This window comes from Musca autumnalis, unplaced genomic scaffold (genome assembly GCF_047663935.1).
Source record: "Musca autumnalis isolate F117 unplaced genomic scaffold, ASM4766393v1 scaffold_1, whole genome shotgun sequence".
NCBI classification, from domain to species: domain Eukaryota; kingdom Metazoa; phylum Arthropoda; class Insecta; order Diptera; family Muscidae; genus Musca; species Musca autumnalis.
The window spans coordinates 269,819,647-269,891,735 of record NW_027411644.1 but is presented as its reverse complement, the minus strand read 5'-3'; the positions used below and the strand labels follow the sequence as shown (position 1 = coordinate 269,891,735).

The following is a 72,089-nucleotide window of genomic DNA, read 5'->3' as shown; positions in this document are numbered from 1 at the left end:
GCGACTTCATAAATGCAGCATGTCTTTTTATTGACATCGTCGCGACTTCATAAATGTCACGCGACACATCACACTGCGCAGCAATTGCCGAATTTACGCAGTGTTTCCAAGTGGACTGCACACCAATTGACATTTCTTTAGTACTGTTATGCCAACTGACATTTGCAAAGAAAACAGAAAAATACATAAGAATCTATTAGAAATGGCGGATTTGAGGTAATTATTCAATATAATAAATTTATTTTCAAAAAGCAATGTGTGCGTTCATGAATGCAGCAAAATGACACGTCTCTTTTTTGACAATGTCAGTGTTGCCACACATATTTATTTCATCTTTTTATGATATTGTCATTTTTTGCAATGTAAATACTGCATTTATGAAGTCAGACAAACATTTTTGATTGGATTTTTTCCATTTGACCCAAAAACCTTATATATGAAATTTTACGCTCAGGGTATAAAAATAGGGTTTTACTGTGTAAATTATTCAAGCACTAATTCATGCGGAACTCCTAGATTCAGCTTTACTAATAAAATATTTTGAAGATTCTTTTTGTTAAGGCGACTGATTTCTATTTTAGGCAAGCACAATTTTTAATGATGAAAATGCTCTGTCTTCATTTCAACATTTCTATGTGTGCAAACGTGTTGAAAATAAATAAAAATAAAATAACAAGCAGGAAAAGCGTTATGTTAGGTCGGGCCGAACTTTTTATACTCTCCACCACAAATTTCTGCCATTTCGGTGGATTAATGTGGCCACAACCTTGAAAATACTGAAAATCGGAAGGTACCGTTCTATGGGGGTTATATGATGGCGTGGACCTATACCTACAAATTTGTGGGGGAAAGTTTTATACCCCCAACGAAGACTAAATACCAAATTTCAGCCATCTCGGTGTGATAGTGAGGCCAAAACCTTCAAAATACCGAAAATCGGGAGATATCGTCCTATGGGGGCTATACCAAAACCTGGACCTATATAAACATTTTATGGTAGAAATGTTTCTTAGGCTCTGGAAACACAAAATACAAACTTACAACCGATTCTGTGGTCAAATGGGAATAATAAATTCAAAATATTTAAAAATGACGCGTACACAAAATACCAAATTACAATCAATTCGGTGGTAAAATGGGACAAATATCTTAAAACAACGACGCGTCAAACGGAATGACAAACTTAATATACCCCCATCCTATGGTGGAGGGTATAAAAAGAAGTAAAAAAGTATCAGATCGAATGTATTTTGAAATTGCCGACAAAAATGTGGATTAGGATTAAAGTTCAAAAGTTTTGCGGAGGAGGGAATGGACCGACATAGTGCATTACGGAAGTGGATCTTATTTTGAAAGTCATATCTTTTCGATAGATATCGCGCCCACTAGTCATTTCAGTGGGTTATCGTACACCTGTTGGACCAGTATGCCAGGAAGCATGGACTTGTCCACGGAAAATATATATGGCTGCAAACAGGACCACAAAAAACATCATCGGTATAAATTTGCAAAGGATCTCCGAACAGACCCTAAACTGCACTTAGACACAAATGTTGAACTTTTGTGGGGGAGGCATCCTAAGGAGAGGACCGATATGGGCCATTTTAGAAGTTAAACTAAGTTTGGACAATATATGACGATGGCCAAATTTTGGACCAAATCGGTTTATCAGCTCGAGAGTGCACTCCAGCTACTACATATGGTGCCATAGGGGTTTTTTTGCAACTTTCGGGCTGTTTTCACAAGAAGTTGGACTTGCCACTGACCATTTTTACCGTTGTAACTGAGACAGCGATTGCAAGTTGCTTGCTCGAGGTTGTCTTTGTCATAATGTATCTTATTGTGAAGAAATATGGCATAACTGCGCGACTCTTATTGATATTCCGAGATGTTTCAATTATCCGCGGAATTATTTTTTGGTTTTATTGGGAAAAATGATTAGAAAGCCCCGCTTAATCGACTGAAAGAAAATTTGGCGTTAATATCTCCACAATTCGCGAAAATAAAATGACAGTTCTATTCTGATGACCGAAAATAAATGCCTATTTTTCATAGTACTATCGGAAAAATGATCAGAAAATAATTTCGCGAAAAGCTAGAAACATAATTCTTTCTGTGATTGATACGGAACATCTTGGGTTTTAAATCCCTACAAGATTAAAAAAGTAGATTCATTCGCATCGGGAAAATAAGCTAACATTAACAGAAATTTAGGTGTTCTATTCTACTGACGTGGAGTGTATCTATTAACAAATTTGACTGATACGTTTTCACTTGTTTTCTTATATAAAATTTATGTAGCACTTTTCTTGTGAATGGCAGTATATACCGTCGGATCTAGGAGAGGTTTTATAGAGTTTTATGACAAGTTTGCCGGAATATACTGTAACTTTCCCCCATAATTTAAGGTTGCTTCATAAAAATCATGTTATTTAAGCATTATAATTTATTTACAACCTTCAATCTAGAACTAATCTTTGCATCAAGAGACAGTGATTTCGGATTAGCCGTATGACGAACACACTATTTGAATGTCTTTCATGTATCCCTTTGTGCTTGAAAATAGTATGGAAAATTGTTTAGTTTAGTAGGTGTAGTAGAAGACCTTGCAACATTTACAAGATAGACAACGTTAAACTTAATTTCTTTGAATAAGAAATTGTTTTACTGAAATTTTCACATTTTGAATTATAACGTTCTTTTTGCAAGTCCTCTCACAGCCCCACTCTTATATACAGTCTTTCGCAAAAGTTAGTATGCAGCATTGAAATCAAAATATATTAGGCATAGAAGGCACTATAACTCATCGAAAACAACAAAAAATAGTTTTATTTGATAGACACGAAGGTAGACATTGGTGATAACAATAAAAAGTGTGTAATATTTGCATATCAATTTACATATATTGTTTTTTTATCCCTAATACATTTTGGGATACATACTAACTTTTGCGACAGTCTGTATCTACATAAACATGCAACACGTTCGTAATAATCGTTATTTAGCCATGTTTAAATACCACAACAGAAATTAGTCAATTAAGTTGATAGAAACAACATCTCAATAAATTCTTTTACATTCTTTTTAGTTTTGTTTTTGTTCTTGAGGGAGGAGAATTTAATTTCCATTTAATGGCAACAATGTTGCAAATACATATTGCAAATATTCTAAATGGTCACCTTTAATGAATTTATGATATGTTCGACACAGAAATTAATTGGGTGTGATTGGACCTTTCATCGTGCTACTCAGATTAGATGTCGTTTGGCTGAGAACACAGAGGCAAACAATCACGCAAAACGGTAGAAGGCAGATAAATTTTTTAAAGATTTGCATTTGAAATGAAATTCAATATTGTAATAAATAATATAAAATATTATTATAAATCATTATTTTGAAGTATTCTGTCTGCCTTGGAGTCCGCGGAAGTTGATTAAGAAATATCAATCTAATTTTTTATACAAATTTAAAATGTGCATAAATTGTTTTAAAGTAATGTATTTGTTAAATTTTTCGACTGAAATCCATGGAAACAAGTAAAAAATTATCAGATATGCCCTCATTAGTGCAGGGTGATTTGTATGGAAGGAAAGAAACCTTAATAGGCGCGTCGCGTTTCTGATTCCTGGGATTGTACTGAGCAAAGAAGTCCACTAGACCAACTATATGTCTACGGTGAAAATCGAGCCTACCAATTTTGATTTGAAATTTTTTATGCACATTTTACGGATATTTTAGCATAAAACAGCAAAACCATTGAGATTTTCGACCAACACTAATTTTCGACCAACACTAAATTGTAGCCAAGACAATAATTAAGAAATCTCTAGAACATCGCTAACGCATTGGAACGCTCCTTCAGGCATTTTTGGCCTTGAGACAATGCACATTTTTTGGAAAATATCGATAAATGACGCTGTGCTACAAAAGTTGACCAGAAAAAATATTCAAGCGTTCTGATGCAAAAATTTCAAAAGCAATTTCCTCTTAAATTAAAGTAACCACTTTATTATCACAATGGTCCAAAATAATCCACAAGCAACTTTCAAAATTTAAAACAATTATAACTACTGATTGGGACTGATAGTAATTTTCAATTCATTCGACATTTAACGACATTTTAAAAAAATCGCTAAAATATTTCATCCCAATTTTTTACTCGACTACTTTTACTTAAACAAGCATAACTTCACCAATCTATGGGTCATTATTACATGTTTTCTTTTACTATTGTGGACTTTAAATAATTAGAGGACTTTAATATATAATATTGACATTAACAGATAATGCTAAGAATGTCCTCCTTGAAATTTGATGACAACTTTTAACTTTAAGTTAACCGGAACGCTAAAATCTGTTCGGAAACCGGGTGGCGTTCTTTGTACCGCATTGACCCGGAACTACACAACGTCATTGTTCCGGCCAGCAGCTGCCACCTCAGTGTACATAAGATTGTATTTGTTTCGTTTTTCTGTGTTGGGAGCAGCATATCCCGGAATGCCTGCTCCGAATCCTTTTGGTCCGTGCCGGGATGGAGGAAAACCCAGGACCAATTTTTGTGTGCTCGGTTTGTCACATCCGCATCTTTACCCACATCCAGCTTTCGGTGAGATGCAATAGATGTCAGGAGTGGGTGCATCTAAGGGGTTGCTCTGGACTTGTCCACGTGAGGGACTACGACATGAACTATGTTGCTGCATGCTGTGTGAATACAGTTCCCGGTGAGTCGTCATCGGATTACGAAACTCCCTCGTCACCTGAATATGAGACTCCCCCGCAGTCCCCTCGACAACAACCGCACATGCAGCCTTTAACACCAGCCGTTGTTGTCCCAATCCCGGAAAATGCATCCTTTTTGCAAATTAATTGCAATGGACTCCGAGGTAAGATCGAGGAAATAGTAGATTTCATGACTCGGAGGAATATCAAGGTCGCTGAGGTGCAAGAAACCAAGCTCAACAACAACTGTAGTTAACAACGTTGCGATGGTTACAACGTGCTAAGGAAGGATCGCATCTGAAGTGGAGGTGGGGGATTAGCTTTCCTATTGCACCAGTCTGTCCAATACAGCCCTATCTCGCTTGAGCCTGTCTCTAATGACCCGTACATGGAATGCCCAGATAGAGTTGCTGAACGTATACATCCCGCCGAGAAATAGCTGTATCTCAGATTACGTGCCTAACATTAGCCCGCTTTGGAAGGTCGTCTGGTCCTGGGGGACTTTAATGCGCATCATGAGATGTGGCATTCGGCCCTCGGAAACGACCAGAGAGGTACAGCGCTGTCTGAGCAGATTGACAGCTCTACGTTTTGCACGGTCAATGAGGACGCCCCTACCAGAATTAGAGGAGAGTGTCACAGCTCGCCAGACATAACCATCGTGTCACCTGGTCTGACAAATGACGTTACCTGGCAACCCGTCAGACCATCTCCCCATAATTGTCTCCATTAGCAGACCACCCGATTTCATTACCTCTGAACGCCGCACATTCGTCAGGGAGCTGACACTGAAAGTTAACAGGCTGGTCGGCGAGCATAAGCGGAACAAGTGGTTAAATCATCTGAAGAGTTGCAACATTGGAGTCGGTATAGGCGAAGTGTGGGCAATAGTTAAGTCACTCTCGAACCCTGGAAGAAGGGAAAATAGGACCGAAGAGGTGCGCAAGCTATTTCAATAGACAGTTTGTCGAGCAACCCAAGAGTGACAGGGAGAAGAGAAGAGAGATCTCTTCCTGCCGAGGAGGAACCACCACAATGTCCAAGGGATCATGTTGCCAATGCCATCAGGAACGCTAAATCATCCAAAGCGTTGGGCCCTGATGGAATCTCCATGGTAATGCGGAAGCAACTGGATGAACCGGGAGTGGAGTATCTAATTAAAGTTCTCAATTTGTCGCTATCCACCCTCATTGTTCCTGAAGTCTGGAAAATAGGCAGGGTGATCCCACTACGGAAACCCGACAAGGATGCCAGCAAAAGTGAATCGTACAGGCCGATTTCGAATTTGTCGCCCGTAGCAAAGACCCTTGAGGCCTTAGTCATCCCCAGTATCAGAAATAGCTATCAAGTTGCCGATCATCAGCATGGAATCCGTAAGAAGACAGCACGACAACTGCGCTGCACGCCATTACCACACATATCTGTCAACGACTCAACCAGAGACGGCCGTGCGATAGAACAGTGATGGTGGCGCTTGACTTATCAAAAGCCTTTGATACAGTCAGGCACTCCACGCTGTTTGAGGACATTGAGCGGACAATCCTCCGGCCAAGCTTGAAACGTTGGATAGTCAATTATATGTGTGGACGCCAGTCGTACGTGGAATTCAGGAACAAGAAGTCCAAACCCCGTAGAGTGAAACAGGGAGTTCACCAAGGTGGGGTGATATCTCCGGAACTGTTTAACCTCTACCTCTCCTGTATTCCGCCCCCTCCAGACGGCATCGAGATCGTAACGTATGCGGATGATTGCACGATCCTGGCGTCGGGTACCTATCCTGATGACATCTGTGAGAGACTGAACAACTATTTAAGCGATCTTACCACCTTTTTTCAATTCGAGGAATATGCAGATTTCCGCCACAAAATCAACAGCCACTCTGTTCACCACATGGAAGAGAAGTGAATGTCGTGGTCGACGGTAGTAGAAGTCCGACCACAAACTGCCCAAAAATTTTAGGGGTCACATTCGACACTACTTTCACGTCGTGCGCGCACGCCACAGTTTTCTGCGACAAACTGAAAAGTATGAACAAGGTCCTCAAGTCTCTAGCCGGCAGCACTTGGGGTGCAGATAAAGAAACCTTGTTGACCACATATAACGCGATAAGTCGGTCTGTGGTAAACTATGCGGCGCCAGTCTGGTCCCCGAGATTATGTGATACGAATTGGAAAAAGATTCAAACTTGCCAGAATGCCGCCCTGAGAACAGCAACAGGGTGCCTCCTCAAATCTTCAGTGGACCATTTGCATGAGGAGGCAAAGATTCTTCCAGTAAAGCAACACAATGAGATGCTTTCGTTGCAGTACCTGCTTGGATGTTACTGTGTGAGCCATCCCAATCACCATCTTGTGGGTAGGCCCGACACATTCAGGCAGTTCAGGAAGGATATCCATGCTCTAGAGGGAGAGGTTCAACGATACAAGAGATAACCCCTAGATCAACAAGCATATCAAGCAGATTTAAATAGTATTCACACGGATGCAGTTTCCAAGGCCTTAAGCAATTATAGTGTGAATAAAGTCCTCGAAATACATTCCCCATCTATTGCAGCTGAGGAGCGTCAGCTGCAACGACAGAGTAGTTTTGGCTCAGCTACGCTATTGATATTGCAGTCGCCTAAATTCTTATTGGGCGGAAATCGACCGCGCCGTGCGCGATATCTGCCCAGTATGTGACACAAAACACCTTTTCAACTGCCCAGCCAAACCTACTCATCTAACTCCAGTGGATCTGTGGTTACATCCCATCGAAGCAGCCACTTTCCTGGAACTGGAGATAGACCCAGAGCCAGATTGAAACGAAGAACGAACATGCAAACTTAATAACAAACACTGTTACAACAACAACATTATAATGGGGGTATATATTTCTTTGGAAATTGCATTCCAATTTTGTGCTTCTATCGAACTACCAACACCCACTTAGTTTATATAAATATCTCAAACAGTGTGGGAAATATGCATCCGCAAATATGCAAAATTACCCACTGGCAACGTCGGGGCACAAAGGGTTAAGCAAAGTGTACATTGTAATTTTGTCCATTGGGGGACAACCGGTTCGGTCCAAAATGTGGCTTTCGCAATATTTTGTCCAAACTTAGTTTAAGTTCCTAGGTGGCCTATATCCCTCCACTCCTTCGGGTACCTCCTCCACAAAAGTTCAAAACTTTTCGCTAAAATGGTGCTCCCGATAACTCTCGCAGTAGTAACCGATTTGGACCATACATTGCGCATCGTAATATTTATTTATAAGAAACATAGATCAGGTTCGAATACGGACTATATCAGTCTCCTACTTCGAGTACATCCCCCATTAAATTTCGAACAAGAGTAATTTAAAACCAGCAACAACGACGGTACAAGTTTTTTTCAGGGGTAAGTCCATACTTTCTGATAAAATGGTCCGTAAGCTGTAAAAACCCCGATAATTTGCACATCGTAAAATTTCTTAAGCATGTGCATTAAGAGGCTTAGAGGCTCTATATCGGATAAAAATAAAATACAAATTTATATAAATGTTATATTTTCCGTACATATTGGTCTAATAGCTCTAATCCTACGATGACCAACTAAAATGACTTGTGGGCGCAATAAATAAGAAGGGAATGATTCCAAAATAATATTCACTTTCAAAATGGACTGTGCTGGTTAAAGTTTAACACTTTAATGAAAATCAAATTTATTAGCAAAACGTAAGCATTTATTCAGAACATCCACAATCGCTAAGATAAATACACACAACATTTTTGTCTGCAAGTTCATACATCCAAGCAAGGAGTTGATCTGTCCATAGATGTCTCAATTCTCACCGGCTAATGGTATATCTCTGTCGACAAAGCCGGCTAATGTTTTTTTTTTACCTTTTTTGCTTTCGTGTTATTTCATTTTAGTTTTATTTAACCCCAACCCATTTTGCCTACAAATGCCGTTATATCTAACGATATAAGAGGAATTTTAAATTATACTTTTGTGAACATGTTGAGTATATAGTAGCCGATATTTTCAATAATTAACCTGGGGCCTAATTATGTGATTCGATATCGAGTTGTTTCGACCTGAGTACTCAAAGTTGGGATGACAACATTCGTTATCGAGTAATTGAGCATAAATTTGCGAGTAATTTATCGAGGCCAAATTGCCTATCGTAAACAAATAAAATGAAAGATTTCTTATTGTCTTTTTGTTTAAAATGTAAAAATTGTTGTTTGTTGTCGTTTTATAGAAGAAAAACGATGTTAGTAAATAATTGGCAGCATTTTTTAGACAATATAACAAGAGAAATTGGGAAAAGTCCTTTGCAGTCGTTTTTAGAAATTGTGATAAATTTAGAATCAAAATGCAAGCAATCATTAAACAAAAACTAGTTTTTCAGTCGTTAAAAAATAAGTTGAAAAATAAGCATTTCTGCAAAACAGAAAAAAATATTTAATATTAATAGCCTTTATTTTATAAGTGAAGTAACTTTTAAACATTTCATCCCCCGTTGTTTACCAAAGGAAATATTCTCTCAGAGAGGCTAATGCAAAACACCCACCAAACTCTCTCTCATTTATTTTGAGAGAGGATTATTAAGGTAGATGTATTAGCAATCCGTTACAACAATGTCAAAAAGATTTTGCAAGAACTAATAATTTTCTTATTTTCTTAGCACAACTTCATACCGAAATTATTATTCAATGTATTGTTCAAAAAATTCCACAAATATTTACATTTTTCATTCATAATTTTGTTTTTTTGGTTCTTGCTTTCAAAAAAAAACACCTTTTTTACATCTACCTTCATAATATTCCCTACAGTATACATAGGTTTTCATAGTTCGACTACCGGTTACTGTCGAAACATTCGATCAATGATTTCGATCGAATCTCGTCATGCCGCTTTTTTATCGTGTCGAAATCTTTTTCACGAGCAAATACTCGATCGAATCGAATCACGTAATTAGGCCCCTGTTTCACGATCGATACTTACAGCTACAAAAAATATTTTTATGAAGACATCGGTAGAAACATCTTATAAGTAAATTTTTTTACTGAATTGTGTTCAGAATTTTCAAGACTACAACAAAATTACAAAGAAGTCGCATATGATAGGTTTTGAAGTTCGAAACAGAGGAAATATGGTAAATAAAAGTCGAATATCTGCCGTTCCAATTCAAAGATTGATATTTTATCTGAGAAAAATGTATGCAAATCGATGAGCATCTTCAGCTACAAAAAAAATAAATAAATTAGATATGTATATACTCTACATGTTCACAAAAGTATAATTTACAATTCCTCTCCTATAGTTAGATATAACGGTATTTGTAGGCAAAATTGGTTGGTTCTATTCAGATGAACCGGGGTGTATTATAAAGGAAAAATTGATATGGTATGTTGTTGTTGTTGTAACAGTGTTTATTATTATGTTTCTATGTTCGTTCCTCTGTTCAATCTGGCTCTATCTCTATCTCCAGTTCCAGGAACGTGGCTGCTTCGATGGGATGTAACCACAGATCCACTGGAGTTGGATGAGTAGGTTTGGCTGGGCAGTTGAAAAGGTGTTTTGTGTCGTGCGGGCCCATGCCGCATACTGGGCAGATGTCTTGCACGGCGCAGTCGATTTCCGCCTAATAAGAATTTAGGCGACTGCAATATCCCGATCGTCATTGAGCAAAAACTACTCTAGTTTGTCGTGGCAGCTGACGCTCCTCAGCTGCGATAGATGGGGGATGTATTTCGAGGACTTTATTCACACTATATTTGCTTATGGCCTTAGCAACTGTATCCGCGTGAATACTATTTAAATCTGCTTGATATGTTTGTTGATATAGGGGTTCTCTCCTGTATCGTTGGACCTCCCTCTCTAGAGCATGAATTTCCTTCCTGATACGCCTGAATGTGTCGGGCCTAGCCAGCAGATGGTGACTGGGATGGCTCTCACGGTAACACCCAAGCAAGTACTGCAACGAGAGCATCTCATTGTGTTGCTTTACTGGAAGAATCTTTGCCTCCTCATGTAGATGGTCCACTGAAGACATGAGGAGGCACCCTGTTGCTGTTCTCAAGGCGGCATTCTGGCAGGTTTGAATCTTTTTCCAATTCCCGGGGATCAAACTGGCGCCGTCTAGCTTACCACAGACCGACCTATCGCATTATATGTGGTCAACAAGGGACTTGAGTACCTTGCTTCTACTTTTCAGTTTGCCACAGATAGGTGTGGCGTGCGCACACGTCTTGAAAGTTGTGTCAAAAGTGACCTCTAAAATTTTGAGGGGAAGTTTGTGGTCGGAATTCTGCTACCGTCGACCACGAAATTCATTTATCTTCTAAACTGCGCTGTCCATGTGGTGAACAGAGTGGCTGTTGATTTTGTGGCGGAAATCTGCATATTCCTCGAATGGAAAAAGGTGGTAAGATCGGTTAAATAGTTGTTCAGGCTCTCACAGATGTCATCAGGATAGGTACCTGACGCCAGGATCATGCAATCATTCGCATACGTTACGATCTCGATGCCATCTGGAGGGTGGCGGAATACAGGATAGGTAGAGGTTAAACAGTCCCGGAGATATCACCCCACCTTGGGGAACTCCCTGTTTCACTCTACGGGGTTTGGACTTCTTGTTCCTGAATTCCACGTACGACTGGCGTCCACACATATAATCGACTATCCAACGTTTCAAGCTTAGTTGGAGGGTTGTCTGCTCGATGTCCTCAAAAAGAGTGGAGTGCCTGACTGCATCAAAGGCCATTGATAAGTCAAGCGCCACCACCACTGTTCTATCGCACGGCCGTCTCTGGTTGAATCCTTGACAGATATGTGTGGTAATGGCGTGCAGCGCAGTTGTCGTGCTGTCTGCTTACGGAATCCATGCTGATGATCGGTAACTTGATAGCTATTTCTGATACTGGGGAGGACTAAGGCCTCAAGGGTCTTTCCTACGGGCGACAAAAGCGAAATCGGCCTGTACGATTCACTTTTGCTGGCATCCTTGCCGGGTTTCCGTAGTGGGACCACCTTGCCCATTTTCCAGACTTCAGGAACAATGAGGGTGGATAGCGACAAGTTGAGAACTTTAGTGAGATACTCCCGGCTACACTCCCGGCTCATCCAGCTGCTTCAGCATTACCATGGAGATTCCATCAGGGCCTAACGCTTTGGATGATTTAGCGTTCCTGATGACATTGGCAACATCATCCATTATAAACTGTGGTAGTTTTTCCTCGGCAGGAAGAGATCTGATGTGACGTAATACTCTTCTCTTCGCCCTGTCACTCTCGGGGTGCTCGACAAACTGTCGATTGAAATAACATGCGCACTACTTCGGGTCAGTCAACGTAACATTGCCAAACGTGACTGAGGTTCTATACTCCCTTCTTCCGGGGTTCTAGAGTCACTTAACCGTTGCCCACAATTCACCTATACCGGCTCCAATGTAGCAATTCTTCAAATGATTTAACCACTTGTTCCGCTTATGCTCGCCGACCAGCCTGTTAACTTCCAGTGCCAGTTCCCTGACTCTGGAGTCATTGGGGTTGGTTCGACGAAGCTCATCACACTCATTTGCTAATCCCGTCGCCTCTGCTGGGAAGTTTAGTCTTACTTCGGGTATTCGACCAGCAGGGATATGGCGAGCGGCTGCAGCAGTGAGGATGTCTCGGAACGTCCTTTCCGCTACCCGAACATCAGAAGGATTGGGAAGTTCTCTGAAGCGGTGATTGATGAACTCTCTGAACCCGACCAATAAGCTTTCTTATGATTGACGAATGTGCGGCGTTCAGAGGTAATAAAATCGGGTGGTCTGCTAATGGACACAATTATGGAGAGATGGTCTGATCCAAGGGAAATGTAGGGTTGTCACGTAACGTCATTTGTCAGACTAGGTGACACTATGGTTATGTCTGGTGAGCTGTGATACTCTCCTCTAATTCTGGTAGGGGCGTCCTCATTGACCGTGCAAAAAGTAGAGCTGTCAATCTGCTCAGCCAGCGCTGTACCTCTCTAGTCATTTCCGAGGGCCGAATGCCACATCTCATGATGCGCATTAAAGTACCACCAGACGATTATGACCTTCCAAAAGCGGGCAAATGTGAGGCACGTAATCTGAGATACAGCTATTTCTCGGCGGGATGTATACGTTCAGCAACTCTATCTCGGCAGTTCCACACTTGACTGCTACCCCATACATTCCATGTACGGGTCATTAGAGACAGGCTCTAGCGAGATAGGTCTGTATTGGACAGACTGGCGCAATAGGAAAGCTAATCCCCCACCTCCACTTCTGGTGCGATTCTTCCGTTGTAACCATCACAACGTTGTAAACTACAGTTGTTGTTGAGCTTGGTTTCTTGCAATCTAATTGTCTGAAACGGATTTCTAAAAATGTGGTGTATTTTTATCAAAGTTTATTGAAGCTGAGGTTCACCATTTAATAACTTGCGAACTGTTAATAAATTTATATAATATGAATATAATTCTATTAAAAGAAGTGTTTTAGTCAAGATCTAGATCGCTGCATCGAAAAAGCACAGCTCAGTCTAAACTTCGTTAGAAAATGTTCAAAACAATGCTAAATAACTAGCAATTCGTTAACGATACTAAAACAGCTATACCAAAACGTCGTCTATTTACAAGCTTGGCCTGCCTACGAACACAGGAAGTTTGTGTTTAAGCTTTTAAATGCTACAGTTATTATACAAACGGAAGGATGGACAGACATGGATGGCATGGCTAGATATACTCAGAATTTCGCCATGATAAAATGAAAATAAATGAAACGGAAAAACAAATTGTTTGAAAGTACGAAATAATGGATATACTATTTAGTAAAGTCAAGAACCTTACTTAATGGAACTTAACGATGGTTTCAAGACAAACTCAATGTTATAAACGTTTTCTTATAATTAGTAACTAAAAAAAATAAAAAATCAAACATTTCAAAAACAATTATTGAATTTGATTGGGCCATAATTGCGGGCTTTAGAGCATTTTCGTGAAAATTCACCTTTGGCACGTTATAAAATTCAAAAATACAATTATTTTCGAACTAAAATCTAATAAAATTTAATGTTTTATAATTTTTGGTTATTGCTGCAATCCCGTTCAAAGTTCCGTTACTTGCTACTTGCTTGGCGCAAGTTCTACTTACCAGGTTTCACAAGCCGATAAGAAAAACGACCCATATCTAAAAGCTAAGAATAGAATCGAAATGCACTCATTGATATATGAGAAGTGTCCTTTGTGTACATTAAAAAATTATTGTCCTTATAATAGATATTACATTTTTGATGTTTGCAGGGCATTATATTAATAAAAATAGGTAAGTTAAACGGTTTTATGTTAAACATACATTGCAATGTTTAAGATAAATGTACTAAAAACCAAAAAATAATAAAATAGATACAGTCGTGGGAATTATAAACATATGCATAGACTAGACTAAAATAAAACCGTGGGCACGTCAATTGTCTACAGTCGTTGATTAAAATGTTTGTTTTGTAATGTTACACTATAAGTAGGCAGTTGTTCAACCGACAACGATGGACGTGTGATAAGTAGGGCTAGAATGTGGAAACAAGCTAGCAAGCTCGATTATAAGCGAGTTTTAGGGTTTCATAGTGGTGAGCGAGTAGTACTTTGTCGATTAAAGACAAACAACGAGCAGTGAAACGATTCCTCGCCAGCCAGCAGTGTGAATGTCCATCGATAAACTAGTTGCACCATCTCTTTTATTTACATGGAGTGTATAACTATTGGAATTTCCATGAGCAAGAAAATAGTAAGAAATTTCCTCACCGTCTGCGGGCCAACTGCCTAACGACGAATTAAACGATTCTTCTATCGCACATTAAGTCGATAATTTGTAGACAATTGACGTGCCCCACGGTTTTATTTTAGTCTAGTCTATGCATTTGTTTATAATTCCCACGACTGTATCTATTTTATTATTTTTTGGTTTTTAGTACATTTATCTTAAACATTGCAATGTATGTTTAACATAAAACCGTTTAACTTAAAAAGTTTTTTTACCTATTTTTATTTTCTAGTTTTTAGTTTTTATTTCGCATTCTGTTTAATTCATTTGGTGCTTCGTTATTGCAAGGTTTCTTGTCCGTTAGTTTACTGCAGTCCAACTCCTCTATACGTAGTCCCTGCATAGATCTTACTCTACTAAGAGCCACGTAGGCTTGACCTTCTTCAAACAGTTTCGCACCTAAGTATACCACTGCGTGATCCACAGCGCTGCCCTGCATTTTATGTATTGTAGAAGCCCATGATAGTATTAAAGGCAACACACATCTGTGTGTATCGCTCCCGTTGTTTTGTTAACCTGGCTTCATATTCTTCAGGCGATTCTGACGCCGTCATTTGTGTATATCGCTGACGTTGCTTTTTTAACCTGGTCTCATATTGCTCAGGTGTTTTTGACGCTAATTGTTCCCGTCGTTTCTGTAATCGACTATTTATATCACCTTCACTTTCTTTAGCTCGTTTTGCTTTATACTTTTCTTTCGCTTTTTGAAGCCTTCGTTTACGTTGTGTTGCAGTTTCTGTTTTATTTGTGTTTGTATTTTTTTATATTTTTTTACCATTTTGTTCCCACGAGTAATGGACATTTAAACGGTCGACCCCCCAGAGGTCCAATAAAGGGGCAAGGCTATGTACAACAAGATGCGCCTGATTCTTGAGGGGAAACGCTAACGACATATCATTTTTAGCCACCCTAACGCCACACAGTCCTCAACACGATAAAAAATCTTGACTTGGGTGGTGGATTCAGGTTGGATTAATCAGATACCTAAATTACAGATTCAATTTCTAAATTTAAATCTTAATTATACGCCATTTAGTGGCTGCGCCCATCTTATATATTGAGGTTGTATAGTGCACTGTATTCTTCTTGTCAAGCCCTTTTATTTGATACCCATATTGGTGGGATTGATAAAAAATTGTTATCAGCCATTTGGTAGCGGCGGCCATCTTAGATTTCAATTTTGCATAGTAAATTGTATTCTACTTTTCTAAATTTAAATCTTAATTATACGCCATTTAGTGGCTGCGCCCATCTTATATATTGAGGTTGTATAGTGCACTGTATTCTTCTTGTCAAGCCCTTTTATTTGATACCCATATTGGTGGGATTGATAAAAAATTGTTATCAGCCATTTGGTAGCGGCGGCCATCTTAGATTTCAATTTTGCATAGTAAATTGTATTCTACTTGTTGAGACCTTTCATTTGATACCCATGTTGATGGGGTTGATAAAACCTAAGTTATCCGCCATTTTGTAGAGGCCGCCATCTTGGATTTTAATTTTATATAGTACATTGTATTCTACTGGTTGAGCACTTTCATTTGATACCCATATTGATGGGATTGATAAAACGTAGGTTATCCGCCATTTTGTAGCGGCCGCCATCTTGGATTTCAATTTTTTATAGTATATTGTATTCTGCTTGTTGAGCCCTTTCATTTGATACCCATATTGATGGGATTGATAAAACGTAGGTTATCCGCCATTTTGTAGCGGCCGCAATCTTGGATTTCAATTTTTTATAGTATATTATATTCTGCTTGTTGAGCCCTTTCATTTGATACCCATATTGATGGGATTGATAAAACCTACGTTATCCGCCATTTTGTAGCGGCCGCCATCTTGAATTTATAATGATAATGAATAAATATAATTGTATTTTCACCAAAGTGTATACACAATTTCAGATAAATCGGTTGACAGGAAGAGGGTGAAATTTGAATTACTAAATTTGACCCAAGAATAAATAATAAAACAAACGGGGTGAGCTAAATAAAACCATTTAAAAAGTCAACTATTAATTTCAGTAATAAAAATTAATACAAAAATACTTTACCTAAAGTAATTTTATTTGTCAGTATTTTCTTCTTTTCGTCTTGCTAATAGAACAACATTTTCTAAAGTAACATCTTTCTCAACATAATAGAACAAATTTGCATCGTATTCATTTTCTCTCAAATATTCCAAACGTGCATAGTCCAAAATACGTTTACACATAAAACCAATTGCTTCACGTTCTGCCAAAGATAGCCGTTGATTTGATTGAATCTCCTTAATTTCTTGTTCCGTAAGATTTTGTTCTTCCAAAGCTTTACGCCTCTCACGACTCATGCCTGTGCCACAGATGGCCCAACTGACCATTTTCGTAATAATGGCAAATTCTCGAGGACTAACAACATGTCTCTTAAAGAAATTTTTCCCAACAAACGACGACCAATCACAGCGATGATGACAACAAACGGCAATCATAATTAAGTCGGTTAAACATTTTTCGGCGGCAGCTTGAACTATGCATCTTAGTGTTAAATCTGTGGCACCACCACATAAATGTTTAGATACTGCCACACAATGTTGGGAATTTTCTAAGGCGGGTAATTTTTCGAGTTTGAAATCAATGATATCAGCACGTATTCTTTGCACCAAGGAACGATCCTCAATTTTATTATCTTTCTTATGGCGCAATGACATACGATCGACTAATATTACTTGGGAATTTTGTTTGCTCTCCAATAACTTTGAAAGATAAAATGCCAATTGCCCTTTTCCAGCTCCAAATTCTACAAAACTCGTACAATTTTTTATGGTCTGCTCGTTGTCCAGTATACCCAATAGGGCAGCAGCCTGCACCAAATGTTTGCGGGACTCTTTGCCATATTCTTCCTTGGCCAATTCTTCATCCATACATTTGTGATGATAATCCAGTGACTTTATTTGACCATCAACATGTTTATTATAAAGCTCCTTTACCTTATCTATAACTCGGTAGAATTCAGAGTCTTCTAGTTCAGAAAGTTTAATTGAATTCAACTGGTCAGATTTTAAAGCATCTTCCGCCACTCCAGCATTTACATTCTTTTGTATGTAGTCTGGCAAATCTTCCTTGGGTTTAGCATTACAAATTTTCAAATGCTTTTTTAAATTCTTCTTGTAGACTGTATGTTTACCATCGAGTGGACAGGGGATTCTATCCTGTTCTTCTGGCGATTTCCCATCCTCCAGTATGACAGCAGGAGCATGCTCCCCACAGTAATCCTTTCCTTTGGCCACAGTCATTTTACAAAAACGTTTCTTGCGTTGAACCCAGTGCTTGCATGTCTTTTCAGTGGTTGTCGTCGTTGTTGTTTCACAACCGGCCTTTGTAGTCTCTGCAGATTGTTCATCAGATTCGGCAGTCATCTTTTGTTTTTTCGTTGGTTGTTGGCTTTCAGACATTTATTTATATTTATTTAAGTATATTTATTATTTATTGCACAAAATGATATGATTCAAAACAATCAATCAATCGAAAACAAAAACAAACGTGGAATTCAACAGCTGATTTCTATACCGAGTCGCCACAATACATGGTGAATAATAGGGATACGTAAAATCGATTTCGGTTAATCGATTAATCGATTATTAACCGTAAAATTTCCAAAAGTCGTAGTCGACTATTGACTGTGCGAAAACCGGATAATCGATTGTTCTTAGTCGACTTTCGGAAGACAGAGTCAACTATTATTCGTAGTCAACCATTAGCCGTAGTCTATTATTATTCGTAGTCGGCTATTAATCGTGGTCGATTATTAGTCGTAGTTGACTACTGGCTCTGCTAAAACCGCATAATCGACGGTATTTTTTATACATATAACCATCACGTATCGCATCAACGAAAATGGTCGATTATATTCGATTATAATCGGTTTTCGGCGGTTAACGATTAATCAAAAGTCGAGTTTTATGTTTTTCACGAAAACCGAATAATCGAAAAATCGATTATTGCAATTCACTGCGTATCCCTAGTGAATAAGAGGTGAGGCATATGGTAACCCTCTGCCTCTCAACACCCTCTCTCAACCACAAACTGACTATTGCCGCAAAGTAAATTGCCTAACCCAATGATTACACATGCAAGTAACTTACAGACAGTTGTGTATACATATTATAGTCGAAACTTCAATTTTTTCGAACTGACACTTGCATGTGTAGACGTTCGGAAAAAAATTGAAGTTACTTTCAAAGCACTTACATTGATTACTGACAAGAAAATTTTGTCGGCAGTGAGGTTGTTAGTTGGTGTGGCAATGAATATGTGTGAGTGTATTTGTGTTTTTCGAACTGCCACTTGCATGTGTAAACGGGGGGTGATGCATGGTACAATTATGCCAAGTTTACACTTGCGCTCCAAAATCCACTGAATTTCACGAAATCCTGAAATACACCCCGGTGTTTACACTTATTTTTTGTTGATTTCAAACATATCACAATGATCAAGGTAGATGCATATGCGCAGCTGATTGAACATGAATTTTAAAAACAAGTTGTTGTAAATTGAATTAAACATCAAAAATATACGACAATATAGAACTTTACAACTTTATTTGGAAAGTTATCGTAAAATTATCTATATATCATATCAATTGTGTATAGTACCAAAAAATAAAAAAAAAAAAATAAAAATAAATAATGATTTTATCGTTGAGACATCATAATAATAAATTTTGATAGATAAAAGTTGTGCTCAGAACCTGCAAAATATTAGTACTTGCAGTAGTTTTCCCGTTTAGTGCTAAAAATGCGTTCCCGTACTCCGAAATCTAGCAAGACTTGCACTTCTCTTTAAACAAAATAACGAATAACACCCTCTTCTCCTGTTTTCTGCCATACAATTTTGGCCTAGTAGAAACTAGCAGCAAGCATGTTCATATGTTCATTGGTATTGAATATTATAGCTGATACGTTGATTTCGACATTTCTGCCGGAGTTTTTGCAATTTCCGTCATTTTTACGTTCCCGTACTTTTTAAGAAAATTTGTATGGGAGTGAATTTTTTGACAATTCGATCTATTTTCTAAAATTACCATTAAAAAAGTACGGGAACACAATGAAAAATAACATTGTTACAAAGTAATTTAATATTTTTCACGTTGTTTACAAATTTTGATACTAAAATTTTTTGTTGCAGCAATTCGCACATCTACCTTGTTTATTATGATACGTGAAAAGTGTTGCAACTTTTGGTACTTTTTTAGGCAAAAGCAAGGTTGTATATCATATGTACTGTGATTTCGATGTTGATTTCGCTGAAATCACGAAATGAGATGATTTCATTTTTGTATGCGAGATCATGATAAATTTTTCTTGATTCCGCACGAAATCACGAAACGCCTTCGAAATCACGAAACGACGCCGAATGTAAACCAAACATTACTTAGGTAGATGCCTCAGCCCAGCTGATCGAATCTAAAACGTCAAAAAACTTCGAATTCGCTATGAAAAATCAAAACAAACAACCATAGCCCTGTTCCTTTACGTTCAAGAATCTTCAAGTTTTACAACTTTTTACTCGAAAAGCGTTCCTTTACTTCAGACCCAATACAATTCATATGGGAGCAGTTTTCAACTTTTACTACTTTTGCCGGTTTTACCATTTTCAGAAGTAAAGGAACAGACCACATATGATTCGGTAAGTAAGAGATAGCATGTGTTCACTTCACTGTACAAACACAAGTGATAAAAAGAGACAACAAGAAACCATTCGGCGAAAATTTTGACAGTTTACATTACAAAAAAAGTTGCTTTGTTGTAGAAATTCGCCGATGTTTCTACCTAAGTAATTGTACCATGGCATGGTACAATTAGAAAGGTAGATGCCTCAGCCCAGCTGATCGAATCTAAAACGTCAAAAAACTATGAATTCGCCATGAAAAATCAAAACAAAAAACCACATGATTCGGTAAGTAAGAGATAGCATGTCTACACTTTATAGACAAACACAAGCGATAAAAAGAGACAACAAGAGACCATTTGGCGAAAATTTTGACAGTTTACATTACAAAAAAAGTTGCTTTGTTGTAGCAATTCGCCGATGCATCTACCTTTCTTATTGTACCATGTACCATGGCCTAATGTAAAGTCGATGGTCAGACTAGCAAGGTTTCATGAAACCAATTTCGTTAAAGTTTCTTTTCAAATTTCGTTAATGTCCACACACGTTAACGTGAAATTTAAGATCTTTGCGTGTCCTCTTTATTTTACCATTCGCGCTTGTTGTGTTTCTCATACCAATAAAAACAAAAAAAGGCATGAATAAACCAAAAACAACACAAAATAATTAACATTAATAATTAAATTAATATTAATAGTTAAATTTTCACTATTTCATTAATTAAATGTTTTTTTTTAAATATATTCATGTTTGTTTTGTTGTTAACGTTTGCTTGAGAAAATAAAAATGAAAGAAAATTGAAGAAAAAATCTTGCAACGAAGAACAAGAAGAGGCAACACAACAAACACAGAAAACCATGTACATGGGTTTCACTACTTCATACCCCTCGCCTATAAACTTGACGTCGCCATGTTGAAATCGTGCTAGTCTGACCATCGACAAATATGGACCATGGTACAATTACAAAGGTAGATGTATCGGCGAATTGCTACAACAAAGCAACTTTTTTGTAATGTAAAATGTCAAATTTTTCGCCAAATGGTCGCTTGTGTTTGTCTATAAAGCGAACACATTCTATCTCTTACTTACCGAATCATATGTTTTTTTGTTTTGATTTTTCATGGCGAATTCCTAGTTTTGTTGACGTTTTAGATTCGATCAGCTGGGCTGAGGCATCTACTTTGGTAAGTGTACCATGATATGGGGCTGGATTCTTGTTCTATGAAAATTTGAAATGAAAAATATTTCCTTTATAATTTGTTTCATTTGACAGTTTTCTCCTTTACAAAAGTTTTCATGTCACATTTTCATAGAAACAGAATTGAGCCCCTGGACTTATGTACATCAAATCCATGGCACAATAATACAGGTACAACGGCAAAAACAGCAGGTTATCAGACTAGTTGTCAAAATTCATTATTGTGAATAAAAACACATACAAAATGTAAACAAGCAATTCACAATAACACATTATTGTGACCGAATTTGACGTTTGGTATGATTTGATGTAACACCTTCTTATTCCACCATGGTTCCTGTATTATTGTGCCATGCCCATGGTGGAACCTTCTTATTCCACCATGGGCATGGCACAATTAGTTAGTCCCGGGCCACACTACAGTAATTTCACTGAAATTTTGATATGAAATTATGCGTCTCTAGATCGACATCCATAGTAGAGCAAAATCATAAAATTGCTGTAGTGGGAAATTCGATTTAAGAACACCTAATTTCATGAAATTTTTTCATGAAATTCACGCTAGTGTGGACCGGGACATACATCAAATCATACCAAACGTCAAATTCGGTCACAAAAATGTATTATTGTGAATTGCTTGTTTACATTTTGTATGTGTTTTTATTCACAATAATGAATTCTGACAACTAGTGTGATAACCAGCTGTTTTTGCCGCTGTACCTGTATTATACTACGTTTACATTTACGAAATACACTCGATTTCAACTGTCAATTCCTTTCCGCATGCGTCAAATGAAAACTCATATGAAATCCATTGGATTTCATTTGACGTTTAACCAATGGAATTGACAGTTGAAATCGAGTGGATTTCGTAAATATAAACCTAGCATTATTGTGCCATGAATTTGATCATGGTGAATTACCAGGTAGTGGTATCACACCAGCTGATCGAATATGAAAAGTCAAATCCCTTTATAAAAAAATTATTTTTGTTGTAATTTCCCCAACAACATAAAGAAAGTTTTGACATAACATATTCAAAATTTTACGATGCCACTAGCTGGGTAATTGTGCCATGGATTTGATGTAACCATGGTACAACATAACATGTAACATGGTATTACCCCGTTTATATATAACCGGATTTAACAAATCGACTGGGTTTTAAATGTCAATTCCATTGCTTATATTTCAAACAAATCTTTATAAAGAAGGTTAACCCTGCAAAAAGTTCTAATATAAACAGCATATAATTGTACCATGCATGGATGTAACACCTTCTTATGCTAAGTTTACATTTACGAAATCCACTCGATTTCAACTGTCAATTCCATAGCTCAAACGTCAAATGAAATCTCATCTGGATTTCATTTGACGTTTAACCTATGGATTTGACAGTTGAAATCGAGTGGATTTCGTAAATGTAAACCAAGCAATACTCTACCATTGTGTTTTTGCCGCTTTACCTGTATTATTGTGCCATGTTATTCTTCCATTTACTAAATATATGATCTGGCAACATTGATGAACTGTCATGCGGCAAAACATCAAATTAGCAAAGAAGAAGCATCGAGAAAAACAAGCGTCTACAAACGTTTAGCAAAAATCGAAATCTTGACAAAATTTAAACTTGTGTTCCACCAAAAAGGCTGACTAATCTCTAAAACAGACATGTAGGTCCAAACTGTCTCTTTTTCCGTTCTTTTAAAGTGTCCGCTTTTGCATTCGTTGTATACTTACAACAAAACTAACCTAACTTTTTTCGTTGCTACCCGTTTGTTTACAGGGCTCTTGTTAAACCTAAATCCGAATTGACACCCGAAGAATTGGCCAGGCAGGAAGAGGAAGAATTCAACACTGGACCATTGTCGGTGCTAACACAATCGGTTAAGAACAATACTCAGGTGTTGATTAACTGCCGTAACAACAAGAAGCTCTTGGGACGTGTAAAGGCCTTTGATCGCCACTGTAACATGGTGCTGGAGAATGTCAAGGAAATGTGGACAGAAATACCACGCACAGGCAAGGGCAAGAAGAAGGTGAAACCAGTCAACAAGGACCGTTTCATATCGAAAATGTTCCTAAGAGGAGATTCAGTGATTTTGGTTCTAAGAAATCCTCTGGCAACGGCTGGTGGAAAATGAGCTGACTGTTTACATTTTAAGCAACATTTACAATATGGAATAAGTAACAAAACTCAAGGAAAAACTATTTTTGTGTGTAATGCAAAAACCAAAATAATTTTATAATAAAAAGTACCGAAAAATAAATGGTAAATTAAAAAGAAAATTATTTAAGAGCTCGGATTATACCTAGTTTAGCTAAATATAACTGTCGGATAAATCTGACATTTTTACCATAGATAGATCGCGATGCCCTGATTACGAAAATATAGAATTTTTCCGATTATTTGAACCGAAATTACGGGTAAAAAACCGGATATATAACCGGATTTTATGATATGGGTATCAAATGAAAGCTTAAACTATCACCTTTTTAATGATTTATTTTCTGTTAAGATGCTAAATCCGGTTTGGGAGTTCGAGAAAAAAGTGTATTTTTTACTATATTTTTGCTTAAAATTCTGGTAGTTATTAAAATTTTAAAGAAAAAAACTTACAATTTTAAAGAAACTGTTGCCGCGTAGCTTTAATTTGAATCCGTCCATAGGAGAAAGTCTTTAATCACCGGCCCATGGCGTCTACCTAAGAAAACTTACAATTTTAATTAATTAATTTAAGCTAAGAAATTAATTAATTTAAGAAACTGTTGCCGCGTAGCTGAAATTTGCACATGTCCATAGGAGAAAGTCTTAAATCTTAAAAATTTATATACATATGTATTCATAAACAGGGTATCGAGATCTATCTATGGTGAAAATTTCGAATCGATCAGACGATTATAGTCAAACTAGGAATGTTCCAAGAGCTCTACTGGCCGGACAGATGTTTGTGCAAAACTGGCACATACTCATCCCACAGAGCTTGATAAAAGTTTCCAGCAACTGGTGTTTACATTTTAAGCAAAATTTACAATATGCAATAAGTAACAAAACTCAAGGAAAAACGATTTTTGCGTGTAATGCAAAAACCAAATTAATTTTATAATAAAAAGTACGGAAAAACAAATGGTAAATTAAAAAGAAAATCCTTTATGAAAAGCACTACTGGCCGGACAGTTGTTTGTGCAAAATTGGCACATACTCATCCCACTGAGCTTGATAAAAGTTTCCAGCAATTGGTGAGCCCAAATTATATTTCTCTGCAAATGCAGCAGCCTTGAATTTAGGTCTATCCTGGCGAGAGTTGTTTCCAACACGAGCTTCATCAAATTCCAATTTACCAGGTTGCTTGTACAAAAGGAATACATAACGGTGTAAGCCAGTGCCCTTCGGTGGCCCAGAACCAATGTAGGCAGCCAACACTTCACCTTGATCAATGTGATTTCCGGGTATATTAACAACCAACCAATGACGGAATTCTCGAAATTTTGGTTCAACACGGCTAGGAGCATCTGGATCAGTCATGATAAGTGTGTAGTATGCTCCATCTTCGGCATCCCATTCAACCTTGGGTTGCTTTTGTACTTGAGTTGGTGTCAATTCATTTCCTTTGTCTGCCTTCAACCCGTTGTCGTAGGATACCTGTTATGTAAAAGTTAACAACAATGGAAATTTTTTTACGTTTCTCGTAATTGCATTGAAAATCAATTGAAATTACCTTTAGAAATTGTTGGGGAGCTGCATTGATAACATCAGGTATAATTTCATTATCTTTAAATACTGTTTCGACTTCATTGTTTGCTGCAACCAAATTGTTAGCAACAAACATTACTATACCGCAAAATAGAACCTTTTCCATAGCGATTTGTAGTGTTAATGATTTGTCAGTTTGAATGTAGATTTGTTTTGTAGTTTTTCCAAAATTTGGAATAGTGTGCATAATCAAAACACTGAGCGGAAACCGGTTTGAATAAATTTATGTATGTGATTGGCATGAGCTTTTATTATGAGAAAGAAGCTTAGTACGATTTAGTTTTACACTGTTTCCGAAAAAAACATAAAAAGTTGAGTTGTACTTATCGGTTATACATGTCGAAGAAACGCTACTGAAAATTATGAAAACATTTTTATTATCACTTAAAAGGTGGGTTCGAAAAAGAAGAGATGAGTCATCGTCTGAGGAAGACTAGGTTTAAGGAAGCACATATACCTTAACAGCAGCCACTCCACTCGGATACCTTTGGTCTTATCGTTTTGAATTTAAAGAAAACTGTGAGGAAATATAACTTGTTATGACCATATGTCGAGGCGGGGTCTTCTAAGCAACTCGGCTGTTTTCCTGAATGCTAGAATCACTGTTTGTCGCTTTTAATGAGTGGATTTTGAAAAATGCAAATCTTTTTACACTTGCAAAATTGTTTATTATTATTTATTTATTGTACACATACAATACAACATAAAAGTTGGTTGGGTCATCAATAGACTGCGGAATCCTATGCAAATGCATATATGGTTAGGATGGTCGTAGAGAAAATCTGATTAGACAGAAACTCGTTTTATTACAAACTAAAACGAATTAGGCCTAGAAATTTTTGCATATTTTGCATATTCTGCATATCGTGCATATTTTGACATATTTGTACATATCTGCAAAAAATGAGCATATGCAAAACCATATGCAATATATTCAAGGATTTATGGTCTAAATATCCCACCGAAATGGCTGAAATTTGGTATTAAGTCTTTGTTAGGGGTATGCAACTTTACAACTGAAATCTGTCCGCATAGGTCCACGTCTTCATATAGCCCCCATAGAACGGTACCTACCGATATTCGGTATTTTGCAAGTTTTAGCCTCAATATCCCTACGAAATGACTGAAAATCGGTATTTAGTCTTCGTTGGGGGTATAAAACACTGCACCTGAAATTTGTCGGCATAGGTCCACGTCTTCATATAGCCCCCATAGAACGGTACCTCCCAATTTCCGAAATTTTGAAGGCTGTGGCCTCAATATCCCACCGAAATTACTGAAATTTGGTATTTAGTGTTCGTTGGTGTTATAAAACTTCCCACCTGAAATTCCTCGGTATAGGTTCACGTCTTCATATAGCCCCCATAGAACGGTACCTCCGGATTTCTAGTATTTTGAAGGTTGTGGCCTCACTATTCCTCCGAAATGGCTGAAATCTGGTATTAAGTCTTCATTGGAGGTATAAAACTTTCCACCTGAAATTTCTCGATATAGGTCCACGTCTTCATATAGCCCCCATAGAATGGTACCTCCCGATTTTCGGTATTTTGAAGGTTGTGACCTCAATATCCCACCGAAATGACTGAAATTTGGTATTAAGTCGTCGTTGGGGGTATAAAACTTATCGGTATAGGTCCACGTCTTCATATAGCCCCCATAGAACGGTACCTCCCGATTTTCGGTATTCTGAAGGTTGTGGCCTCAATATCCCTCCGAAATGGCTGAAATTTGGTATTAAGTCTTCCTTGGGGGTAAAAAACTTTCCACCTAAAATTTTTCGGTTTAGGTTCAGGCCATGGTAGAACAAATACAAGGTAAAGTTAATACTACAACAAATACAACTCGAACAACAACCACAAAGGAATTTGTTTTTGTTTGTAAACCTTAGTGTCAACGTAAATGTAAACAAAACAAGGAAATGTCTATAAATTATTGGAATTTAAAAAACTAATAATTTTTCACATTTGATTGAATATTTTGGAAAACATGAATGAAAACTCGTTAGATTTTCAATTTGAATGTTTCCATATCATTCCACTAAATGCATAATTTCTCGCAGAAAGTAGAATACTTGCAAAAATGTTTCGGGTCGCTGGTAATTCATTGAAAAAAGAGAAGATGTTTCAATCATTTGCTTTTGAAAACAAAAAAGCACATGTTTATTAGGGCTTTATTCTTTTCAAGTTTAAGAAAATACCACACATATTAACAAATATTGTACCGCCTCTATAAGCGGTGTTTTAGTGTGCGGCATGTCGTTCGGACCTGGAGGAGGTTACATGTCAATGATATGAAGCCGTCTTTATGGGAAATAGTTTTTTTTCTGATGAATAAATTTGTTCTTCAAAAATATATATCCCTAATATACATCGAACATAGAAATAAATGTATAAAATGTCATATGGAATTTGACACTAACACTACAACCCAGTTCAGTCAGCTGGGTATTGCTGCTACCTTTTCTTGTTCTACCATGGGTTCAGGCCTTCATATAGCCCCCAAAGAGCGATACCTCCCGATTTTCGGTATGTTGAAGGTTGTGGCTGTGATTATACATTTCTCTATTTTATTGACTTGTCTGAAGAGAATTTTAAACAGAAAAATTGTACACACAAACATTTTTTGTACCTATTATTGAAATATTTGTTGCATAAGAAAATATGTAAAATACATAAATTTTGCATATGCAAAAATTTATGCATTTTGCATAATTTTGCATATGTCATATGTTTCGGTTGCAATGTAATCAGAAGCCAAAAATATGTCCAGTCTCAAAATTTGACATGAATCGGACCAAAAATAGGGGTTGCATAAAATTCCGCTGTCTAGTCATCAATTACTAACAGCAAGAAAGTGCCTTAAGAATTGCCGACTTTCAGGGAAATGAGGGATTTTAGTAATCGAAATTTTGTCGAGATGTACTTACCCTTTCGCTCAAGTTGGTAGTTTGATCTCATATTTGCAGTAAATATTATCGTTATTTTTTAAGTTTTACATTTTTTTGCACTGTGTTGTTGTTATTGTTGACCTGTTGTTTATGTCACGTTCACACGAGCGTTTCAATTACATTGTTCGCATGTCGAACGACGTTTACGAATTAACCCGTTTCCACGACACCATTCGTAATTAAGAGAAACATAATTTATTTTTCCTTACTTTTTGCTTCCTCGTTTTTATGAGAATACTAGCAGACCCCGGTCCGCGTTGCTGGCCCGTCGTAATGAGTTTTAATGACAACTTTTTATCGACTTTATGCTTGAAAATTAAAAAATAGGTATTTTCTACCTCACTTTTTCGGTCTATTGTCAAACCGATTTATGCTTTTTATGATTTATTAACGTCCATGTCCCTGTCTTTATCCTAAAGCGATCTAATTTTGAAGGTTAAGAAGTGGTTAAATCGAATTCTCCCGCTTATTGAGACTTATATGTTTTAGCTTTTCATGGCTGATGGGCCGTTGAACCTCACCATAATTTGTAAATATATAGTTTTTCTCGATCGGGGGCGCAACCACCGTTGTCTCGAAAACTAATTTGCAACCCGATGCACTCATAAGTTTAGCAAATATTGCGATTATAAAATAATAGGCCCCGAAATTCGTCTACAAATATATAGCATTTTGGACCACGGGACATTCCTGAATATTTTCTGAATATCAGGTTCAGTAGTTTTGGAAAAATAATGTTTTGAAAAGAGTGGGCGTGGTCATCAATTTTCAAGATATAACATATTAAAAAAGTAGGCCTGGTCCGGTATCTTGGCTCCAAATATGTACCTAGGGTGCACACAACTTCATTGCCTACCAAAATGTATGCTGAAACCGATATAATCATACATTTGGCTTATATATAGCGTTTAACAGAAAGGCATGGGGAAGGTACCCCACCTCTTACGGAATTCATAATATATACATAACAACGGCAAACATTGAGCTTTTGTCGCAAATTTTATGGAAATCCCTTCAGTAGTATTGGAGTTATGACATATAAAAAAAACAGGCGTGGTCGGGCCTATAGGCCCTAAAGAAGTACCTAGATTGTAGATTAATCCGTAAATTTTGAATCCGATACATGCATAATTTTTGCAAATATAACGCTTTTTAAAAATATCACATAGGGGAGGTACCCCGCTCCCTCTGGAATTCAATAAAATATGTAACCTGTTTTCGGGGGGCGTGGTAAACTTTTCTTTCCAAAAAACCTGAGTTGGGTTATGACAGCATTTTATTTTTATTCATAAAGGTAAGGCGTTTTTTTCAAATATGCCCCCTTCAAAATTCTAGAAAATATGCTCGTACATTCCCTGACATTTTCAGGAAAATCGGTTCAGTAGTTTTGTAGATGTAACAAATTTTAAAAAGTGGGTGTGGTCAAGTCATTGGATCCTAAAAAAGTGGGTAAGGTCTTCCGAAATAGATACATTCGTAATTATTGTAAATATAACATAACGAAATTCAACTGAATTTGTAGCCTATTTTAAGCGGGGCCATCCTTGTACATTCTTTGGCAATTTCAGGAAAATCGCTTCAGTAGTTTTTGTAGAAATGATAAAAATTGAAAATCGAAAAAAGTGGGCGTACATTTTCTTTGCATAAAAAAATATCGAAATCGGTCCAGCCGTTCTCAACTGATGCCATGACCAACGAACGACATTTGATTTTTATTTTTAAAGATTTAAAAGTTTAGACAAATCGCGATTTCCTTGAAAATCCCTTCAGTTGTTTTGTAGATATAACCTAATTAGAAAGTGAGCGTGGTCGGATCCTAAGTCCCAAAATAAGTACGTAAGGTTGGAGACACAATCGCCATTGACTCGTAAATAAATTCCGAAACCGATACATTCATATTTGTTGCAAATATTGAATTTTTACAAAAATAGGGCATAGGGGAAGTACCCGCCCGATCCGAAAGTCAAAAAATATGTAGCCTATTTTTATCGGGGACCAACCCTGTACATTCGCTGAAAGTTTCAGGAAAATCGATTCAGTAGTTTCGTAGATATAACATATCTAAAAAAGTGGGCGTTGTCCAGTCTTAATGCCCCAAATAAGCACGTAAGGTCGGAGACACAATCGCCATTGACTCGGAAATTAATTTTCAAAGCGATACATTTGTAATTGTTGCAAATATTGCATTTTTACAAAAATAGGGCATAGGGGAGCTACCCCGCCCGATCCGAAATTCAACCAAATGTGTAGCCTATTTCAACAGGGGGCCATCACTCTACGTTCCCTGAAAATTTCAGGAAAATCTCTTGAGTAGTTTCGTAGATATAACATATTTATAAAAGTGGGAGGAAAAGTGGGCGTGGCCAATTTTTCTCTGCATAAAAACCTAATGTGGACTATGACTAACATTTCCACAAAAAATTATCCAAATCGCTCCAGCCGTTTTCAACTGATTCAATTACCAACAAACGACAATTGAGTTTTATATATAAAGATGAACACATAACACGTGTAACATATATTAAAAGAGCAGGAAAAACACTAACCTTTCCTGCGAATGTATATTTTACATTTAATTGCACACTTTTCTTTCATATTTTCCATTAATTTTGAAATTTTTTGTATTTTCTGTATTTTTTTATATGTTTCCATTTTCAAAATTAATGAGAGAGAGACATGTCAGAATAATATTTGTGTATACAGACTTTCACGTAGGTATTTGACTTTTGTTTCTAGATTTGTACGCGAATTTGAAATAATGGACCAAAAATGTAACTCCAATGAAAGAGAATAGAAAATTTGCTATGCTTTGAATGAATACTAATCGTTGAACAGTTTACTTTTCATTCATGTTTTGCAGTTTTTCTAAAAAAGCCCTACATTTTTAAATTTTGTATTTTGTCTGTCATAATTAATTTATTTCGATAAATGCTCTCATTTGTTATGTCATGTTCACACGAGCGTTTCAATTACGTTGTTCGCCTGTCGAACGACGTACACGAATTAACCCGTTTCCACGACACCATTCGTAATTACCAGAAACATAAACAAAATTTCCTTCATATTTGTTTCCTTGTTTTCACGAAAATTTGAACCGAAAACACATAAAATATACTTTAAATGAATAGGAAAAACAATAGATTTTCCTTCAAATGTATCTTCTATATTTATCTACACACATTTCATTCATTTTTTCCATTAATTCAGAATAATTTTGTATTTTCAATATATTTTTATATTTTTCTATTTTCAAAATTAAAGAGAGAGAGACATGTCAAAGCAATGTTTGTGTATACAGACTTTCAATTATTTGTTTCCTTTTTGTTTCTGATTTCTTACGCGATTTTGAACTAATGGACGAGAAATGTGTGTGGAATTAAGAAGGAAACACAACCATCTTCCTTCTGCATCTATATAAAATGTTTAGTTCATTAATTTTTATTCATCTTTTCCCTTTTTTCTAAAAGTTTTTGTGTTTTCAACAAATTTTTCAATTTTGAATTTAGACATGTCATAATTATTTTTTTCGATAAATTCTCTCATTTGTTAGGGATGGGACATATTTTATCGTTGTTCTGAGAGTATTTCTACTTGAACAACATAGAAAAATCTTCGTTCGTTCTCAGAATTTTGTATGGGGAATCAAGTAATTTATTCGTATTTGAGGGTCGAACGACGAATAGAGAACGAACGACGTACCGTGGAAACGGGCTATTAGAGATGGGACACATTTTATCGTTGTTCGGACAGTATTTCTACTTGAACAACGTAGAAAAATCGTCGTTCGTTCTCAGAATTTTGTATGGGGAATCAAGTAATTTATTCGTATTTGAGGGTCGAACAAAGAATAGAGAACGAACGACGTACCGTGGAAACGGGCTATTATTTATTTTTGGTTGATTTATTTTGGCTTTAATGCCCGTAATTTCTAGCCCTAGGTAACCGGGTAGGTAGCTACCTATTAGTTATCTTTACCTACGCGTTTGGTAATTTCTACGTGACATTTACCGAGGCACGTAAATTTTGAAAACATGTGGTAACATTGGTGATTTTCATTCATGATTTCGTAAAAACATTGCCACATATAAGTGTTTTAGAATTTTTTACACATTGGCAACGATCAACCAGGCAAAATCCTTGGTGTAAGTAACACGGCCGTTTTCGACCCGATAACGTTACCTATGGATTGAAATTATGAAATTTTGCTTGCACGGGGGAAATGTATGAACTCATAGATAACTATGTGTAGAAATTACGGGCATAAGTCAATTGAAAAAAATTAGTTGTTTGTTTTATTTTCTTCTTTATTTTTATTTTCCAATATTTCGACTGTATTCTACAGTCATCTCAGGGAATATTTGAAGAGAAAAGCAACAGCTTTGTTACACCGACTGCGCTAAACTTATTGCACTTATTTTTTTGCAATTAATCTCCCAATAGTACCCTGAATTATATTTAGTCCCAATCATGAACTTTTTGACCAAAATTACTTTTTCGAAGTTTTAAAATTTTTATTATACCCTTAGCATTTATGCTAACGAGGGTATATACACTTTCATACGGGCAAAATGCGCCTCACCGAAATAATGGTTTTAGACCCCAAGTATGTTTGGACGAAATGTGTTTCAGACAATTTGGAGTCGATTGAGCAATGTCCGTCCGTCTGTCTGGTTAGAGCGCACGAAAACTCTCGAACGGATCAACCGATTGGATCCGATTGAAAGTATAAAATCACATTAAATTATAATAAAAATTAAACAAATTTAATGCAAAAATGCTTTATTAATAATATTACATAAAATATGCCAACATTTTATTAATATTTAAGTAGATATTTGAGTGTGAATTATTATTCCGCCTCAAGTATCCCACGTGCCATATAGCAACATACACCATACCAAAGGTAATAAAAACACCTATTCGACAGTACCCGATATATATCCCAAAACGTTTTGGTTCCCGATATATCGGCCAATTTTATATATCTGCCGAAGGGCCCATATTGTAAATGGCCTGTTTCTCAGGAACGGTTCCGCGTGCCATATAGCCATATATACCATACGATAGGCAATAAAAATACCTATCCGACAGTTATAACGTGTGAGATGTTATAACATGTGTGGGGAAAATCAATGCATTCGTTTTAGACGGATTAACAATTAATCGGTTCGTGTCCATCTATTCATACAAAAGTTTCATAACGTAGTGAAATTTGGCTAGCAGAACGTCCGGACTGGACTGTCTAAAGGTGACTTAAAAATAAGTTTAATATTGTCTGCATATGAATATGGGGAACACCAGAAAGGGATATTCCCAAACAAATCATTTTAAAAAACAAGGGCCCTAGGATCGAACCTTGTGGAACCCCACTTTTTACAGGTAGTACATCCGAGAACATATCGTTCATTGCAACGCATTGATTTTAATATCAGAGAGATAGGAGCTTACTAATTTGCAGGCATTATGGCTGAAACCATAGAAACGTTTGTGCATTATATGTATTAAAATTGCGTAATCGATTCTATCGAAAGCTTTTTCTAAATCTAACGATAGCAGTATTGACAAATTTTCCTGAGAAATATTTTTCGTATGGAGTCGTTAGGCCAACCAACAACATCGAGGTGCTACGGTGACTACGAAAACCACATTGACAATCATCGACCATGCTGTTGTTTACTAAATACTCCTCAAGTTGCTTTTTAAGTACATATTCTACGACCTTCGACAGCACTGGATGTAAAGCTATTGCTCTATAACTATCCCCAGTAGTGTCATTTTTCTTAATTGGGTTAATTTTCGCTGTTTTCCATCCTTTTGGGAAAGTGGATGTCATAATGATAAGTGCAAAAAGTACGACGAGATGAATGGAAAAATGATTTTAAAGAATTTTAGAGGAAGGCCATCAATTCCCGGAGCATTCGACATAATGGATGAAAAACCTATGTGAAGGTCATTAAGTGAAATGCATTGAAATGAAAATCCCACATCTTCAGGATATACAGGGAATAATTGTTCGAAACTATTGTGGCTATCTAGCTGATTACTTAGAAATGAAGTATTTAAAGAATTGAGATCCGCTATTGATGGTGTATCTACCGTGGTACTATAAGAGCCAATTAATCCATTTCTCCGAATAACATTCCAGAGGGACTTGGGATTAGTGCAACCATTAAAAAGTGCAGCGCGGTGAGTTTTCTTAAATTTCCTCTTAACTGACTTCGTTCGGTTTCGTGCTTTGCAAAAAATTTGCCACCTTTGTAAATGTACACAATTTTTTGCAAAGCACGAAACCGAACGAATTCAGTTAAGAGGAAATTTAAGAAAACTTGAATATATGCATTATATGCCAAGTCGGCAACAGATTGATGATAACGTATTTCAGGGGAGTTTATCCATTTGTCGCTATTGATTGACTTTCTAAATATTTTCCCCGGGAAAACAGAATGAGGTTGATAGACTCCATGCATTAGCTCATCTAACTGAATATCAACATTCGAAGTACTTAACATATTCGAAAAATCGATCAAGGAAGCTTCGTGTTGCAAATCGCTCACATTGACACCACTATAGTCAACATATTCGTGCACATTTTGTTCCCTTTGTACAGTTATATCCATCGAAATGCAAATAAAAGCATGCTTTGAAATGTCGGGACATATAAACTGTCCACTACGCTTCATGCGATCCGGATTCGAAACTAAGAAGTAGTCAATTAACACGTTCGCGGACTATAGCATTCATTTTCATGGTGGCGTAGGATGACGTGAATGCTATAGCATTCACTTCTAAAGTCAATTTTTAGTAATTTACTTGTATACAATCGAATGTTTTTGTGATTAATGTAGATAATACGACTGATTTCATAAATATCCATAATACGATAAATAAAAATTATAATAAAATTATAATAATTAATAAATACAAAAAAACTAATTTGGAAAAAAATGGGGTTTATTTTTTGCACCTCCCTGAGTTTTTTTGCGTCCGCGAATGTGTTAATGAAGAAGTTTGATGGAATGGATCAAAATGCGTTGGACGGGTATTATGTACCACAGAGATTCCCATTCTAAGGCACGACCGACATTATGCGCTTTAGACACATCGAAAAGATTGTTGTTGAACGGACAACGAGATCAGAAATGTCGTTTTCAAAAGAATCAAAATCCCCTTTGGGCAAATAGACAATTCCAAGTAAGACTTTGCACGAGCCTACCATAATTTCTATAAACAAACTTTCGGCAATACCATAATTTCGGCCCGTAAAAACTAATTTGCATGAAATTTCCTTTGATACGAATAAACCAACTCCACCACCACGACGATAAGGGCGATCGTTTCTGTAAAATGTATACCCAGAGATATTGACGTTATTTAAATGAGGTTTAAGCCATGTTTCGCTAACTCCAACTACATCTGAAAGGCTGCCTTCAAGTATATTTTGAATTTCAGCCAGTTTAGATGAAGTTGGTGCAACATTAAAGCTTTGAGGATTAGGATTGGTAGGATTGTAATCCGTAAAATTGGGCATGCAAGAATCGATTGTCATGAACAATATCACCTATATTACTGAGATCCATCATGAGAATAAAAATAAATACCAATTATAAGATAATGCATGTTCAAATACCATGAAAAATTGTAAAAACAATAAAAGTGATGCAAATGTTACAGTTAATTAACTACACCAAACTTCTTCTACACTGATATAGCCCCATGACTGTACTTCTGTGGAAATGACTTTAATGTCCGAAGTATGTAGGTGGATAATACTTCGGTAAATATATTGTAGGTCCATTCAGGTTGGATCAACCCCTACTTTACTAAGTGACGCGTCGTTTTAAGGGCTTTTTAAGGTATTATTCTCCTAAGGTCAATCCCCGGACCAGTTGTAAACTGGTACAATATGAATTGCATGGTACATGAAGTAAAGGAACGCTTTTCGAGTAAAATGTTTTAAAATTTGAAGATTCTTGCACGTAAAGGAACAGAGCTATTGTAGTGTGTTTCTTTTTTGTAGGTGTCGCCTTTACGGAAACTGATTAATCCTTTCACTCAATTGCACAATGGTTTGCGGTAAATTGCAATATTTTGTTGAATTTGTTTATATGAGGATGTAGATTTTTCGAAATATTATCCAAATTTTGTCTTTAATCAGAATAAATAGTTTAAAACCTATAGTAACTATAAATAAATGCTCTGTTCCAGAACAGTAAGATGGCCTGTTCCCGTACTTTATAAAGTGGTAAAAGTCGTAAAAATTGTAAAAGTCGTAAACGATTTTCATATAAATTTTGTGTACGGGAACGCAAAATGTGTAAAAGTAGTAAAAATTGTAAAAACTTTTTAGTTCTGGAACAGAGCTAGAATCTACTAATTTTTACTATTTTTTCCGATAACATAAAGGAAAAAATGATATCGTAGTAAAAAATAGTAGCTTCTTGCAGGTTCTGGAACAGAGCAAAAACTACTAACGCCATCTACCAATTTTCGAAAATTCGAAGATAATGGTGAGAGCAAATCTATGTCTATACCATAGACCATAGACTAATAAATTCATAGACAAAGAGAATTGTAGTGTGCTTCTTTTTTGTAGATGTCGCCGGTATGCAAAGTACCTAATCTTTTCACACACTTGCACAATGTTTTGGGGGCAAATTACAATATTTTTTTGGATTTGTTCATATGAGGATCTTGATCTGGCCAAAGATTATCCATATTTTGTCTTTTATCAGAATAAATAGTTTAAAATCTATAGTAACTTTAAATAAAACTACTAACGCCATCTACCAATTTTCAAAAATTTCGAAGATAAATGCTGAGAGCAAATGAATGTCTATGAATTTATTGGTCTATGGTCTATGTTCATTAGTCTATGGTAAGAATGTGGTTTAACGGCTTTATCGTCATATTCATCCAAGTCAAAAACCATTACGAAACAGTGATAGTACTGTGCATCATATCTAATACAAAAATATGTATAAAATCATATTGCATAGCATACTTTCAGGACGAATCATAAAAAGGAGTATTGCCAGTAGAAAATAGAAGCACTGTTACAGCATGTTTATATTAGGACTTTTTGGTGGGGCTATGAGTATTTATTTCATTAATCCGGTCAAAGTTTGACCAGATTCGCAATACCAGTTACCGCTATGGCCTTAGTATTATAGAATGGAACAAATAAACAAACAAAATTAAATTTCATCATAGTTTTTTTTTTTAATCCGGCACAATATTTAGGTACGGTTGTCATGCTATACTGTTTTTATTTTACAATGAACAAAAAGTTACAACCCACTCACAATGTTAATATTTATTTTGTAGCGAATAAATGAAATACAATTAAACAACTAAAGAGAAATGAACAAATATATGAGGAGAATTCAGATAACAGTGTGTGTTCTGTTTAAATTTAAAGTATTGTATTGTTGAAACAGAGCAACAATTATAGTTTAAAAAAGTAATAAATAAAAACAGAGGTCCGAGCAAACGATTTTACTCGCGAGTGGGAGTACTCGATGAGTACTAGTCAATCCGATTTTCTCGATTTTACTCGCGAGTGGGAGTACCCGAAGATTACGAGTTTAACACGAGTACTCGCCTGTACTCCTAGTTTAAAAATAAAAGTGGCAGGCAAAATGCTAGAAATATAGTAAGATTTTACTCTAAGAGTAAACTCGAGTGAAAAAAAATTATTTAGTTTTTAGTCGTTTGTGTGCGTGTGTAGTAGCAAACAGGCTTTGTAGATTTTTTCTACTCGCACGATTAGTCCCACTCGAATTTGAACGAGTTTCATTCGCTATTGGAATTTTCCATGCTGCAATTATCACTTTTTTAAGAGACAACATTCACTGATAATTACCGCAAGGGAAATAAATTTTAGGAGTTATACGGAGATGTGGTTCCTTCGATGGCCGTGAGTAAAAGTTGCCGAATTTTTTAAATTCAGTTCGATTTTGCGCATTAATAATGTGGATAATGCATGAATTAATTTGAATTAAGGGAGTTAATGCAAATTAATAGCACATTTACGAAATCGAGTGGATTTCCGCCGTCAATTCCTTTGTGTATACGTCAAATTAAATTTCATCTGAAATCCATTGGATTTCATTTGACGTTTAAGCAATGGAATTGACAGTTGAAATCGAGTGGATTTAGTAAATGTAAACTTAGCATAACGCTGCCGTCTGTCTAGGGTATTACTTATCATATTAGAAACGGAGTTTAAACAACTTCTTTATAAATTTGCCAAAAAATAGAAGATTTTTTGCAGGTTTTGGAACAATTAAAAGTAGGCCCATGAGTTTTTTTATAGAGACCACATACAATGTACCTCCTGTGTTGGCCTTGGTACCTTCCTTATTCGACAAATTATCAATAAAGATTCTAGGATAGACACCTTGTAAAAGTACATCCGAAAAGGAATTATTATTTTTTGCTTTTACACCAAATCTTGGGCACACAGTACGAAAGAGGAATATTTTATGCGAAATTTTTAAAAGGTTTTAGTTCTAATTTGATTAGGCATAAGATTAGGATTAGGCCATGGCACAATTACCCAGGTAGTGGTATCGTAAAATTTTGAATATGTTGTGTCAAAATGTTCTTTATGTTGTTGGAGAAATTACAACAAAAATAATTTTTTTATAAAGGGATTTGACTTTTCATATTCGATCAGCTGGTGTGATACCACTACCTGGTAGTTCTGTCATGGATTAGGCATAAGAAACTTGGTTGCAACAATTTGTGGTCCTCATACTGGTGTAGCAACAAAGGTACTGCCCGAATTAATTATTGAAATACAGACATTTTATTTTTGTAAAAAGAAAATTTAAATTTTGTAATGTCAGAAGAATTAGAAACCATTTTCAAGAACAATCAAATAATTCCCGATGTATTGGCAATTGCACCAAGAACTGTTTTAAAGGTCGTATTTTCCAAAACTTTGATGGTCCATTTGATATATTATGCATTAAAATTTCAGGTAACATATCAAAGCAACATAGAAGTTGACAAGGGCAATGAATTAACACCGACACAAGTCAAAGATCCACCAGCATTAGAATGGCCCCACGAGGAATCCAATTTTTATACTCTTATAATGACTGATCCCGATGCACCAAGTCGTAAGAATCCAACCTTTCGCGAATATCAACATTGGTTGGTGGGCAATATTCCGGGTGGGGCATTGAAGAAGGGTGATGTTTTAACAGCCTATGTTGGCTCTGGACCACCTGAAGGTACCGGACTACATCGTTATATATTTTTAATTTTCAAACAAGAGGGAAAAGTGAAATTCAAGGAAGAACATATAGCAAAGAACAAAGGTGCAAATCGTGGCAAATTTAATACCATGAAATTTGTAAAGAAATATAAATTGAATGAACTTGTGGCTGGAAATTTTTATGTTGCCAAATGGGATGAATATGTTCCGCAAGTACACAGGCAATTGTCGGGAAAATAATATAAACACGCAGAATTTTAAAATTAAAAATTTTTGTGAAAGCAGCTGCATAAATTAAATGTGGAAACGGAATTAAAGAAATAAACATCTGATGTTATAGAGCACCCGTTTTTAAGTAATCCGGTGCAGTTACATATACGTTTATAATAACGATAGGTAAGGAAAACAGATGAACATGTTATGAAAATAATAAAAACACGCATGAATTGGGTGATTCCTTTATATTTATGTATACATATAGACATTACCCGGTGATTACGAATGCAAGTAACTTTCAGACAGTTGTGAAATTTAAAAAACTAATATTTTTTACATATCATTGAACATTTTGAAACACATGAATGAAAATTCGTCACATTTTCAATTTGAATGTTTCCGTATCATTCCACTAAATGCATAATTTCTTGCAGAAAGTAGAATTCTTGCAAACATGTGAGGGGTCGCTAATAATACATTGAAAAAGGAGAAGCTGTTTCAATATTTTTGTTTTGAAATAAAAAACCAAATGTATGTTTATTAGCGCTTTATTTTTTCAAATTTAACAAAATACCACACACATGAATAAATGTTGTACCGCCTCTAAAAGCGGTGTTGTAGTGTTTATGGGAATTTGCTTTTTTCAGAATGATATATTTTTTCCTTAAAAAATGTAAATCCCCATGGTTTAATAAGAAAGGTTAGCCAAAGCTTTATGTCAATTTAAATTTTTTCATTCGAGTATTCCTAAAACTTCAAAACAATATACACAAACTGTGTATGTGTGTGTGGTGTTTGAATAATCCCAGTTGTTCAATAAATAGCAATTGTCTACTTTGACATAGGCATGTAACTAGTTACTCATTGATCCCAGTTACTTTACACCCAAAAATGGCACACAAAATAGCCTATAGCCTGCTTTTGCCACTGGAAATGGTCTTCCCTACCTATCATGTCAATTCACTAGTTACAGGTAATGCGGCGTGTAATATATTGACTATTTTACAGACTACCGATGGATAGTGTAATCGACAATGTTTCTCTCTTGTAATCTCTTTTCAACAATTGGTTTGTCTTTTTACGTACTGAACTTTACTGAACATGGTATAAGTAAAGAGGTAGATTTAAATGAAAAAAATCTATAGAACCCTTGTTTTTCCTGAATTCCTAAAACTTCAAAATTAAGCAACAAGTGGGTTTGTTTACAACACCAATTTTGAGCATTTTATAAAAATCGCGAAAAATGAATGAATGAACATTGTTTCTCCGCATAATCAAGTTGTGGATATGATAAAATGTTTGTTTCAATGATAACCTGACGAATTATTTCCATACAAATGTTCCAAAAATAATTTTAAAAATCATTGAATTCGATTGTTTTTAAAATTTTTTGACATATTATTCAAACACCACACACACATACACAGTTTGTGTATATTGTTTTGAAGTTTTAGGAATACTGGAATGAAAAAATTTAAATTGACATAAAGCTTTGGCTAACCTTTCTTATTAAACCATGTTACTGAACATTTTTTCTTCAGTAAAGTTTTGACAATTGTATAATTGAAATGTTGCTAAACATTACTGAAGAAACAATGTTCAGTAAAGTTCAGTACGTAAAAGGACAAACCTAATATTTCTTTTTTTTTTTTAACAAAATAGAAAAAAATGTTCTGTCATTTTGTTTATTCATAAATAAGAAAATTATTGATGCGTTTGTTGTGAAAAAATTTAAGATGCAAAAAAGAACGTGTTACGAGCTAAATCATAGAAAGGATGATTAATTTAAGAAGAATATTTATAATATATGTGGTAAGTATTGATACATATCTTGACACAATTCATTATCGCGCCATTTCATTAAACTTCAATACATTTTATTCCAGGAACTTTTGAATGATCTGAAGGACCCACGGGAAAAACATTCCGAGGACCAAATAAACATAAGTCGCTGTATCAAGTAGTCATACACTAGTTCCAGTATCAAGGATCAAGATCTATTTGTATACAAGATTATATTGTCCTTTGTAAAATATTTGCACTCCATGTAATAAAATAAATGACTTCAAGTTACTAGTAGTTTTGGCTATCATTTCTGAGTACCGAACTGACTGGTTACTGGTAATGCAGCGAAGGGACTATTGGGTTTCCCAAGACTATCGATTTGACTGGTTACTGGTAATGCAATGAAGAGACGATTGCCTCTCACACAACTATCGAATTGGGTGGTTACTGGTAATGCAGTGGGGGGACAATAGACCCCTTCCTATGACATCCCCATGTTAAATTCACCAGTCTATAGCATTGCGAGTAGATTGGGTGGTAACTAGGGGTGTTTACCAGTAGCTAGCAAAATTGCTAGTTATTCCCTAGTTACCCAAACAACTGGGATATGTCAAACAATTTTAAAAACAATCGAATTCAATGATTTTTCAAATTATTTTTGGAACATTTGTATGGAAATAATTCGTCAGGTTATCATTGAAACAAACATTTTACCATATTCCACAGCTTGATTATGCGGAGAAACATTAGTCATTCATTCATTTTTCGCGATTTTTATAAAATGCTCAAAATTGGTGTTGTAAACAAACCCACTTGTTGCTTAATTTTGAAGTTTTAGGAATTCAGGAAAAACAAGGGTTCTATAAATTTTTTTCATTTAAATCTACCTCTTTACTTATACCATGTAAATCCCTAATATACATCGAATACCGAATTTCAATTGGAATTCTGAAATGAAATAATTTGAAATTCAAATGGAATTCTCCAATTACTACCCAGCGAAAAGTTTGCCTCCAAAGAGGCAGTTAAATGATGTGTACAAGTGATTTGGAAGTGCATCAAATTATGCATTTTCACTCATGATTTTTACAAGGGAGTGTCCCCGGAAAGATGCACTCCATTGCACCGCATTTTAACTGACCCTTTGGCATTGCATTTTAACTGAACCTTTGGCACTGCATTTTAACTGACCCTTTGGCATTGCATTTTAACTGACCCTTTGGGGTAGAATAGGAGGCAGTCCAGAGCACGTGTTTTGAATAAAAAAATGCATTTATTATTTGTGTAAAACAAAAATATTTATACCTTTATTAAATTAACACAAATTATGAAAATTGAATTCAATGGCAAACATGTGTGTTTCCTCCGCTCTTCATTTAATCCAAGCTTAAGTGCTTTTGCTTCATCTGCTAAATGGGTTTGATATTGTCTTCCCATCACCAGTTAAGATTTCGACATGTACTCCAACAGCACCCCCTAGTTTGTATTACCAAATGTTTGGAAATGTTAACACGATTATCTCTTTTTGGAAATGTATTCCGCTGCCTGTAGAGATGTACAAACTGATTTATGTACAGGTAGGGATCTCTAACAACTGCTAATAAAATGTAGTGAACGGAGTACCTTTTTCACGACTCCGTTTGCACTGCATCCGGATGCTGTTAAATTGTGAGGAATTGGAGTGCCTTTTTCACGACTCCGTTGAACTGCCTCCGGATTTTGTTAAAATGTGACAAATGGATGAGATTCTTTGGATTGCATCCAAATGCGGTTAAAATGTGAGGAATGGAGTGCCTTTTTCACGACTCCGTTTGAACTGCATAAAAACATGCCGTGAAAGAACTAGTCTACATTGCACTACTTCCAATTTATTTCGCTGGGTAGTGAAATATAAAATTTCATATTTCATTTTACAGGACAGTGTAAGCATGTTAGTCGGTCATCCACGTTGGAAACCAAAAAAAAAAAAAAATTATCATATAAAACTGACTAACTGTCCTCTTAAATATGGCAGAAAGCTGGACTCCTAATTTTTCACAAATGGATAGACAATCGGCCTGGAAATTGCTAAGAACATTAAAAAATCTCTAAGTCCCAATTTACATTAGGCGAGTTTACTTGCGGCAATTGTCAGTTTGTAGGTGAGAGAGGGTGCTGAGGGGCGAAGGGTTACCATATGCCTCACCTCTCTCTCCTACAAAATGACAATTGCCGCAAGTAAACTCGCCTAATGTAAATTGGGACATAAACTCGAGTTTCCAACATTGTTTCCTTAGTCCATATTTACATTAGGCAATTTTCCTTGCGGCAATTGTCAGTTTGAAGGTGAGAAAGGTGAGGTATATGGTAACCCTTTTTGCTCTCAACACCCTCTCTCACCGACAAACTGACAAATCGTCGGTGTCATGCTTAAGTGTTCCATACGCCATTTGCCTGATTCGAGAAAAACTCAAGTTAATGTTAAAGGTCATACAGGATAAAAACGGTGCAATAATCCAATACTTTAAGAGCTCAGTTATACTAAACTTAACTCATAGAATATATCAGTAGTTTATTTTAGTCAGATATCTGTGATAGTCTAGAAGTTATGGCCAATTTTTATAATTGCAAAAAGTTGCTGAATTGTTCCATGGAATCTTTTTTTTATGTTTTTGGCAGTATGTATCACATGGAACACGTTTTGTCACATTTCAACCAAAACACTTTTTAACAATCGTGTTCCACCTCCCTTATATGAAGTGCTACTGTGGAGATTAAAAATCGGGACTTTAAATGAAACATTTATTTTTCTCATATAAATACAATAAGGACCATTATTATAGGTTTCCTTAACATTTATTTAAGGGATTGCCTCCACTTATCACTATTTTTTGTGGTAAAAATTTCGATCGGACAAAACGGATTGATATTTTGCATTTCTAAGGTAACATAAAACATTTAATCGCGTTTTTCTTATAATACCATTTTTTAGTTGGTGTCCGCACTAGATTCAAGTCGAATTAGCGTTTTTGCGTATATTTTTGTGGACTTAAATCAAAATTTTGGCTTTAAACTAGGGATTTTTTGCTTAAACCATTGATTAATTTCATATAACAATACAATATTGAAAAAAAAATGAATTTAGGAACTATTATTTTTCAGTTTTTAAACCAAGTCCTTTAAAACAATTTGTTCCATACGCCACATTATTATTTTTATATTTTGTTCCAAACACCATCATTTTTGGTGCGGAACAATTCGTTTTTGTCTCCTTTTGTTCCATACGCCAAACGACATGGATATGGAACTAAAAAGTTCAAAGTTGTTTTGTTCCATACGCCAGGCTTTATGGATATGGAACAAAACGACAAGATTTTTTGGGTCACAAAGCGGATATGGAACATACTGGCATCTGAATATCTCAGAAACTATAAGAGATAGAGAAAAACCGACCAAAAAATCTGAAAGAGCATGATTTAAAATCTTGTAAGGTACCTTTATCTCAAAATGTCAAAAATGGCGTATAGAACACTTAAGCATGACACCGACGAAATGTCGCAATGAAATTTGCCGAATGTAAATATCGCTAATTTACTCAAAGAGTGACATAACTCAAAAAATGCGTTTTCTGAGTTAGCAATTTCTATTTTTTCTAAGACTTTTACTTTATCTTGTGTCAAACTTCCATGTCGATATCTCTAAAACTCAACGAGATACAGCTCATTTACTACGAGTTTGGCATAATTCAACAAAAAAGTTTTTTGAGTTTATGAAGCACTAAAAGACTTCAAATCATGCTCGATCTTGCACTGAAATTTAGCTCTGATATCTGGCTAGCTGCTTGCAAAATATGGGGCAAGTAGTTATTTTATTTTTTGTGTAATATTCTTTTTAAGTTGAGAAGCCAAATTTCAATCGCCAACTTAAAACGCGTTTTTCTCGAAACTCCATTTTTTGAGATGTGTCACTCTTAGAGTAAATGAGCGATATGCACTAAACGTTCGAAAAAAATTGAAGTCACTTTCAAATCGCTTACTTTGATTTACATTAGCTTCGCTCCCGCACATTTTAATAGTAAAACTATTTTTGTATACCATATTAAAGACAAATTTTCAGCCTACAAAATTATATTTTGAATTGATTAAAAATCTCCAACGTTTATCAACGTTTACATTTTTTATTTCAGGTTGCATAATTTTCAGTGACACCCACTGTACAAATAAAATGTTTCAAATTACAAATGGAATAATTTGTTTTTCAAATGTGAGGGCGAAACCTATAGCTCTGCGTGTTGCGTGTGCGTTCAAAAATACAAAAACAAAATGCATGTATTTCAAATTGAAAACAACAACAAATATATGTATTTTGTTTTTGTATTTTTTTGTCGGTATAGGTCCACGCCTTCACATAGCCCCCCATAGAAAAGTACCTCCCGATTTTCGGTATTTTCAAGGTTGTGGTATCAATATTCCTCCGAAATGGATGAAATTTGGTATTTAGTCTGCGTGGGGGTTATAAAACTTTCCCCAGAAATTTTTCGGTACCGGTTTACGCCTTAGTATAGCCCCCATAGCCCGGTACCTAACGATTTTCGGTATTTTGAAGGCTGTGATCACAATAATTTGGTACCGGTTTATGCCTTAATATAGTCCCCATACAACGGTACCTTCCGATTTTCGTAATTCTGAGGGTTGTGGCGTCCCCACTGAAATGATTGATTTTGTTATTTAGTCTTCTATGGGGTTATAATATATTCCAGAAGACAATTATCAGTATAGGTCTACGTCTTTCTATATCCCCTATAGCCACATTATTTTACCGAAATATCGGAAGTTTGATATTTAGTCTTCTTTGAGTCTAAAAACTTTCCGCCAGGAATTTGTCGGTATAGATCAAAGTTTGGATATAGCTCCCATAGAACGGTACCTCCCGAATTTCTGTATTCTGAAATTGCTGAAATTTTTCATAAACGAAAGGAAACTACATTGTTCCATTTTACCGTAATATAACTCATGGTGTAGGGTATAACAAGTTCGGCCCGTCCGAACTTAACGCCGTTCTTACTTGTTTAATTTCAAACGTTCAAATTTTCTCGGTCGAGATGCATTTCTGGATACATCCCGGCCCTCTAACCCATAGTAGAAATAACAAATCCTAGGGCCTATCTTATGAAATACTAGCAAATGCCCGCTACTTCGTATGCGGAAAGGAAACGAAATATATATAAACAATATTTAATACGGGAATGGTGAATACTGGAGATTCTGTTGTACTAAGACCTATTTTTATTACCAATATTTTTTCGATTGTAGTCAGAATTTAAAAAAAAATCTGCCGTATCGCATCCTTACACAGCTACCATATTTTTTATTGCGAATTTCCAAAACTACGTATCATATTGCAAATTTCAGATTTGACTCCTGGTTTTACCCCTTCACTAACACAGCATTCCCTTCCAGTACGAATTTCCAAACACTTAACTTTATCTCACCCCTTCACAACAACAATCACGTACATTCACAATTCAAGGTTCTAGCTTTAGCGGTTTCGTCCAGAACCCGAATAGGTCCGTTAAATTTTCGGCATTCAAAATGGCCATAAAAATCCACGTTTTCGGATATCCCCATATAACGGCACCTCTCGACTAAGTGTATTTTAAAAGAAGAACAAATTTATATTATCCAATTTTCTTTAAATTTGGACCTTGAATACTCAGAGGATATAAAAGTTTAATTTAAAAAATCTCCACTTCAATCCACGTTTATTAGAAGAGATATTTTGAAGATTTAGAGTATTTTGAAAATCTTCTGCACATTTTCCAACCGAAATTCGGAATTTGTGGCATGAAAAGTTAGAAAACTTCTTTACAAAAAATTGTACTTAATGTGCACGGGTATGTCAACCGTATATAACGGAAAATTTTTTGAAGGCATTTCAATTTAGGGTTTTTTAATATCAGGGGGTTAATACCTTCTAGTTAACAAAATTGTCGTATTGGACCACGTTTTCAAATTTACATACCAAAGCGGTCAGAACAAAAAACATTTTTTGAAAAGATACTTCACGTTTGACTACCTAATTTCAGTACATTATTTATAAACTCCTTGGCGTTAACATCAAATCAATGGAACAATATTCAGTACAATTTTTCAAACTCAGAACTTTGTCTCAAATTTTAGAGCGATCTTCATTTTTTTCCATTTCGTATTTTTGTACAAATAGCGTATTTCCAAATTATATAATCCCAGTTTTGTCCCTACACCCAACACCAAATTTAGTACCTTAACTATTTAAAATGGTTTTGGTACCAATATGTTACCCAACTTATCGTACACATAGGTAAACGTTTTAAAAATTACTTCCTTATATTCAACATATATCCTAACCCCAATTCACTTTTCCAGTTTTACCAGTTCCCCTGAAACCCATTTGGGGACTATTTAGTAGTTTTTGTATAAATAAGTACGAATTTTCAAAATCTCCTCCCTACCTCCACTCTAAACACCAATTGCTAATCTAATACCGAATTTCAAAATTCCAGTTCTACCCTTTACAAAATCACAAATTGTACAAAATTCTATACCATATAGCAAATACCAAAAGGTACCAAATTTTGTATCATTTAGCACTTTTCGTACACGATTTCCAATGTAGTTCCATTTAGCACTTTTCCATAAGTACGAATTTCCAAAACTACCTCAATCCTACACTCCAACAATAATCTGTTCACGCAAGTACAAATTATAGCGAATTTCGTACCGTTTAGTACTACTTCGTGCACATTAGTACGATTTTCCAAAGCTACCTCCATATCTCAATTTTATATTCCAACAGTAATCCTAATTCCAAATTTCAGGATTCCAGCTCTTCAAATCCAAATCATACTAAACTCAGTACCATTTAGGACTTTTCGACCTTTGGTACATCTTTCTTACTCTTCATCAGTGACCCCCATTCCAAATTTCAGGATTGCGGCCCTATTCGTTAACCCATATCCAAATTGTACTATATTTAGTACCATTTAGTAGTTTTCGTATACTTTTAATTCGAATTTCCAAAAACCTTTCTTTTTTACTCTCCATCAGTGACCTTCATTCCAAATTTCAGGATTCCAGCTCCATCCGTTCACCCAAATCCAAATTGTACTAAATTTAGTACCATTTAGTACTTTTCGTATTTACAAAAACCTTTCATTGTTACTCATCATCAGTGACCCTCATTCCAAATGTCTGTATTCCAGCTCAATCCGTTCACCCAAATCAAAATTGTACTAAATTTAGTACCATTTAGTACTTTTCGTACCCTTGTAATTCGAATTTCCAAAAACCTTTCATTTTTACTCTTCATCAGTGATCCTCATTCCAAATTTCAGGATTCCAGCTCTATCCGTTCACCCAAATCAAAATTGTACTAAATTTAGTACCATTTAGTACTTTTCGTGCACTTATGATTCGAATTTCTAAAAACCTTTCTTTGCTACTCTCCATCAGTGACCCTCATTACAAATTTCAGGATTCCAGCTCAATCCGTGCACCCAAATTTAAATTGTACTAAATTTAGTACCATTTAGAACTTTCCGTGCACTTATAGTTCAAGTTTCCAACAACCTTTCTTTGTTACTCTCCAACAATGACCCTAATTTCAAATTTCAGGATTCTAGTGCCATCCGTTCACCCAAATCCAAATTGTACTAAATTTAGTACGATTTAGTACTTTTCGTACCCTTATAGTTCGAATTTACAAAAACCTTTCATTGTTACTCTTCATCAGTGACCCTCATTCCAAATGTCTGCATTCCAGCTCAATCCGTTCACCCAAATCAAAATTGTACTAAATTTAGTACCATTTAATACTTTTCGTACCCTTACAGTTCGAATTTCCAAAAACATTTCATTGTTACTCTTCATCAGAGACCCTCATTTCAAATGTCTGTATTCCAGCTCAATCCGTTCACCCAAATCAAAATTGTACTAAATTTAGTACCATTTAGTACTTTTCGTACCCTTACAGTTCGAATTTCCAAAAACATTTCATTGTTACTCTTCATCAGTGACCCTCATTCCAAATGTCTGTATTCCAGCTCAATCCGTTCACCCAAATCAAAATTGTACTAAATTTAGTACCATTTAGTACTTTTCGTACCCTTACAGTTCGAATTTCCAAAAACATTTCATTGTTACTCTTCATCAGTGACCCTCATTCCAAACGCCTGTATTCCAGCTCTATCCGTTCACCCAAATTCAAATTGTACTAAATTTAGTACCATTTTGTACTTTTCGTGCACTTATGGTTCGAATTTCTAAAAACCTTTCTTTGCTACTCTCCATCAGTGACCCTCACTACAAATTTCAGGATTCCAGCTCAATCCGTTCACCCAAATCCAAATTGTACTAAATTTAGTACCATTTAGTACTTTTCGTACCCTTGTAATTCGAATTTCCAAAAACCTTTCTTTTTTACTCTCCATCAGTGACCTTCATTCCAAATTTCAGGATTCCAGCTCTATTCGTTCACCCAAACCCAAATTGTACTAAATTTAGTACCATTTATTACTTTTCGTGCACTTATGGTTCGAATTTCTAAAAACCTTTCTTTGCTACTCTTCATCAATGACCCTCATTACAAATTTCAGGATTCCAGCTCAATCCGTTCACCCAAAATCAAATTGTACTAAATTTAGTACCATTTAGTACTTTTCGTACCCTTGTAATTAGAATTTCCAAAAACCTTTCATTTTTACTCTTCATCAGAGATCCTCATTCCAAATTTCAGGATTCCAGCTCTGTCCGTTCACCCAAATCCGAATTGTACTAAATTTAGTACCATTTAGTACTTTTCGTGCACTTATGGTTCGAATTTCCAAAAACCTTTCTTTGTTACTCTCCACCAGTGACCCTAATTTCAAATTTCAGGATTCTAGCTCCATCCGTTCACCCAAATCCGAGTTGTACTAAATTTAGTACCATTTAGTACTTTTCGTACCCTTATAGTTCGAATTTACAAAAACCTTTCATTGTTACTCTTCATCAGTGACCTCGTTCCAAATGTCATTATTCCAGCTCAATCCGTTCACCCAAATCAAAATTGTACTAAATTTAGTACCATTTAGTACTTTTCGTACCCTTGTAGTTCGAATTTCCAAAAACCCTTTGGTACATCTTTCTAGCTCTCCATCAGTTACCCTCATTCCAAATTTCAGAATTCTAGCTCTTACCGTTTGCCTAATACAAAGGGTACCATATTTAGTACCTTTTAGTACTTTTCGTACACTTCTAGGGCGAATTTCCAAAAACCCAGCCTTATCTCACCCCTACACACCAACAGCAACCTACACCCAAAATTTCAACTTTCTAGCTTCAGCGGTTTCGTCTGGGCGCTGATGAATCAGTCAGTCAATCAGTCAGTCAGTCAGTCACTCACCTCACTACTCTTTTATATATATAGATAATAATATATGGAGCGATTCTTACCTGATGTTCTTGACGTTGAACGATGTCATCATCTTCTGTGCAAAAGCACGCCGGTTATTGTCCCACGAAAATTGGTGATAAGAAAGAAGTCCTTCTTGTAAATAAAATCACTACAAATAACAAATTCGGATACTGCCTAAAATTAGTACTTCTTGTTAGAGGGTCAGGCTTTTTGCATTGTAGTTTTTGTTTATTTAACAACAACCACTTTGTCCAAAAAAGTTGTGTTATATAATAGATGGATGTGGAGATTTTCGAAGGGCCGATTAGCCGATTAAAAATAGATATGAACACCGAATACTGCGCAAAAATATATATTAATAATATTTTAATCTCTTCACTTTCACTTTGTTTCTAGTAAAACGACGATAATAAACCACTCGCGAACTTTGAGACGACCCGTTAAATGTTGGCCATTGGCCGAAATGGTGATGATATGCATTTCTGGCTACGGCCCTGCCGATCATATGTTTTTTTTTTGTAATGGCAAAAATATCAAAAGAAGTAACTGCAAATAATTATGTTCATGTAAATAACAAACGAAAACCCCGCACATATTTCAACAATTAGGTGGAAAATTAAAAAGGCGGCCAGATGAATATCAGATGAAAACACACGTTTTGTTTGCTCTTCCAAGGTATGGGAATGCTTTTAGGGTAAAACTGGTAACCATCTAAAAACGTGAGGACGTTAAGTATATCTGGAAAGAAACAAAAGAGAAAAAACTAATATAAAATAAAATGTCTTCGATATTTTGTGAACAAGCATAATACACTGGCCAAGCGAAAACAGTTTTTCACTATATTTCTTTTTCAAATGGAACAAAAGCGCATCGAAATTGGAAAGAGCTTCGACGTGTAGAACCAAACTGACATGCTCAGATAACTCAATAGGAGATTTTTTTATATATCCCCTCATAACTCATCTCGCAAAGTCTTAGTTTGTACATATGTACGTAAATATGTATGTATTTTTAATAAGTATGTGCAACTTACCTCAAAGCATTTCAGCCTTGCACACAAATACAATAGTAGAAACGAACGAACGAGCGAACAATAATTTTATACACAACAGAATCATATGCATCCGTAAACACTTCTTTCAGCACAAAACATCTAAATATCTAATAGCACAATAGCACTATATTGTAAACTTTTGTTAATTAAAAGACTTTAGACACCGTAACCGCGACAACCGATCGCAACAAAAACTCGACACAAACTAAATGTAACATCCCATCCTTTCACTATTGCACTCCTTAGTTCAAAGAGCGGGACAAATATGGAGAGATAACCGGATTAGGAAATGAAATTGTAGTAGATAACAAAATGGACAAGAACCACAAAGGAAATGAGAGTAACACCGACTAAAATATAAAAGCTCTTTCAAAAAGAAGCTTTAATTGACAGGAGCAGATAACTCAATAGGAGATTTTTCATATACACTGTATGTACATATATGAGTGTGTGTAATACACACACATATATTCCTCTCGCATAGTCTTAATTTGTGCATATGTATGTAGATATTTATGCATAATATCGATGAGAAACTTACCTCGAAGCATTCCATTTGCATGGAAAAACAATAGAGATGAGCGAACATTTTTATAACAGATACTAGCAAAATCTTCAATTTCAAGTTCACTTGTAATTACAAAATATAGGGACCAGAACAAATCACATTGTTTTTTTAAATATTATTTATCTATGTAAACTAGGCCGGGGGGATTTGAAAACCTTAATGGGCCCTTCGCGTTTCTGATTCCTGGGGTTGAACTGAGCAAAAAAGTCTACTGAACCATATGTCTACCATAAAAATCGAGCCTCCCGATTTTGTCTTTAAGTTATTTATCTACGTTTTTGACATCTTGGCATATAACAGCCAAACCATTGAGTTTTTCGAGCCAACACAAAGACAAAAATTGTGGCCAAGACAGCAGTTAAGAACTCTCTAATATATCGCAAAAGCATTGGAACGCTTTTTCAGGCAGTTTTGGCATTGAGAAGGTGCAAACTTTTCGGAAAATGTCGATAAATGGCACTGTGGTACAAAAGTTGACCAGAAAAATATTCAAGAGCAAAATGCAAAATTCCAGTGTTGGGATCCATGGAGAACGAAAATGCCTTTAGTTCGTTTGGTTATTTTAGGTTCGAGGTTATTTTTTTATAACGCTAAAAGTAGTGAAAATTTGGATTTCTTATATTTTCAAATTTAAACGGGCATATCTTATTTTTTCCACAACGGATTTCTTTTGATCCTTCTTCCTTTTAAAGGGGTGAATAATGTCTTTGAATAAGCTATTATTGTTTTAAATCGGTTAACAAATGGCTAAGTTATAGTGGTTTATGTCTGAAAAACCCCACAAAAAACCTATAAAGGAATTTCTCATAATTTTCAAAAATATAATGTTTTTTTCTTTTGTTCAATATTTATTTTGAAAATTGTGACGGTTGGTTTCGTATCAGATTATCTTCCTCCAAATCTGGAGCATATTTCCAAACCTTTAAACGGCAGACTTATTCGCGGAAAAACCATTTTATTGAACAAAACATCAAGGTTTTTATAAAAAATTTTGACGTTTTTCATTATTATTTTGAAAATGTTCCATCTTATCAGCATCCGAAGCACTCGATTGTACCCGTCGAGGTTGTCTGTGTCATATTATATATTATTGTGAAGAAATATGACATAACTGCGCGACTCCTATTGATATTCCGAGAGGTTTCAAATATCTGTCAATTTAAACCATTTAACGCTGTTATTTCGGTGTCCGCGGAATAATTTATAGGTTTTCTTTAGTGAAAAATTATTAGAAAACCTTGCTTTATCGTCTGCATGAAAATTCGGCGTTAATATCTCAATAATTCGCGAAAATAAAGTGACTGTTCTATCCTGATGACCAAAAATAAATGCCTATTTTTCATAGTACTATCGGAAAATTGATCAGAAAATCATTTCGCGAAGAGCTAGAAACATATTTTTTTCTGTGTTTGATACGGAACATCATAGACTTTAAATCCCCACAAGATTAAAAACGCAGATTTATTCGTTTTGGGATAAATAAACTAACATTAAGAACAATTTAGGTGTTCTATTCTACTGACGTGGAGTGTATATATATATAAAATTGAAATTTGTTTGTACGTTTGTTTGTGCCTTATAGACTCTAAAACCGCTGAAACGATCTTCCTGAAATTTTTAGGGTATATTGCTACATTGCCTGGAATTAAAATGGGCTATATCATTTTTTGAAATTCCGCGTTGATCTGGAGATATAGCATCAATATCGGAGGTACCTCCAAAAAATTTAGATTTTGTATGCAAATATCTTTAGAACGGTTACAAATACAATCTCCAAATTTTGTATGTATGACGGAATTTGATGTAGAAATAAATTTACCAAATTATATTCAAATCGGTTCAGATTTGGATATAGCTCCCACATACATATATTTTCATCCGATTTCCTTATTTTATGCACTAAACATGCTATTAATGTCCAATTTCAATACAATTTTGAATGTGTGACGGAAATTGGTATAAAAATATATGTACCAAATTATCGGTTGAGATTTGGATATAGCTCCCATATATATTTTCGGCCGATTTCCCGTATTTGATGCACAAAACACGCTATATATGTCCAAATTCACTGAAATTTGGAATGTGTTACAGAACATGGTCTAGAAATAAATGTGCCAAATTATATGGAAATCGGGTCAGATTTGGATATAGCACCCATATATATTTTCGGCCGATTTTCTGTATTTTATGCAGCAAACACGCTATATATGTCCAAATTCACTGAAATTTGGAATGTGTTACAGAACATGGTGTAGAAATAAATGTGCCAAATTATATCGAAGTCGGTTCAGATTTGAATATAGCACCCATATATATTTTCGGCCGATTTTCTGTATTTTATGCACCAAACACGCTATATATGTCCAATTTCGCTGAAATTTGGAATGTGTAACGGAACTTGGTCTAGAAATAAATGTGCCAAATTATATAGAAATCGGTTCAGATTTGGATATTGCTCCTATATATTTTCGGCCGATTTTCTGTGTTTGATGCATCAAACACTCTATATATGTCCAATTTCGCTGAAATTTGGAATGTCTGACGGAATTTGTTCTAAAAATAAATGTGGCAAATTATATCCAGATCGGTTCAGATTTGAATATAGCTCCCATATATATTTCCGGCTGATTTCCTGTATTTTATGCACTATGTATGTTCAATTTCTATGAAATTTGAGACGAGATTTGATCTAAAAATAAATGTGCCAAATTGTATCGAGATTGGTTCATATTGGAATATAGATCCCATATATATTTTCGGTCGATTTCATGTTTCTGTTACGTTTGTCCAATTTCAATAAAATTTTGAAGAGACTTAGAAGTCATCATTATATACAGAAGTACTTATAGTTGGGAAGGAATTGAACAAGGCTACAGCTATTAAATATAATATCTTTGAGAGAGGGAGTTTTCCTAAGAGTAATTTAAGATATCACAATATGTTGATATGTACATGGCCTGGAAAAAATAAGTCCCATGTATAAAATAAATTACAACTATCCTCAAGCTTAAGGTTCTCACACCTGATTCTATTCTTTATTTAATTCACTCAGGTAGATCTTAGTCCAATCTGTAGAAATAAAGAGATATTAATAGTGGAAGAGTATATAACCTACTTTGGAATACTTATAGTCGAAAAGACATTAGGAGGAGTTTTACCTCCTGAAACATACAAAAATATCATAGTAGCTTCATAACAACCCTGAATGGATAGAGAGAGCCTTCATATCACCTATATTTATACGTTAAAATATAAAAAATTTAATATAATTACAGCATTCCATTATATTTTATCTTAGTCGGGGTAGCAAAGCGCACCGGATTCAGCTTGTGCACCGTGAAAAGTAAAACCAATCCGACACCGAGGCATCCAAACACAACAAGTACTTGGCACAAACTAAATTTAACATACTATCCTCTCAGCAAAATCAAGGAGACACCAACAAAGTTAATGCTTTTGTTTAATATTAAACATTTAATATTAAACATTTAATATTAAACATGGGAAAGCATATTGGACAATACGATAATGCCGTAAAATAAGTCACAAATTCATACAATTTGTATAATTCACATTGAAATTATATTACTAGACTCGTCATAAATTATACCACAGTCGAAATTTCGATGAGCTAAGTCGTCTATGTACATATGAGCAAAGGACAAAAAAAAATTTAGTTTCCGTTAAGCCAAGGTTTGTAATATTATAATACGGGAACTATTGTAGTTTACTAATAACTATGACTATTACTGGATCCAATAAAGTGTTTTTGAACAAAGCTTACAAATTTAGCAAAAAAATAACTTGCGTGGAAGTTATGACCGCGTAAATGAATTAACATAGGTAAAAACACGTTGACGCTAGCGGGGTTTTTTACGTTGCTATTCGATTGCTGGTTAAAACATTCAAATGACGGACATCTGTCCAAAGTAAAAGTAGAAGAATACAAAATGAAGATTTCACTTCTAATGTATTACTTTTCAAAATTTCCACTGCATCCACATTTTATGGATGCTGCTGACATTTTGAAGCCGGATTTTAGGTGTTTTTTGTATTTTTTTATTTAATTTGGACGAGCACTCGGGTATTTCCTAAAGCCAATCATAGGATTAAAGTACTCACGATTGCGCATAATTTGATATGTATATTGACTATGCAGCCCACACAGCATCACAGTAATCTAGTGCCAAAAGCCAAAATTTAGTGCGATTTTCGTGGTCGTTTTGTGCATTTAACCTGTTTTTGTTCGGAAAAATACGATATTTTGTTTTTTGTATATTCGTTAGACAACCTACAAAAACACAAAACACATTATTTTCTGAGCAAACAGGGGTAAATTTCAAAAATGACTATAACAACGCGACAAAATCGATTAGTTGTCAATGAGAGCCGTACCTTTTCTGAGCTACATTTTTGCAAAACATTTCGATGCTGAAAAACGTTAGCTTGTGGTACTTTTATAGCGGTTCTTAAAATAAAGTACGAACAGGACATTGAAGGAAGCGAGTTAGAAGGTCGAAGTGCTCTACGAAAATAATATAACGCTAGTTCCTGATGGCTTACAGGGTCTCTATCAAAAACTTCATCATGCCATAGAGCGGAAGTTCGACTTACGGCGGATCGGTCCTTCGGGGTTCTTAATATACTCACCAAGGCCTTTCTTCCACAAGAGGAATTTTCCGTGCCCCATACTTTTACCTCCATTTTGTTGCACAGTGTTATTAGCGTTATACAATTTTTTTGCTAAATGTTTACAAATAAAAAGAAAACAATTCCCGATATAGTTTTCCTTCAAAATTATTCCACATTGAAAGGTACCCAACATTTATAAGAACATCTTCCCTATCTTCCTCAAGATGTTAGCGTATATTCGGGAAGTGATTACAATGATAAATGTGCGTTTTCGCGTGAATTTAACCTAAAATAGATGAATAACTCCGACCTAGTTTTTCTTACATTTTCTTCAACTAACTCACAAAATAAATTTGAAAAAAAAATATTTTTTTCTTACAAACGCTATTTATTTTTTTTCTTACAACGCAGAGCTGGCTGGCCGAGGTTTCTATGGAGCAAACAAGTGGTAGACGATATCGATAAACGCGGTATTCTAAAAAGTAAGGCAACAAACAAAGAGGAATGGAAAAGTTTTCTTAGTTCGGCTTATAGAACAGATGTTCTGTAAAAGGCCAACTAAGTAAGTAATGTTTGGAACCAATTGTTTAATCCCGTCGAGAGTTATCGTGCGCTCCAGTCAGCAGGACAGACAAAAGGACAGGCATTCGTGCAACAGGAAATAAATGTTGAGAGCATTTTTTATTTCATACATTTTCCAAAAAGATATTTTTATACCCTACAATGTGGAAAGGGTGTAAGGTTGTTTTTCCGAAAATTCATGTAACACCGCGAAATATTCGTCGTAGACCACCATGTAATATAATTGTTCCACAAACATCCCAGAAGGGACAAGGGAGACTTCTCTTATATCAATGAGTGCACCCCGGTTCATATTAGCTCAATCATGGTACAATGATATGAGCTCAATGATATGGGATCTACTGTTTATCGCCGAGTCCGAACGGCGTGTCTTACGACACCACTTTTAGAGAAGTTTTATATGGCTGCAATACTCAGGAAATGTCGCCAACATTACTGAGGGGTATTTTGCCACCGTTGAAAAATGTTTGATGTTGTCTGACCGGGGAATCAAACCCACGACCTTTAGCGTGCAAGGCGGGTATGCTTACCATTGCACCACGGTGGCACCCAATGTGTTATACCAAAATTCATATTTCGATGAGATAAGGCTATTTTGAGATGCGTGTCCGTCCGTCTATTAGAATTTGTAATCAAACTACTAGCCGCAATTATGGGCCAATCGTCATTCAATTTTGTATGGAGGTCGAGCCCCCCAGAATAGAAACTATTAGTCATCGAGAAATTCGTCGTAGACCCCCATTTGTTATACCAAAATTCACATCTCGACGAGATAAAGCGACTTTAAAATGCGTGTCCGTCCGTCTATTAAAAATTGTAATCAAACTCGAGGCCGCAATTATGGACAATCGTCACGAAATTTTGTACGGAGGTCGGGTCTCCTCCGGAATAGAAACGATTAGTTTATGGTGATAATAGTGAAATATTTAAGGGGTGAAATAGACCAAAAACAACATTTTTATCCGATTTTGTACCGGCTTTGTAGGTCGCAATTTTGATCTGATGGACGCAAACTAAGGTTTAGGTTTACGACGAAGAAGAAGCTAGCACTTTACCATGATGATCAGATAATATTTAATATTTGGTAAAATGTTTAGTATAATGAAGTTTATTTCCACCCCCGCAAGTAATATTTAGAAGAAGAACTCTTGCCCTTTCCATTTATGTCAATTATGTTTCGTAGGAGGTCAGATAACAGAGTTACATCCTAGTATATACAGGGATCCCACAGTTTTAATTGTGTGTAGTGTAGCCAGTTATATTTTAATACTGACAAAATTTTGTACGAGGAGGTTTGATCAAGGAGAATTTCATTAATTTTGAGAAATGGTCGGATACTATTTAGCGGGTGAAATTGACCATTGACCATTGTGGGAAAAATATCCAAATTTAATTTTGGGTCCAAATTTTAAATTCTGGGGCCACATTCGCACACAAATTACGAACACGAAACTTGAAAACCAACTATTGACCTCTCCATTGATGCAAATTATATCAATAAAAATGATGCAACATATCAATCAGAGTTCGGTTTGAATGGCGATTTCATTGCCTTTGAATGCATTCACAGAAACCATTGCCCATTGTCGACAGTTCACATCACTTCAAATTTTGAAGTTCAAAACAACAGCACATCACACCATTCATCACAAGAGTGTAAGACGAAAACAGTGCATATCATTGCTTGCCTTCTCTCAATCACACCTAACACACCTAAAAGGCAGCGAATGGTGTGAATGGTCAACATTTTTGATTGGAAAGAAACGTAGGAGACTTTATTATCGATTATTTCATTACATGTTTTTCTTGTATTTCATAATATAGGGAATGATATGTAATACAAGATTATTTAACCCTTTCGGCCCCAACGTTGCTTATAAGCAACTTCGATTTTAACGTCGTTTTATTTAAAACTAACGGAATTTTTTCCTCAAAGAACACATTGCTTTGGCTAATTGTAGTCCTAAGAATGCAAAAATTATAAAAAAGTGCCAGTTGTATCCCGATCAACAGAACTACGATGCATTATTCAGTGTGAAGTCTGGAAAATCACGGCATGTCAAAAATCGATTTGTACAGTCCAAATTATTTAAATCGTTTCTAAATCAAAATGTATGAGCTTTATGTTAAACTTTAGTTTTAATTCTTCAAAAGTAAAGTCAGAGGTATACTTCTATACGATTATAACATTTATATTTACATAATTGCACAAAATTTTTTAAATTTTAGATTAAATGTACTGTATCTTCCGAAATAGGTGGGGTAACCCCCACCAATTTATGTTGTGTCTTAGTTTTGACTTATACTTTAATTCTATGTTTTTAAAGTAACTACTAATGCGAGGAAAAAAGTTCGGGGCCGAAAGGGTTAAGAAAAAATAGTATTAATACATATAATAAAAACTTTAAACCATTCACTCAAAGAGTGACATAAGTTTGGCCGGACCGAACTTTGTATACCCTCCACCATAAATTATGTTGAAAACAGATTTCCGCCGAAAATATTGTTATTTGAGAGATCCCATTATGAAGAAGAATATAGTTATTGAGTCTAAGAGAAAAATTATTTTCAAGTTTTTAGTGCATTTATTAATAACATAATTATATTAATTATTTTTTTATGTATAATTTATAATTGTTTAGTAAATAGAGTTTACTATTCCGAACAAACTCCTCCGAACTTCCGAACAACCTCCCCCGAACTTCAGAACAACCTCCACCCAATTTCCGAACAACCTTCACCGAACCTCCGAACAACATCTTCCGAATTTCCTAACATCCTCTTCCGAACTTCCCCCTATAATCTTATCCCTTCCACCTTCAAAGGAACCCCATAACCAAATTACAGTCAATTTAGACTGAAAATGTAGATAAAAACTTTAAAATATATGAAATCTGGTGGTACTGTTATATAGGGGCTATACACAAATGCGGACCCATATACACCGATTTTTTATGAAAATGTTTTCTTACCTCTTAAAAACACACAAATTTCAACCAATTTGGGGGCAAATGGGGCTAATACCTTCAAATTTCCTTAAAGCGTCGACGCGTAAGGGGACTATACCAAAACGTTGAACTGTATAGCCCTGTTACAATACAAAATAGATTTTAATAAGAATTGTATCCATCTAGAGTGATTTCCACAGGCGGGCGGACGTAGAATTGTACGCTGATCAAAATTATATATACATTGTGGGATCCAAAATGAATATTTAGAGGAGTTACAAACGGATATAGGACATAGTATAGAGGAGGGTATAAAATAACTCGCCAATATGTGTTAGAAACACTATAAAATCACATGAAAGACAATTTGTGTTGACCAGTCTATTAATTATTTACGCACACTGCACTGTAATGCACTAAAAAGGCAACGAAAGCATAGCAAATACAGTGAATGCTTTGTTATGTTTACTGCAATTTTGTTGCTTGACATGTAACGGCACTAGAAAAATAGTGTTGAAAGAAGGCAATCATCAAAAATAATGAATGCACGTTAAGCAATAACATCAGTTGATATTTGCGAATGAATGCATGTCAATAGCAACGAACGAATGAATGCATACAAAACACGAATCATCTCAATCTGTTCTCTGGTCGCAATCATATAAAATAAATTCCGTCGAAAACAGTGCCCAGATGAAGTGAACTTATATTCATGGAATAAACGTTATTTAAGTGAAAGTACAGGAAAGCATTTTTGATAAAAATGTCGAAAAACCATAACCCTATTGCACATCCATTTTATATTTACACATACATAAATGCGAAAGGAAAAGGAAACTACTTAACTAATATTACGGGTGAGAAGTGAGCGTTTATACAAAACTAGCATTAATAATTTACTCGATGTTGTTCTTATTTCCTTAATGTAACTTTTGTAGAAATAAGAGAGCGTCCCTTAGTGAGTTATCTGCGCATTTCAATTAGTGCTTTGTTTTACTCGTTACTCTGATTTCCTTTTTGTAGACTTTGGAGGATTTTTGTTCACTTTAATTTCTCTATTACAAATTGGTTTTCTGATCTGGTTCTCTCATCTATATTTGCCTGCTCTTTGCGTTTGCCCAATTATAACTAACGGAATAAATAAAGAGCGGATAGGATGTCAATTTAGTTTGTATCGAGGTTTTGTCGGAATCGGTTGTCTCGTTTACGGTTTTGGAGGTGTATCAGTTATCAAAGTTATATTATGGAATAGGTGAGTGATTTGTTCTAAGCTGATACTTAATTTGTAATACATGAGGAAAGTGACAATGAATCTGAAGACTCGTTTGCCAAAGCCTAATAAAGTATTTTTTCGCTCGTTCGTTTTATTCTTTGTGAAATTATAATTTTGCGGTAAGTTGCATGTACATACATAAATAACACATGTACACAAATACATAAATAGATTTATCTACGCGAGATAAGAAATTTTATTTATCTGCGCAAGAGCTTTTATTTGTTGTCGCATACATTTCCTTTTTGTAGACTTTTGAATTGATTTGTTTCACTCATACTTATGCACACGTTTTTGGTTTAATGGTGTTTGTGTCTTAGACTAAAGAAACATAGACAAATAATCGCTCTCAATTTTTATTTTCGAAGATGGGTAGATGGCGTGCGGGTGCAGCATTCTCTCATTAAAAAACATTGAGTGAGATTTTTTCAAAGAATTGTGTCATTTTGTGAAATAATGTAGATGGTATTAGTGTATTTTAGATAATTTTATCTTGATTTTTTTACTTCATTTTGAGGGGAAATTTTGAAAAAACAACTTTCATAATAAAAAGCAAATGAAATGGAAATTTTAATGTGAATTCGCACTTCAGCATGAATGATACGTGTTAAATGTAAAAAATGGCGTTTTTGGTAAATTTTCATCCTGTGTTATAGAATATAAGGAAAAACATCACAACTTTAATGACCATTATTATACATATGTATGTTTCCTTTTGTTTTTGGATGGATTTTCAAATGCAAAATAAACACAAACCTTAATTACAAGTTAATTCTGAGGACGCCGCCCTAACATTTTAACTTAAAGATAACCCGAAAGATATAAACCTTTTCGAAGAATCCAAAGTATAACAAAGGGAAGCATGTAATAATTGGGGTAAGACTTTTGATGGATTACATGTAATAAAAATAAATTGTTTTTGATAATTGTTCTGCGGATAATACTTTAGAAGGAGCAGAAAGTAAGAGCTCGAACAAATTCTAAGCTGTTGATATTTGAATTACTTTTAACGATTCCGCAACATTTTGAGTTACAATATGGTTTCTAAAGTCATCCACCGGAATGTTAATAGTTGCGATAATTAAGTTGTTTAACTTCTTTTTTAATCAACAAACATCACAATTGTTGGTACTAAACTACTTTCCAAATGTGTGGTAAGAAAAGTGTAATGATTTGAGGATATTATGATATTTTCCCCAAGGTAACGTAAAATTGCTTTGAGATGGTATCCCTGTTGGCATAACAAATGTTTTATCTGAGTAAATTGATTCTCCTGCCTTTTGAGTTAATGAAATAACTCAATTCAAAAACATTTGTGTACAGATCTAACTCAATAGCTTAAGTTTGTAAGTGAGATATCTAAACAATTGGTCAGTTCCAGTACTGTAAGAATCTACTAATTTTTACTCTTTTTCGATATCATAAAGGAAAATTGCTATCGATGTACAAAATAGCAGCTTCTTGCTGGTTCTGGTACATGCATAAAATTACATTGAAAAATGATTTGAAACTAAAAAAACTATTTTTTGGAAAATTTTAAAATTTTCGAGGGTTGGTCAAGGAGTTCGCCATATTCTCATGATTGTGTATGAGCCACATTTTTAGGTTAAAAATAAATGGAAACCATGGAAGTAGATTGTTGGTGGAATTATGTATATTAATTTTCTAAACGGTAGTATAAATGAAAGGAAATCGCATCATCGAATATTGCAATGAAAACAGTTTTTAGTATAAAATAGTTTTTAAAACAAACTAATCTATGGTGGCATGAATAATGGGCATACGAATAAGCTGGACGACATTCATGCTTAAAGCTGGGTACACATTGTCAGTTTTGAATGACAGATTTGTTGTTGCTTGCTAGTGTGGCCGTTCATTTTTGTCATTCATCATACAACCACAAAATAATTGCAAATAATTGCAAAAAATCGTCATTCAAAACTTACAATGTGTACTGTACTTAATATGCTGTTTATATTAGAGCTTTTTGCAGGGTTAACCTTCTTTATGAGGATTTGTTTGAAATATAAGCAATGGAATTGTTTGTTAAATCCGGTTATATATAAACGGGGTATAAGTCATCCTAATTAAATCAGTAATTCGACACTGCACAATGGTCCCAAATCCAAATTTTCCAAAACTATTTCAACGTCCATTTTGTATTGAAATTAATTATTATTTATAATAAATGTGCACAAACAGCAATTCTTACGTTTTAACGACCAAAATGACCAAAAACTGCCAAAATTTGTTGAACAGGGTGGTACCGTTGTGTGGGGTCTAAACCAAAACATTGACCTATGTTAATAATTTTTGGTATGAAGGATTCATATCTTCCAAGAGGCCAAAATACCAAATTTCAGCCGAATCGGTCATAAAGTGTCGCTAAAATAGACAAATATCTAAAATCGGACAGTAATTTTATGTGGGGACTACTGCAAAAAATTGACCTATTTTCAAAAAAATTATACATATTTGTTTTCTACATTCTGAAACCCTTAAATATGAATTTTAAGGGAACTCGGTTGATAGATGTCCGTAATGCCGTTCTATTTCAATTGGATACTACGTACAGTCACAACAGGTATTTACAAAAAATTCTCCCATCTTAAAATAGAAAAATCCACTTTATTTTAACTGTGGCAAATTTGAGCACGATTTTACTTCTTAATTTATTAGTACAGACCCCCTGCTATCTTCCAAATTCGATTTGGAGGTGGACAAATTTGGACATTTTTTTAAAAGTTTAAATATATTTAAAAAATATTTGTAAAAAATAATTTTCAATATATATAAAAACATTGATTTTATTACGCTAATTTTACAAATTTCATCGTTCTTTTTGTAAATATTATGAAAGTACTCATTAACAGCTTCCCGATTCATAACAACTTTGGTCTCACTTCTGTATATTTATGCAGCGACGCAATACAACAAAAATTGTATATTTTACAGCACAAAGTCTGTTTTATTTTTACATAAAAAAGTGCCAAATTTGGTACTGCGCCAATCAACGAATACTAACGTTATTTACAAAAACTAATTATTTTCAGATGACTTGATGTGTTTTTTATTATTCTGTGCAAAAACAAATTAAAATTTCGAAACTTCAAAAATAGGGTTTTGGCCAAAAATTTCCTGATTGAAACCTATGTGCACTGTATAAGTTTGAAACTGACAGTATGTTACTTCAATTTCCGTCGGCCTATGACTTTAGCAAAAAGTGCTATTCTGATTATTTGGATTTTATTCTAAAAACACGTAAAAAATTGGAAACGACCAACAAAATCAGACATTCAAACTCATTCCTTTTGAATTTCATAGATTGATGGTCGGCCATTCAGATTTCTGTTCACAACTTTGGACTACAAACATAATAGATTTTACATTATTGTGATTTAAGTTTCTTTGTAATTTAAATCACAATAATATTTTTGACATGAAACGATTATTTGTTAAATATCTGCCATAAACATCGTCTTTCGTCCTCGGCAGGCAGACCGGCTCTTAACCTCCAGCAATTTCAGGTGGTATGTCATTTACATTTATCAACAACAACACATTTAGATATCCAATGAGCTTGATGAACATGTGAAAATCCTTCAATGTATTCTCACATTCTGCCGTATGGTTTGCTGATCTTTGAAACTTTCCCATTTTGTGAATCGTTCTCTGATGACTAGGATTTGAAGCACGACTTCCACTTGTTTTTATGGGTTTAGATTGGATTCGAAATCTCTCTGAACTTTATACCATCTTGAAAAAAAACTATTCTGAAACATACACAATTCAATTGTTCTTTTGTCATGTTAATTTGGTAATTTGTGTTGTACCAATTTCATGAGCGCCAGCGATGGTCACCTGTGTTTGTGTTGAGACAATAGTACTGCATATTTCAATAATAGATTCCAATGAATATAGATTTGGATTTCATTTTGGAGAGCATACTTGTGACATCGCATTCATACGTTTATGAGATTTGTGTGTATGGAATTTTTGTTAATTTTTCAATGGATTTGCTGCTTCCCACGAATATATTGGAGATTTATCGCCACTGCATTTACTAATTGTCTATTTTCCATCCATCCTTTTACTTTTGTCTTCGCCGAACACCTACAAAAATCAAACTTAAATAACTCAAACACTTGACATATGACTCTCTTACATATTAAAACTCACTTAAACAGCGTTAAAACATTACAAAGATTTATCTGAACAAGGCGCTTCTCCTACTTTTGGAGTTATTTTACATTCAATTCAAGGCAATTGTGTAGAGAAGTAACACAATAAGTTCAATTTGCAAATGAGAGTTCAAAACAAGATGGATTTTCAATGCAAAAACATTCACTTTTTGTTTACATTTGAACATGAAGATTTTTTGAGAAAATGAAAAAAGAAATTTATAACTTGTCGCTATTTTAATTTATACATATGCATCCAATAAATTTATTACAAATTTGTTTATAAAGGAATAAACCAAATAATCAAACTAAACCACTACATATTTTGAAATCAAAAAAAAAAAAAACATCAAAACATATGTTTCCCCCTACATTTTCGACATACAAAAGCAACTCATCCTCTCAGATATCGAATGAGTGTGAACGGTAAACATTGAGCAACGTTCGTATGCACAGATTTATTTTTGAGTATAGTTGCTGCGTAATATCCATCTGTTGGAAACTTGCCGCATTACACATTAGATGTCTATATATTTATTAGTCTATGTTTGTGTTTGTTTGGCCCACTCATACACCATAGACAAAGAAAAGTATAGACATCAAAAGCTTTAATTTTCTGTTCCTAACAGATGTCGCACAAAGTGTTGTTTGGGCTAGTCGTCGAACTCACGGTTAACTGACTTAAGTCATAGACTAATGAATGTATAGACCAGAGATAGCCAGCAACAACAAATTTTATATGCCCGCGGGCATAGGCAAAGAGATCGTACTCACACATATAGAGTAAACATTTTCGTGTGGCTGTTGTTTACATTTTGCAAATCAGTCGATGAGAAGAACATTGGTTTGTTGGTGTAATACCATAGACTAATGCAGGTATCGGCACCAATACAAATGCATTGTTTGCGGCCTCACGCATACGACTCTCTCTCTCTCCACAAACAGCGTGTGCGTTAATGCATTGCTAAAATTAAAAATCATTGAAACAAGTTGTTGTTTCAAACAACCGACAACAGAACCTTCTTCTTTGACTTCTGAACGAAGACTGAGAGGTGGTTGTTCTGTTGTTATTCTCATCAAGGGCACGTGTGCCCCTTTTTGCCGGACATTGGACTAATGAATCGTATAGAGTCTATACTATAGACAACTAAATCTCTCATTTTCTGTTCCTAACAGATGTCGCACAAAGCGATGTTGGGGCTAGTCGTGTGACTCACAGCTTACTGGGGCTAGTTAAATAACTCGACTTCGAAAACAATTTATTCGTTTTTCTACAATTTGGCGGCTATCTTTGTATTTTTTCGACTTCATAGTACATTGCACAAGTTAAATTAACCAAAACATTATTTTTGGTCAATAATAACTTCATAGCGCACAAAGTGATGTTATGACACCACACCGGGATAGAAGACCAAAAATAAGAAGACACGTGTCCCGGCGTTTTTCCCTATCACTTCAACTTTCGCGGTTATGGCCCCCAAAGACCTGAGGCCTTGATGTCAAAAGGGATCATTTTGTCATGCACATATTTTCTAAACCACTAAGAATTTGGGTTTACTCGTAGAAGAAAAGTTGTAGCTCTCGTCTTAAAGAATACTAATTGTGAACACATAAAACCCAACCAACCTCCCCTTCAAGGTCAAAATAGTCAAGGTCAAATTTCCCTTTTAAATTTTTCTCGGATTTTAGTCTACAGATATCAAACCGATCAAAATTGAACCAAACAACAAACTAGAAAAATGTACCTTAGATCATAGTTAACAACTTTCTAGAACTTACGAACCCCGTAGAAACGGTTCTTAATGGTCAAAATAGCAAAATAATACGATTTTTATTCTTTTCTCGGTTCCTGCTCCATAGATACTAAACCGTTCAAAATTCAAGAAAACAATGGACCACAAAAATGTAGCAAAGATATCAGCAAACAACTTTCTGGAACATACGAAATGCTTATGACCGATTCTTAAATGTGAAAATAGCCAAAAACTTTTGAAAATATTAGATTTTTATACTTTTTTTCTCTGATTCCGGTCCACAGATACCGAACCGCCAAAAAATTAAGGATACAGTCAAGCACAAAAATGTACCTAAGATTTCTATAAACAACTTTCTAGAACATAAACCGATTCTAGGAACGATTCTTCTTTGTCCATACTTTTGTTGTTGATAAATCCCCTTAACCAAGATGATTTTTTAATTTAAGTTTTAGATTCGCTTGAGCTTTCATTTCCCAGCTTATATGCAGATAAAAGCGTTTGTAGTTTTCTTCATAGACAAATGAAAGTATAGACAACAAAAGCTTTCATTTTCTGTTCCTAACAGATGTCGCACAAAGTGATGTTAGGTTTAGTCATTTGACTCACAGCTAACTGGGGCTAATGAAGCTACTGGACTTCGAAAACAATTTATTCGTTTTTCTACAATTTGATGGCTATCTTTGTATTTTTTTCGACTTCATCGTGTATTCTACAAGTTAAATTAACAAAACCTCATTTTCTGTGAATTATAACCTTATACATGTTTATATTTTTATAAATTTTAGTTTGAGTGAAGAGAGTAGCTTTCACTCAACTCGAAAGTGAGTGAAAGAAAGAGCTAAAGTTTACAAAATTACATTTAAATTATTGGTTGGTGTATCGACTAACTAAATAAATAGTAAACACTTAATTTCCTTTCTAGTAACAGATGACGTTGTACTTGTTTACTATGAATATGTAAAACATACCAGTATACAACATAATCATCGGCTTTATTTAAAATATAATATATTAATTGTAAGTTATAAAATATAATATATGTATATACTATAAAATATAACATATAACATATGAAATATAAAATTTAAAACATAAAATATACATAAATAAATATCAAATGTCGTTCGTTGGTAATGACATCAATTGAGATTCGGATAATTCTTTTTTTGAAAAGTTCGACATAACGTTTTTAAGCAAAGAAAATTTCATCGCGTCCACTTTTTTTAATATTTAATTTTAATATTTTCTACAAAAACTACTGAACTGATTTTCTCGAAATTGTCAGGGAATGTACAGCGATGGCCCCCGGTGAAAATATGCTACATATTTTGTTGAATTTCAAAAGGGGCAGGGTACTTCCCCGCCAAGCCACACCTATGATTTTATCAGTTTCAGCATAAATTTTGGGAGACAATGGTGTTGGGTGTATACTAGGTACATATTTGGAGCCAAAATACCGGATCACGCCCTTTTTGAAAACTGATGACCACGCTCACTCTTTTCAATACATTATTTTTCCGAAACTAATGAGCCTAATTTCATGTAATTTTCAGAAAATATTCAGGAATATCCCGTGGTCCAAAATGCTATATACTTGTAGACGAAATTTTGGGAGCATATTGTTTTAAAATCGCGATATTTGCTAAACTTATGAGTGCAACGGCTTGCAAATTAATTTTCGGGACAACGGTGATTGCGCCCCCGATCAAGAAAAACGATGTATTTACAAATTTCCTGAAATGGTGAGGTTCAACGGTGCATCAGCCATGAAAAACTAAGACATATACATACGTCTTAATAAGCGGGAGAATTCGACTTAACAATTTTTTTTTAACTTTTATAATTAGAACGCTTTAGAATAAAAACAGGGGACATGGACGATAATAAATCCTAAACAGAATCAATGGGCCAAAAAATTCGAAAAAGTCCGTATGAGCATAGACAGGTTAAAGACAAAATCTGTAGATACATTTAATATCCTCCACGGTTTCACAATGGATCGACAAAGTGAGGTAGAAAATACCTATTTTTGAATTGTCAATCATAAAGACCATCATTACGACGGGCCAACAACGTGGACCGATGTCTGCCAGTAAAATATAATATATATTTTAGCCGATAGCTTTTATTGCTAGTGCTTTTATAATTTTTCTTTATTATTAATTATAATAAATAGGTTCAAATAAATATATAAAATATAAAGTATAAAACATAAGAAATAAATTTTATTTACCGAATATATAAATAGTAAAATATCGTTAACTATGAAGTAATAAATTTCTTACATAATTTTTAGCTTCTTCATTGAAAAAATAATATTTATATACGTTTCCTTATAAACCTTTTTGTTTTCTTTTTAGATATTTAAAAGGCTGGCAATATAAGACTCTTGTGTGATCTTTCTGGATATACATACACGCAGAGAAAAAATATTTTTCGGTTTTGTTGGAACAAAAATATCTATTTTGGTTCCAAAAATGTGTTTGTTTTGTACAAACATTGTAATCCAAATCCAAAAATACCATCTTTTGTTCCGAACATAGAAAACAAAAACAACTTTCGAATTTCCGCAATATTGTAAAAATCGTTAACAATACCGATTGTAGGAACAATCATAATCTAAATTTTTTACAAAACATATTGTCAGTCCTGTAAACCAGATACTATTTTTTTTTTTGATTTGAGTGTATATACTTCTCATATACACTTTCCACACAACTTTGATATAAATATCGCGTATAATATTACGAGCATTGATGAACGCAATACATGGTTTGCTACTTTAACTGACAACAAAGACAAACAAAAAGCCACAAGCAGCCACCACAACATAAGGAATAATTAAACACCATAACAAACGTGAAAAGGAAAGAAGAATGAAATAAAAAAGAAGAATGAAACAAAACAGAAACAAATAAAAACAAGAGTCTCATTGTTGGTATACATACACACAAAAACAAAGATAAAGGCAGCATGTCATACAAACACCACAACTCACCAAAATTGTTTTTTTAACACGGCATCGAATAGCGAGAGAAGAGAAAAAAAATTTCGAAGAAAAGAGAGAAATATTGTTCAGTTGACACAAACTATTTTTGGATTTAACAAAAACGATTGTTGGATTCACAATACTTCATAAGGAATCCAACAATATGTTAACAATACATATTTTGCTCTTGGAATATTGTTGGATGAAACATATTTTTTTCTCTGCGTGTACATATATACGGTTCGTTACGATTTTTACGATTACTCGTCCCATTGGGTTTTCGGTGTTTAGCGTTTTAGTGTTAACGGGTGTTCGCGAATTTCGGTCGTCGGGTTATATGCTGATATCGTTGTCGTTCGTCGCGTAAAAACTTTGAAGGACTGTTAACTATTGATCAAAGAATATTTTGTGTTATTCGGTTTCCTATAACGAGCTTAATGTAATTGGTATGTCGAAAAATTCGGTTTGTGGGTGTGTACTAGAGATGGGCGCGTGCCTAAAAATTAGGCACGAACATGCACGAACACGGACCAAAATTTTTATGCACATTCACGCACAAACACGGCGTTTTTCGAGAAGGCACGAACACGCACACTCACGCACGAAATTACAAAAAAGGAGAAATCGAGATAGGTATGTATGTAAATATTCATATGTATGTATATTCGTTAGAGAACATACAAAAACACAAAACACAGTTTTTTTCTGAGCAAACAGGGGTAAATGTCAAAAATGACTATAAAAACGCGACAAACTCGATTAGTTGTCAATGAGAGCCGTACCTAAAATGTTCAGAGCGACATTTTTGCAGAGCATTTCGAAGCTGAAAAACGTCATCTAGTGGTATTTTTATAGCGGTTCTTACAATAAAGAACGAAAAGGACATTGACGGAAGCGAGTTAGAAGGTCGAAGTGCTCTACGAAAATAATCCTCATTCGATTCGACTGAAGACATGTCATCTCAAAAATAAGTTAGAGCAACAGTGAACAAAGATATAACGCTAATTCCTGGTGGCTTACGGGGTCTCTAGCAAAAATTTCCAAGTTCGACTCAAGGCGGATCTTTCCTTCGGAGTTCTTAATATACTCACCAATGCCTTTCTTCTCCAAGAGGAATTTTCCGTGTCCCAGACTTTCATCTCCATTTTGTTGAACAGTGTAATTCGTGTAGATGTGGCATTGTAATTTCCTGCTCATCATATGTTCTCACTTTGTATATCAAGTAACATTGCTTTTACATTAGCTAATAAAAAATCATCTTCTTAAACGACGGAAATGAAAACGTCCCTATTAGATGTGTCATTGTTGGTACAAAGCGTTTAAGCAATGATTGTTTAGTTTTAGCTTTCAAATCTTTCATGAATTAAGAGTCAATGGTATCAATTGAGCAGAATTTCAAAAGTTT

General features: G+C 35.1%; 4 protein-coding genes across 4 annotated transcripts; 2 read left to right on the top strand and 2 right to left on the bottom strand.

The window, feature by feature from the left end:
* Positions 1 to 16,562: 16,562 nt before the first annotated feature.
* Positions 16,563 to 18,089, bottom strand: LOC141391273 (tRNA:m(4)X modification enzyme TRM13 homolog). The gene has a single exon (XM_073964187.1). The coding sequence runs from the start codon at positions 17,944 to 17,946 to the stop codon at positions 16,582 to 16,584; it is 1,365 nt and encodes a 454-aa protein (XP_073820288.1). The 5' UTR covers positions 17,947 to 18,089; the 3' UTR covers positions 16,563 to 16,581.
* Positions 18,090 to 22,893: 4,804 nt separating this feature from the next.
* Positions 22,894 to 23,630, top strand: SmD2 (small ribonucleoprotein particle protein SmD2). Its single transcript, XM_073961146.1, has 2 exons — positions 22,894 to 23,033; positions 23,147 to 23,630. Coding segments are annotated over exons 1-2 (360 nt in total). The 5' UTR covers positions 22,894 to 23,031; the 3' UTR covers positions 23,505 to 23,630.
* A 799-nt stretch (positions 23,631 to 24,429) lies between these two features.
* On the bottom strand, positions 24,430 to 25,287 carry LOC141389532 (protein D3-like). Its single transcript, XM_073961145.1, has 2 exons — positions 25,080 to 25,287; positions 24,430 to 25,003 (listed from the first exon to the last, which is right to left on the bottom strand). The coding sequence occupies exons 1-2, from the start codon at positions 25,218 to 25,220 to the stop codon at positions 24,524 to 24,526; spliced, it is 621 nt and encodes a 206-aa protein (XP_073817246.1). The 5' UTR covers positions 25,221 to 25,287; the 3' UTR covers positions 24,430 to 24,523.
* Positions 25,288 to 38,776: 13,489 nt separating this feature from the next.
* LOC141391272 (protein D2-like) lies at positions 38,777 to 39,568 on the top strand. The gene is made up of 3 exons (XM_073964186.1): positions 38,777 to 38,836; positions 38,888 to 38,988; positions 39,046 to 39,568. Exons 2-3 carry the CDS (start codon positions 38,905 to 38,907, stop codon positions 39,523 to 39,525), a joined length of 564 nt encoding a protein of 187 aa, XP_073820287.1. The 5' UTR covers positions 38,777 to 38,836; positions 38,888 to 38,904; the 3' UTR covers positions 39,526 to 39,568.
* The last annotated feature ends 32,521 nt before the right edge of the window (positions 39,569 to 72,089 follow it).

Excerpts from the sequence above, each read along its gene's own strand:
- LOC141391272 (XM_073964186.1), top strand. The coding sequence starts at position 38,905 with ATGTCAGAAGAATTAGAAACCATTTTCAAGAACAATCAAATAATTCCC. Across the intron at positions 38,989-39,045 it reads CACCAAGAACTGTTTTAAAG|GTAACATATCAAAGCAACAT; the intron begins GTCGTATTTTCC and ends TTAAAATTTCAG.
- LOC141389532 (XM_073961145.1), bottom strand. The coding sequence starts at position 25,220 with ATGGAAAAGGTTCTATTTTGCGGTATAGTAATGTTTGTTGCTAACAAT. Across the intron at positions 25,004-25,079 it reads CTCCCCAACAATTTCTAAAG|GTATCCTACGACAACGGGTT; the intron begins GTAATTTCAATT and ends TTTACATAACAG.
- LOC141391273 (XM_073964187.1), bottom strand. The coding sequence starts at position 17,946 with ATGTCTGAAAGCCAACAACCAACGAAAAAACAAAAGATGACTGCCGAA.